This window comes from Numenius arquata, chromosome 5 (genome assembly GCF_964106895.1).
Source record: "Numenius arquata chromosome 5, bNumArq3.hap1.1, whole genome shotgun sequence".
Classification (NCBI taxonomy): Eukaryota; Metazoa; Chordata; class Aves; order Charadriiformes; family Scolopacidae; genus Numenius; species Numenius arquata.
The window spans coordinates 27,226,336-27,282,215 of NC_133580.1; the positions used below are offsets into that span (position 1 = coordinate 27,226,336).

Sequence of the window (55,880 nt, forward strand, 5' to 3'; positions counted from 1 at the left end):
TCACACAGAAAAACAAAACAAAACTTAAAATAATTGAAACAGGACACAGAATGAGCAAGTTTAAACTCCAGTCCTATGAAGCACAAGTATTCTAGCAGCCCTAGAAACAGAACAGCACCGTGATTTAAAAATAGGGTGTGATACCAGATAACAGCAGTGATTCACCTGGAAGACAAGGAGAGTACAAAAGCGATAGACAAGCCAAAACCTGCACTGTAATGACAACACACAGAGTCACCGCCTTAACAGCTCCTTTGGTGCTGGAATGAGAGGTTAAGAACAGGGCAACCTGGCTTTCATGGGAACAAATCATAGGAAAAACTATATCCATCACAGAAGCAAAAGCCAAGACAAATACAAATGGCTATTACCAGCTTCTCTACTGATAGTGATGCACACTGCAGCCATCTGCAATTAAATACAGTAAGCCACTTTTAAGTCAGCACAGCTTTTATGATTTGAACCAACACATACATTCACAACCAAGAGCCTAACCATAAAGACTGCAGATGCACAGAGGGAACAATATTGGGAGCAAAGGAATTTCCTGCCACAGTAGAACATGCATATATGTCTCAACTTGACCATTATCCACACGCTTATATGTGCAGAATGAGACAGTAACTCCTTATGCAATTGCTAAGGTCTATTTGCATACTGCCCCTTTTTTATTAATGACCTAACATTTGGTCCCATTATGCTGGGGTTCATATTTTTGGGGTCAAGAGATGGATACATACATAACCTTTACCCAAATACAGACATCACACAGACATGCTTGCTAAACAAACATTTCTACAATTATGAGATGGATTGAATTTTTTCTTAGCTGCTTCCTGCTCTTCAACTCCCCTCAGATATTGCTTCTAATAGTCTAAACCTCTGAGTAGTTGCTACTTTGAACCTGTTTAAAGAAATACCATTAATGCAGACAGTGTCCACCAAGAAACCCAAAAGGCTCTGAAATTTTAAAAACTTGAATGGAGGTGGGGGAAGTAGGGTAGGAAAAGAGGCTACTGCCCCTATTGAGAGAAAGGCATTTATTCTCACACCTTGTTAGACACCAGAAACTTCACTAAAGAAAGATGGGTAATTGGGTTTTACTTTGGTCAGTCTTCCTAAGGAACTACTTATTAACAGAAAACACCCTACAAACTCACCAAACACAAGCTTCCTTCTTTCTCTAAAGATGACTTCCCAGCAACATTATCACAGTGATTATATTCAGTCTTTAATCAAACCTCCAACCCTGAACAGCTCTCTGCAGCTAGAAACTAAGCAGGAGCCGTTCAGAACTGTCAGCATGCAGAAGGCCTCACTGTACTTGGCTCCAACTGTGAGAGCTGGAAAAGGTAACCTTTACAGCCTGGTACCTAAGTAGTACACGGTGCTCCTGCAATTCTTGTTTGAAAGTCTGCACTATCCGAAAGGAAAACCCTCTGCGTTTCTTCCTCAGACAGGACAGGGTGGAGGAAAAATATGCTGGCATGAGACAGTGAAACTTGACACGCGTTCTCTTCATTATGTTACTGAAAGCTATCTGTCCATCGCATACAGTTTTAAGCTATGCTGCTGCCAATGGGTGTGAACACTTACTGTGTGCAGAGCACTGGACACTATTTTTATGATGAAAAAATTCCTTGGTTCACATCAGGGTGCTATTCATCTATTTCAGGATAAGTTAAGGTAGGGCTACCCAGCTAATGATAGGGTCTATCACAGTACCATGTAGACACCTAGTCTTGTCAAGCCTGTTCTTTAAACCCCTGTCTAATTGGGCTAGACAGTTTGTACCACACAATAATTGTTCATACACTTCCAGTGAGATGACAACTGAGTGCTGTACTTTTCAGCAACTATAAATCACGGCAGACAGAAGGGAGTGAATAGAGAATACCAAATACATTCCTCACCTCTTCAGTGCAGCATTAGCACATAAGCTAAGCTCCTAGAATAGGGCTCAGTGGCAATAAAGAGCTAACTGTAACACAATTCAGCAAGGAGCATAAGGCCCCGCTTAAGTATCTGGTTAGGTACTCGTAGCTTCCATAAAGCTCAGGCATAAGCTCTCATAGCTCTGTAAATGCCTGGTTGAACTCAAGACAAGCAAACGCAAATGTCAAAAGCAGATCTGAGAAACACATCTCAGGGATGACATTAATTGTAAGCTTACACCCTCTCTTGTTTCCCAGGAAAACAGACACAGCACGAGGAACAAAAATTTACCACTTAAAATACCACCCAGAAAAAATCCTAACATCTTCAGACAGGGTCCAGCTAGGCCAAGCAGCATTTGCATGGCAGTGATCTAGAGCGGACCTTGTATTTCCTTTCCTCTAGCCATGACCACTTTCCTGCAGGAAAAAGAAAAAAAAAAAAAATTCACATTGGTCTGGGATCAACAAATGCACCAAACGCAAGATGCTGCCACCTCCTGATCCAGTAGGGGACTGACCACAGTCCACAGAGCTGTACTGAGTTGCAGCTGGTCTGAGTGCATCTAAACACTACTCAACTGCTGCCAAAAGGGGACAGTTGCCTTTTCTCTGTGTTCATCCTGCCTCTTGAAAAGCCATTTCACCTCACGTTCTGGAAAGTTATCCATGAAAGAAAAACGAAATTATTTTCTTTCAGATCAGCAACTTAAATCAGGTCAGCGACAGCTATAAGAATTGAGGACAGCACAACTGAAAGTAAGGGACAGGAGAGAGAGAACTGACAGTCACCATATTCTGCAGCAGAAATACACTGACAGCCTCACCTGTATCATTCAACCCTACTTTAGGTGACTTTAAAATGCAAGTTATGGAAAAATTGTCTACCCTTTAAAGTGGAAGCGTTCAAACAAGAGAAAATTGCAGCAATGACTATGAAATGCAGATTCTTCAGGTCTCTCCACAAAACCAGAATCAAAGGGATCACCCCACAAACTCAGGTTTGTCCTAACTTCCTTGTCACTGAAGCAACTAATCAACTCTCCAGGGTTAGTGTGTCTCACAACAAGCACTTCCAAAAGCATTTCGCAAGTTTTATTTATTCATTCAGAAAAATCTCACCTTCCTTGAAACCCAGTGCAAACAGATAGATATCACCCTTACCACCATCAGCATATGAGAATCACATTACCTAAGGAGAGAAGGGGGAGGAGAAAGAAGCCTGAGGGAAAGAAAACAGTCAAGGAACACAAATAGGAACAACAATGGGAAAAATGCAGCCCAAACCATATCTTTTGGGGGACAGGGGAAAAGCTTGTTGGCTTCCAAGAACTTAAGTTTCTTTTTTTTTTTTCTCCTCTCCTCCATCTTACTTACTAATTAAAAATATATTTTTGAGTAATAACTATAGGGAGTTTCCTGTTTACACAGCAGTAACTCTGTGAGCCAATAAACTCAGTGGCCTGAAGTACCTGGCCTTGACACACACTCCATCCAGAATACAATAATTACCTTGTAAACAGGAAGCACACTACTGCCAATGCACCAAGGCACAGCAACAAAAGCCACACAGAAGTTATACTTCTGCACTAGCACCTCCTGCAGCTTAGAGTGCAAATCAGAAATTAAATCAAATACAAATAATACTTCTTGGCTATCTATGCCAAGAAGTCTTTGCCAGCACTCTCTGCAGTTTCTTTTTAAAAAAAGAATCACAATTATTTTTTTTTTTAAATTATACACATCTTCCATGGGCTGAAAAAGTCAAAATAGTTTCAGGCATCACAGGGTAGCTTTAGAAAGGTTTCTAGGCATAAGCAGATTAGAGCAAGGTAGAGGAAATTTTTGTTATAACCAGCACCTTACTGTTGCAGGGTTGTAAGCAGACGACAGGGGTTAGTGTGCACACATTCCAAAGGTATCAGACTTTATGGGAATCATACACATGGTAACACCAGCAAAATGTATAGGTCTATCAGTAGAGACTTACACACCAGGATGCAGCGACATGAATGGCTCCCTGCTGACTTGCATTATAAAAGTCTGCCTTTTGACAAGAGCAGGAGCAGTCACAAGTCTTATCCTCTGATCTGGAAGACAAATTCGGAATCAGTGGATTTTGCATTTTAATCTAATTTACATAAGCTAACCTACTTTTCAAAAGTGATATCCCCACCTCGCCTTGGTTTTCCATAGTTCCAAGTTATACAGGCTGCAACAGTCCTACAAAGAAATAATTTTCAAAAATATACCTCTTGAGCAGTCAGCAGCCGTCCCTACTCACTTCCTTGATGGACAGCAGAAGGCCGGAACATAAAAGCAGGCCCAAATCTTGTCTCTAACATAGGACATGATTAATGTGTCACTCTAGTCATTCCTCAACAGTGGCCCATCTCTAACACGCAGTCTTCAGAGAATGTCCACCAGCGGTCACTTGCATAAAAACCATGGACAAATGGGCTAACACTAAGATGTTATAAAGCACATTTTAAAAGGAGAACTTCCACACAACTATTGTAACCCAGTTCTGAAAGGGATTCTGCAGACACCAAGGGAATTCGTCAATGTTTCTTTTGAAACAGGTTGGGCAAAGCAATTATCTGTCCCTTAAAATAAAAGTTTATCTACCAAATCTCTAGCACAGCAAGAACTAAAAGGAAGCCCACTACCAAGCCCATTTCCCCCTCCTTCTTTCCGTTGGGATTTGTTATATTGTAATCTATGTGGGAAAGCCACAGCTACTAGCTGCTTCGCTACACTAAGGAGTCTCTCTTAGCCTATGTAATTCTTGAACAAGAGCGCATCAGTAATAGAACAGAACAACAGTTAAGGTTGGAAGGGACGTCTGGAGATGGTTTAATCTAGAGCCACTACACCCTTGAGAAAAACATCAGCAGCTCTCTTCACTTGCAGACTTCCCAACCCCCCCTAAACATACTACAGTGAAGGTCCTAGACTTATGCTACTTTGAACAAAGTTTGACTCATGCTACATGAACTTTGTGCCACTTGAAAGGCATGAAACCCACCCCAAAGGGCCACACTTGTTTTTAAAGCACAACATTCTCTAAAGCTGCCTAGGTGCACCTGCAGATTCAAAGACAAATGTAGAAACTGAGATAAACTGCAGCTCCCATTTATTTTATTCCAGCCCTTCCATTTAACTCATGTTAACGACACCATCTAGTGGATCGCATGCAGATTTTTTTTTTTTTTGATTGGTAACAAACTGCCCAGTAAAGTAATATCACAGGGTAATTTCTAGTACAATTAGAGAATGCAGGTATTTCTTATAAATAATGCATGCTAAATAAACTTCTTGTGTGCATGCTCATTGCTGAAAGGTCATTCCACAAGCAGCTTACCCAGTTGATGTGATAGGAACAGAGACACACAAGAACTGCTTCAGTCTTTGACTACAGAATCGAGAGGTCACGTGCCAGTAAAACTATTAGTGTCAAGTCCTGCATATTTAAAAAAATAGAACTCCAGAGAATGGATAAAGACTCGTGGGATGAATCATTTGTAGCACTACAGCAATAATAATAACCTTTCATCAGATCAAGAAGCCAATACAAAGTTGAAGAATAAGTATCTTTATCTCTTTCTGTAAGCTTCACAATCACTTCTGTCATTTTCACCTCTTAACTTAACTCCAGCTTCTATCATCTCTCTGCAGATGTATTTAAGTTCTTCAGGGAATGCTTTTAGCCTCTTTTCAAGCTTTGCTTTCACAGTTTTGAAGCAAGATGGACAATACCAATGAGTGCTTTAGAGTGCCTTTTGCATTCCAGCCCTCATCACTGGAAAGGAAAGGTGCTTTCTCAAGCTAACCAACAGTTACTGTGCTGACCAGACACTTTTACTAACCTGTCCACTCTGCGACACATCCTGGAACTGCGTTGTTCTGGAGGGAAGAATTTGAGGCAGAGTTGACTGGGTTCATCCATGAGGCTACTCTAGCTAATATCTGCAACCTTAAAGCAAATATTATCATTTAGTCTACAGCTTTAATCACCTTGCTATGCATCTACTCCAGTTAAAAAACAAACAAAAAAACCCAGTAGGTAGAGCTTTTCTAACAGTAGCATGCCAGCTAATGGGATTTAAAACACCACAGTGGACAAAACAAGCTCTTATTCAATCATTGCAAGTTACAGCCCTAATAAACTACTGAAGGCCACTCAAGTGGCCAGGCCTTTTCACAAGCTGCCCAAAAGGGTAACTAAGACAAGGTGGTAAGTTTTCACCTAGGTTATGATAGGAAATAAGCATGCCCTAATCCCAAATTTCTTTTAAAACTAATTTGGATTGATAAAGCACACTTGTTTCACATTTGAATGGATACATTACAAAACAAGCTGAATCACAGAATTGTAGGGGTTGGAAGACACCTTCAGAGATCATCTAGTCCAAAGCCCCTGCCAAAGCAGAGTTACCCAGAGCAGGCTGGACAGGAATGCATCCAGGTGGGTTTTGAGTATTTCCAGAGAAGGAGACTCCACCACATCTCTGGGTAGCCTGTTCCAGAACTCTGTCACCTTCACAGGAAAGAAGTTTTTCCTCATGTTGAAATGGAATTTCCTGTGTTCTGGTTTGCGCCCATTGCCCCTTGTCCTGTTGCTGGGCACCAGAGTCTGGCCCCATTCTCGACACCCGCCCATCACATATTATCAGCATTGATGAGAGCAATTAATATAATCAAGAAAAAAAAATTTTTGCTTGAGAAGAAAATACTGTAACAGCCAAAGGAAAGCTGGGGAAGGCCATGGCTACTTTGCCCCACAGCAAGAGCCCCAACACCTCACAGAGCCATCACAACAGCACAGGGACACCAAGAGACACAGGGTCCCCTTCGGCCTCCCTCACTTTGAAGGAGCAGAAACCTCTTATCCTTCCCTACAGCTCTTCTCCTCCCAGCAGCGGCAACAGCAGCCCACGGCCGCGCTCGAAGACGGGTCCACCAGGGCGTAACACCGCCCTCAAACTACCCGCACCGCCAACGGACACAAATGGCGACGGCCTCCTCCTCAGCGCCCGGCACCACGAGCGCCCTCGCCTGGCCGGCCCCCCCCCCACCTTCAGCTCCGCCTGCCGCGCATGCGCCGCCCCTTCTCTCCCCGCCCCTCCGCCCACGGCGCCGGGTGACGCGCGGCGCGTAAACAAAGCGGTGCGTTCTGGGAAGAGGGAATCGTTACGTACAGGAAGAGGGAGCCTCCATCTTAGGCGCTCGACGCGTCGCCGCGGCGGCGGGATGGCGGCTGATAGCCGGGAGGAAAAAGGTACCCGGTGGTAGGGGTGGGGGCAATGGCTCAGCCTCCGGGAAGGGGGGTTGGCTCGGGCGGAGAGGGGAACCCCTCCCCAGCCATTCCCCGCCCCCGCCAAGACATCCCCCATACCCGAGGCCTAGCTTGATTGCTGGTGCTGGGCCTTCACTCTGGGAGGCGACTGTGAGGAGAGCAGAGGGGCCGAGAGGCCCTTTTGGAGGGTCTTTTGACGTGGCGTGTGGGGACAGCCTTCCTGTTGTGCACCGGGGTGCTCGGGTCGATGGGGCCCATCGTGCCGTAATGCGGTGCCCCGTTGGCAGTGGTCTCAGGGCAAGGTGACTTGAGTAGTGGGGACAGGAATAAGTTCGTGGGCCATAAGTTTAACGTTATTGGCAGCTAGATACTGCTGGTGAGCTTCTCGCAGAAAGTATCTGCTTTTCTTTATTTCTGCTTAGATCTGTAGCTGTATTTTTTTTGCAGGATTTTCTGCTGAGAGACACATTTACTTCAGCAAGTAGAAGCTGATGTTGGAATATTATTTTGGTGACTTTTGCTTAGCTTCTTTCTGTCAGTTATCCTTTCTGGGCACTGGGGGTAAATGAGTTTGAGTGAAAGGAATTTAATGTTTCCAGTGTAATGTATATTAACAGTTCATATAACTACCTGTCACTGTGCGTGGAAGCTGAAGGGATCCACATGTTGTCCATGAGGTTATATGAGTCAGTCCTCACAAAATCAAAAGAAGTAAAAGCAAAGTTTAGATGTAGAAGATCGCTGTTAGGTGGTTAGTGCAGATAATAGCAGCATTATAAAAAAGGTAAAGGATCACTGTGGTGTTGTGGTTTGTTATACATTGTTTTGGATTTTTATTGGATGCGTTTCATATAAAGGTTTTTGCAGGATAGATGTCCATAAAATGTCTTTTGTCAGAGTGGTGAAGGTTTTATGTCTCTAACATTTATTGTGAAATCAGATCACATGGAAAATTCCTGCTAGATTTTGTTAGAAGTGATGAGTAAAATTATTTCTGGTGCTTGATTCTTAACAGTATTATTGTAAGACCGGTGGGATAGGATATGATCAGGTGTTGAAACAGGTATGAGCTGCCACCATGGATGAGCAGTGAAATTTAAATGCATGCTGTTGTCATCTATAAGTTTCTACTCATATAATCATTTATCTAGATGAGCTTGATTTTTTTTATTCTTTGGGGGTTTTTTGGGCTTCTATTTATTACTGGTAGGGGTCAAGTTGTGAGTAGCAGACAAGAAATATTTTTTTTATGTTATGTATTTTAATTTGTTTTTATTTTCTGTTCTATGAAAGAGATGATTCTGACTGAATAGCAGGTGCTAATGCACACTTGTTTGTAACTGAACTTATTTCTACTGTAAATGTGACATTATTTTTACGGTCCTTTTGGAAGAAAAGTGCTGCTCCAATGCTTAAAAAAAAGGCGGGGGGGGGGAATATGTCTTGCATACCCTTTTAGCTGGAAATCACCTGGCCTTATCTCTTCTGTTTGCCAAATCATATTTTTGCTTGGACCCTTCCTTGAATAGATTTAATGCTCATGGCCAGCAGAGGAAAAATGGCCTCCTCAGGTTATTTTCCTGCTGTTTTAGGTGAGTTAAATTTGTTCATGGAAGGATCCAACACACCCCAGAGTCAACAAAAGATGAGTTGCAGGAGAACCCAGTTGGGAGTGCCTGTAATGAAAAGGACTCATTTGGACCTTTCCCCTTCAGCAGTGATGAACTGTAAGAAATCCGTCCTCTGCCGTTTTCCTGTTTCTTTTTTTTTGTTCTTTTCCTGATGCTTATCTTTATCTGTCTGATATAAATTTAGCTCATCAGGTTGAACACCAGCAGTGACAGTTCAATGAGTGGAGTCATCTTGTGGAAGTCAGTTGAGCAGTATACCCGATGCAAGTGAGAGACAGGAACTGTGTGTTCATGTTGCCCTTTTTGCATCACCAGACTGCTAAATAAATCTGGAAATTTATTTTTTTTTAAATAAATCTGATAGATGTATCTACAGAAGGAGGTGAGGGGGAGCTCGTCCTGCTCCTGTCTCTTGTATATTTGTTAAAGATTCAAAGCATAAGTCAAGCCCACATAACCTGGAAGGGAATTATCGTAGAGTATGTGTCAGACTTACTTATTCCATTAAATTTTCCTTGTCTTCTCATTTATTTCTGAACCAGCTGATACATCAGTCTGTAAGCACCTCTGAGTGCTACTGCAGTAGCTGCACTAAATGTAGTTTACTCAAGTATGCTGCTGCCTCACCAAAAGGGAAACAAAGCTCAGGTTCAGTATGTGTGATCTTAGATGGGTGATATGTTTAATATTCTAATCCTAGTGCACCTCTTTTTCCTTAGTCTCCAGGAAAAAAAAAAGACATCTTGTGCTCTGATCTTGCCTAGTCTTCTGTGGGGAAGCAGAATACAAGCCAGGAAACTGCAGCCCATGTTTAACAGTTGCACAGGCATGAATCTCACTCTCATATGTCTTCATCAGTAACAGGAAGAATATTTGCTGTAGAGGACTGCTCCCAAGAGAATTACGATGCAGCCTTACGTGGCGTTTAAATGCCCTCTAACCGTAAACTGCTAGGGAAAGGCTTGATCCACCTTTCTCTGCTCTGCTTCCTTTGCATCAGGTATAGCCATTGTGCAGTTTTTTCTGCAATTGGGCAGAATTTCTGCATTCCCCTACCACAGAAAACATGGAGAAATGCCAGCAGGAAAGCTAGCACACATGCTGACTTCAGATTCAGTAATATGTAGTAGAGATAAATTTATAATACTAACTTTTTTTTCTGGTGTGGATTGTGTCTTTTCTTAATATCAAGCTGTAAAACTTCTCTTGTGATGCAGCTCAAGATTTTGAGATGGACAAGTTGCCAAACTCTGAAGGACTTTGTTTGCTGCCTGATTTTGTCCAGTACAGCAATCCTTACCTGCTGCTTCATAACGTTGTACAATGTGTCTTCTACAGATACTGTCAGTTAGCTGAATCCTTGGAGCTTGTTCTGTTTTTCTTTTCCTCAACACAGAACATACCACTTTATTATACTATGATTGATGTTAAGAGCTAAGAATTTCAGAGTTTAGGAGAAGGAATATGAGATTCCAAAATTAATTCCTTTTCTATTATTTTTCTCTTTGCATGCTTAGGCTTATTTCACTCTTAGTTTTGAAGTGCTTGGAATATAGTTCCGCTGTCTTAAAGCTGGTGAATCCTTCTAGCAGAATCACCATGTGTTCCCTCTGGTTTCAGGCAAAGTGAAATAGCTGGAAACAGTGACAAATTTTAAAAGTTGTTTGACCAAGTGTGGTCATTTACTGCTTCTGGCATGAATTTTCTTGAACTTTTGTCCTTTAGATCAGGTGAATTAGTTGTAGCATTTTTTCTTTCAGTGCAGCTCAGAATTAATTACTCAGCAAATAAGTACTACTTTCGTCTTTTTCAGTGGCATGACCTAACTTACGTTCTTGTTGTTAACTTGACCGCTGTGTATTTTCTACCTGTAGGTGAACCACAAAATTCACCCTCCTAACACAGCAACTACAACAAAAATAGCGGGGCAAGAGGGGACATAACTTAAGATGCAAGTTCTTCAGGATTTTGGGGAGAGAGGTCTCTCCTCTTTGCTTATGGCACTCAGACTATCTCCCAGTCTCCTTTTACTCATATTTTTTACAGGCTTTTTTGTTAAGCTTTCATTTGTAGGTCAGCTTTCCTGCAAAGTTTGTGTGACACGAGGAGCCAACTTGGACCTTACTCAGAGACCTAAATGCATCCTGTGACATATTTTAATTCTTTTATTGGCTTTGTTTAATCCTTCCGACTGAAATAAATCAAAACGGTGTTAGTTTTTGCCTTGTGGTAGATCTGTAACCTTAAAGAAAATGTTCAGGTTTATAAATAATAGTTCTACTGTAGTTTACATAGCTGGACTTCTTATAATTGTTTTTAACTTTGTTTTCAGATGGTGAACTGAATGTTCTGGATGACATTTTGACTGACGCTCCTGACCAAGATGATGAGTTGTATAACCCCGACAGCGAGCAAGATAAAAGTGAGAAAAAGGGTAGGTGACTTTGGTAGTGGATGCCCTGCAGGAACATAAATGGTAAAAAAACATCTTTCTTATTAGGGTTAAAGTCTTTGAAGTAGCAGCTTCTATAACCTGATTCAAAGAGTGAAAGAGTTCCAAAAGTCTTTATTTCATGGACATCTGCTTTTTCACCTGACTTTCCAGGCAAACAGTTAACTAGGTTTCCTTTTGTCTCAAAAGCAGTTGCTGATTCCTAGCGTCTTGTGAATTCATTTGCAGTTAGAAAATTACTATCCTTTTTGGTTCGATAAAGTGAAATGGAGCAAGGGGGTCGCAAGGTCTGGTTCCAGCTCAGTTCTTGATTTGGCTTTAGGCCAATCCCATAAGCATTTAATGTAGCATTTCCATATACAAAATTTAGAAAACACCTACCAAAGCCTAAAGAATTGCTCTTTTAAAGTAAAATACATGTTTTTGAATACAAGCTCTTCCTAATAAGCAGGTTTGAGTATTGTTGCAAAGCCTACAACTGGGAGATGCTACCTACGACTGCAAGAGGGGAAGCACCCAAAGTAGAGAAAGTAGGTGCCTCTGCACAGGTTTTGGTTTGATATAAAAAAGTAACATTGAACTTGATATCTTTTTCTGTTTAAGGATCAAAAAGAAAAACTGACAGGATGGAAAACGCTGAAAGCAAGAGACAAAAACCTTCTGTGCATTCATCGAGGCAAATGATGCCAAAGCCTCCTAGTTCATCAGTTAGCAATAACAAGAGAATAGTGAGTACGAAAGGAAAACCAGTATCAGAATACAAGAATGAGGAGTATCAAAGGTCTGATAGAAACAAGCGCCCAGATGGTGATCGAAAGACACGCATGTCAAGCAGTTCCAGGGAACCGTATAAAGGACAACCAGAAAAAACTTGCATGAGGAAGAGGGATATTGACAGAAGGGCGAAGTCTTCTACGCCAGATGGTTCAGAGGTATTAAATATTCTTGCTGCCTTATAAATCAGTTACATGAGACCTTTATAAGGCACATTCTCTTAGGACTGTGTGCGCATCCTGACAATGTTATATGACTGCTGATTCACTTTTTCTTTAAACATCAGAGAATCAGGCATGAAGTGGATAGAAGACCGAGCAGATCCAGCCATTCTTCTAAAGAAGAGGTGAACTCTGAGGAATATTGTTCAGATCATGAGACTGGCAGTAGTGGTTCCTCTGAACAAGGCAATACAGAGAATGAAGAGGAAGGAATGGAAGAAGAGGAAGATGATGAAGGGGAGGAGGATGAAGAGGTGGAAGAAGATGGGGAGGAGGATGAAGAAGAGTATGAACAGGATGAGAGAGATCAGAAGGAAGGAAATGACTATGACACACGAAGTGAAGCCAGTGATTCTGATTCTGAATCGGCCTCTTTCACAGATGGGTCAGTCAGGTCTGGGACTGGTTCAGATGCATCAGGTAGGTAATATCTGGCATGCTAATCTGAAATACCTTGCCATTGAAAGTTTGACTGCTTTTAAAAATACCTATTTCCTGACTATGTCCAAAGGAAGCCCTAGTAGCACAAGTCAGTAAGATATTAATTATGAAATACCATAGGCAAGGAGAAAATATACTGGAAAGTGATATTTCTTTGCACGAAAACTTGTGGATATCAGGATTACCGTGCTGAGGATTCATAGTGTTCTTGATTGCTTTAGCCTTGCTGTTCAACGCTTTAAAACGTTAGGATTAGTATTTTCTTAGGTATCTCATGGTTTAGTTTACCATATGATTCGTTTTAAGTTGGTGTTGATTGTTCTGTATTGATCTAGATGAGTGACTTGGTAGACTGGTGTAGTAAAAGTATCGTCTCCCCAGGGAAGGATAGTTGAATCTTAAATAGTGGCTGCCTTTAGAATACGAAATCTAAACCTAAATTTAAATTATTAACTATTAGGGCAAACTTAGAAAGAGAGAAGTGTTTTAAGCAGAAAGTAGAAACAAATGCTTTGCAGTTGTCTGTTGTAACTGGTTCTAACTTACAGATGTGAAGTATTAATGGTGTAAATACTTTGGGGGTTGGGTGGTTGGGGTTTTTTTCTTGGTTTGGTCGTTGTTTTTTTTAAGAAAGCAGCATGCAGTCCTGTTAAAATTTCTCTTGTGTATCTTTCTTGTCTGAAGTCTCCATAGGTGGTCATCCTGCTTAATATAATGCTTTTTTTTGCGTAGCTCTGCTGTTTGGAATTAGAGAACAGAAAAGCGTAACCTAAAGACAAATGAAGGTGTAATAACTGTTCTAAAAATCTCCATAGTGTAACGTAACACTAACATGTTAGGTGACATTCCACTTAGAAGAGTGGAAATATTTGCCTATGTGCCACAGTGTTTTGTTTTCATACCTCCTACATTTTGTTGAGCTGTAAACCAATGGACCCATATTACTATCACAACACAGTTTGTACTCTGTATTGCAAATTTGGCTGCAGGCAGGAGAGAAGAGCTAAACCATCCTTACTAAAACATCTAGGAGATAAATTCTGTCTCTAAACTTTGCACGGAATTACTAATTTTGTGGCTTTTGTTTTCCTTTTGTGAATGAAAAGCTTGAGTAATTAGCATTTGCTTCCTTTGTGGGCAGCATAAAGCACTTAAGTTTCGGGGCAGCAATCACAATTTTCACGTGCAAGTCAAATGCTAACTTCACTGTTACAGATGTTACTTTACCGTCTCAATACTTTTTATCTCAATTTTACCTGCCACTTCACATTTAAAGTACTGCTTTTATTTGTTATGGTTTTCTTTAGATGAGAAAAAGAAGGAGAGGAAAAGAGCTAGAGGTATCTCTCCGATTGTTTTTGACAGAAGTGGAAGTTCTGCATCAGAATCATATGCAGGTATTCTTTGCTTTTATTGCTTGTCTTCCTGACTTGCATCAAATCTTAATGTGTAATCTAAAATAAATGTAACTGGCTGTAGAGGTTTATGGGGTATGTAGCTTTATATAATTTGTTATTGACTTCTGGCATGTTGTGTGTGGATACCTTTGGGGGGAAGTAGGCTTTCTTGTTAATTTAATGCTATTCTGTTGCTTAAGTGGAATTTTCACTTTTTTTTTTTAAACTTGGAAGATGATGATTCAGTGACTAGTTTTCTGAGTAGGAAATTGTTCGAATACTATTTTAAAAAACAAACCCAAACCAAACAACCCAAAAACAAAACAAAAACAAAAAAACCCAAAACAAAACACTCGTGCACATTGAATAGTATTTTTTGTGTGTGTGGGTGCGCGCCAGAAAGCGTAATTTGTCATGAATGAAAATTGTATGTGACAAGGCTGTAGAAATTGTATATTATCTCTATTAAGGCTCAATCTGAACAAATGTACTTTGGCTAAACACAGGTTCAGAAAAGAAGCATGAGAAATTATCATCTTCCGTTCGTGCTGTCCAAAAAGGTATCATTTAAATTTGAATTTTTAATGCATGCCCCATAGCAAGCCATTGTCTCTGTTCATTAAATTACCTGTAAGTAGTAATGTTCCGATATAAATCAGCTTGGGCGCATAATTGTTCTGAGCATAACAAGTGAATCTTGAGCTACTTATGCATGTGTTGAGAGCAATATGCAAAAAGTTCAGTCGCTTTGCTCCTTGCAGAGGCGGCTAAACAAAAATAAGTGCTTACATCTGAAAAGAGGAACATTTCAGCATTCTCTGTTGGATGACTTGTGCTGATACGAATGTTACCCAGTATTTATGCAAAAATTCTTTGGCAAGGAAGTAAGTCCTGTATATCGGAACATCACTGAATCATGCTGGTTTTATTTTATTTTTTCTTTACCTGAGTATCTAAGTTTTAGTTTTGATTTGGTTTCCCCTGGCATTTTGTGCTCTACAGCTTAGACTTCAAGTTGGGTGGTTGACTGTGGTAATCTGTAGGTAGGAACGGGGTGGGATACAGTGTATTTTGAAGGAAACAAACAATTGTGTACACTCAAAGCAACATTTTTGACAGCTGTAAATATTTACAGTTCAGCTTATTTGACACTTTGTTTTTTCAGACCAAACAAGTAAACTTAAATACATTCTCCAAGATGCAAGATTCTTTCTCATCAAGAGTAATAACCATGAAAACGTATCACTTGCTAAAGCAAAGGTATGTTGAATTTTCTTCAGACTGGTCACTTTGTCTTATTTTCAAACACACCCACCTTACTGTAGAAAAGCATATAGATAGATGCATTCTTTTCTCCATCACTCAGATCTTGGTAGAGGCAAGGATGAAAGCTATTGCTCTTTGATTCTTCAAGGGTATCTATTCTGCTTCTGCCGTAACACAGAAAATTTTCTAGACCATCAGTCATTTATCTTGATAAGAGTAGGGTTAAAAAGGTAGACTGAAAACTAGTTAAAAAAACATATAGTTCTCTGGTGAATACTGTTATAGTCAGGCAAGCACTAATCTTTCCACAGAGTAGAGTATAAGAACATACCTTCAATAAAAAAGGAAGTGGAGGAACATTTTCTTTGGTAGATCCTAGGTCACATCCTGAGGCTGAAGTTTGAATATATTAAACCAGTATAAGCTGCTCATCCGAGTTTGCCCAGAGAATGATTTTTGGGAACTGGTTTTGCTGAAATGTAATACAGCAAACTGGTATTCTATAGCTCAACTCAGTTGGTACCTTAAAACAGATTAAGTTTTATTGTGCATGGCTACACAATGGCTGGTGAAAAGGAAAAGGTAGGAATTAATAAGCAGGATATATACGCTGGTGGGTTTTCATAATTTGTTTCTATTATATAAACATGAACTCCCAAAGTCATGTAAAACATACATTAAAAATACTGAAGGCAAAGGTTTTCATATATCCATTGTTATAATTAAAAATGAAACCTTGTAGATGGTCTATATGCATCTGCAGTGTTCAAAAAAAGATTGAAAAGCCAATATTTTAAGAGTTTTATCATGGGGCAGACTAAAAATACCTTCCGAAGGAACTGAATTTAGTAATATCTTTCTCTTTCCTTTATCTTCTATCCGAGAACACTAGTTTGGTCTTGTTTTCCTCATCTGCATTATATAATTCTGTTAGCTAAGTCACTTGAGATGAACTCTTATATTTTGGTGGTGGGGTTGGGGTTGTTTTGTTTTAGGGAGTATGGTCGACGCTTCCAGTGAATGAAAAGAAGCTTAATGCTGCATTTAGATCAGCGAGGAGTGTTATTTTGATATTTTCTGTAAGAGAGAGTGGCAAATTCCAAGGTAAGGGAAAGTGAGCTATTATCAAGGTAAGTGAACATGAGTTGTATGTGCAATAGCTTTTCTGTTGTGTCTTTGTTACAATTCATGTGAAATCCTTTAGGATTTGCAAGACTGTCTTCAGAGTCCCATCATGGAGGATCACCTATACACTGGGTGCTGCCTGCAGGAATGAATGCAAAGATGTTGGGAGGTGTCTTTAAAATTGACTGGATTTGCAGGTAAATAATTGTTCATTTGTATTACTGTTGAGTAACAAGGCATTATAATGCCATTTCTGCTTATTACTCACTTGAGTGCTGACAGCATCCTTTTGGAAACTTGATTCAATGAGAGATCTGTCCTCCAATCTCCCCAAATCCATGCCTCCATATTACTGAGTTTTGGAGTCAAGTCTGTACCTGACATGCACTATAGAATTTTTAATTATTTTTTTTTTTAGACAATTAATCAATTTAGAGATTTTTAACATTTGATTGGGCTCCTTCACTGATCTCTTGCACTGAAGCCAGAAAACTGTATTCTAAAGTCTTTGAGTAAAAAATTATTCACAGCTGTCTATTCAAGTGAACAAAGGGAAAAAAAATCCTGCAAGGACAGATCTGTCTTAATCTGACTGAACAAAGAAAACGCTACTGCTGTAATATAACATATGAAATAGTAAAGACATTTTGCATAATGTATAAGCTATGAGCAGTATGTTCATTGATTTAACTGAGTATGTCTTACAGAAAAGATTTTAAACCGCTCTTTTAAGAGAAAGAGCGATATCAGTCCTGTGAGAGATACATTGCATAGCTGTACAAGCACTTTGGGCTGCCATAAAGACTAAATACAGGGAAAACGAGACTTCAGATTAGAGAAAAATCTAGGTTGGAAAGATCCTCTGGAAGTTACTGACTCCCACCTGCAGCTCAAAGTAGTTCTAGCTTCATAGTTAGGTCAGGTGGTCAGGAATATATTTCATTAAGAAATGGCCTCAAATTGCACCAGGGGAGGATTAGGTTGTATATTAGGAAAAATTCCTTCACAGAAAGGGTTAATCTGGAACAGGTTGCCCAGGGAATGCCATCGCTGGAGGTATTTAAAAGACCAGTACACAGGACATGATTTAGTGGTGTTCGAGGCTGTGTTAGGTTAATGGTTCGACTTGATGATCTTAAAGGTCCCTTCCAACCTAGGTGATTCTATGAGCTACCACCTTATGTAGAGACTGGTCAGTGTATTCAGGTGGTGAGATAATAAGCAAGCACAATCTTGATATCATACAAAGAAAAATCTCTTTAATAAGGTGGGCTGTTGTAATATGAACAATACTAGTTAATACTGGAATAAGTCAAAGTGAAACTTACAGTTACTAATACTTAATGTGTACTAATATGTTCATTCAGAGACCTGACAGTGCAAAGAGGAACAGGATTATTTTGTATGTAATGTCTTGCTGTGTGCGTTTTTAATAAAATTTCTTTTATGAAAAATGGAGACAAAACTGTAAATGATGCCACTTGCATATTTAGGCGTGAATTGCCGTTCACTAAGTCTGCTCACCTGACCAATCCTTGGAATGAACATAAGCCAGTGAAGATTGGACGTGATGGACAGGTTTGTTAATTTAATTATTTTTTTTCTATAACCCTCATCTTCTAGTGCTTACTTTCAGCTTTGTATGTACAGAAGATTTGTAATCTTTTTAGATCAGTTGTTACTTGCAGTAGAGTGCTATGACAAAGGCACTCGGCGTATAATGTTGTTGTGGAAGAAGGAAACGGAAAACAATACAGTGCCAATTCTGTTGTCATTTCTGTGATAAACAGTGTTTGATGCTTCAAAACGGTGGTATTTTGGACTTGAAATGTGATGTGCCTTGCACTGTATGGTGTGCAAACCTATAGAGCATCAGTTTTTAAGAACAAGTTATGGTGTTTCCAGCTGTGTTCTGCATTGCGTTTTTTTTTTTTATATACTGCATTGCTTAGGGCATAGACTCTACCATTATAAAGTATATGCGAAGTAAATATTAAGTGGGGTGGCTCTTTGTTAGCCGTACCAGAGTGCAGGTACATTGCATGCTGTCATGCTGCCTTGACGAAAATAATGGGTTCTGTTTTCTTAAGGCAAGATGGGAGTTGCGTAATCCCTATAGTGTATGGAAATTGTAGACACTGTGCATTATTTTGCCCATAGACACGCACTTTGTTGGGTAGCACAAGTAAAACTATTTTCAGTCTCCTTTTTGATGTAGTATGAATTTAACAACAACAAAAAAATCAGTTAACTTTGTTTCTGTTAAATGGTCAAGGAAATAAATTTTTTAAGGTGTTGTCTGCTTCACTATAGAATTGCAATCCAGATGTTGGGTTTATCTTTTTTCATAAAATTACTGTACTGTTAGGTACAGAGCAAGCATTGTCTGATGCTTGCTCTCCCTGCTTTTCAACTTGGATTATTTCCTGATGTGGTTGTTGTTTATCCATTTACATTTTGTGTAACCCTGAATGGATCTCTCCTCTGAGGACACGTACACTGAGCTTCTTGCATTTACGACATCCTTTGGGAAGGCATTCCACAGGCCTGCTAGTCACCAGGTTGAAGATGCACTTTTTTTTGATTGTTTTGCACCTGGCTCCTGCTGGCTTCATTTGATGTCCCTGAGTTCTTGTACTGGAAGAGGGAGTCAACAAGTTGATCTCTATCCCTCTCTCCTCCAAACAGGTCGTGGTGTTGGACGCTCCCGTTATATCCGTCTTGTCCCTCATACCCCATGTATTCCTCTTTTACTCTAGGCTAGAGAGACCCGACGTGCTCAGTCATTGCATGTAGGGATTGTTGCGCTCATTCAGTTATCCTTGGTGCCCTGCTTTGAAGCTTTTCCATTTCTACTATCCCCCTATTTTTTGAGATGATGGGGTCAGAACTGCACCCAGTATTTAAAGTGTGAGCGAAACATGGACTTTCAGTGTGGTACAATGACTCTCATTCTGTGTTCCTTTCCTAATAATCCTGAACACGCAATTTACTTGTTTTGACTGCTGTCGAGCTTTGAGCTGATATTTTCATGGACCTGTCTATCATACACTGAAGAACTCGCTTTTGAGTGGTAACGGTCAACTACATCAGGCCATGGCTTTATATGTGAAGCTGGGATGGATTTTTTTTTCTACGTGTGTCACTTTTCTCTCTGTAATAGGTGATCATTTTCTTTGTGATGAAAAACAGTCCTCTGATTTTGTAGCAAAACAGTGATGTGGCCTGTATGTCTCATGGGAAGATACGGTTGCCCCAAGTGTTGGACTATTTTATGAAAAGTCTTAAGTAATGCCTAGAGAGTGAAAGGTAATGTAAGTGAATTTTGCTCTGTCTAGTGATACTGAAATATCTTCAAAATGTCTTTGTTTTTTTTTTTTTTTTTTAAATGTATGTTGTCAGTGTATTTGGGGAGAGTTTCATTTCTTCAGTTTATAAACAACTACTGAACTTCTAACTAATTCTAGGAAATAGAGCCGGAATGCGGAACCCAACTTTGTCTTCTCTTCCCTCCTGATGAAAGTATTGACTTGTATCAAGTCATTCATAAAATGAGGCACAAGAGAAGAATGCACTCACAACCCCGATCAAGAGGACGCCCATCCCGTCGAGACCCCGTTCGGGACGTGGGAAGGTTAGAAACGTTCTTTGGACTGATAATAGGCACATGTATCAGAATAACGTGATGGAGGAATATGATTCGTCAAAGCTTTCCCTGCGATAAAGAAGAGAGAAAATCCTCAAATCAAGCTGCATGGACAAGTTTGTGGCTTCATTGAGGATTTCACATGGTTCCCCGGTCTGTCATTTTTCAAGAGGAAAATGGGGATCTTTGCTTTTGCAGAAAAAAAAGCTCTTAAAGTGCTGTCTAGTTTAGACTAGATCACTTATTGAGATAATGCAACGTGTAATGCTAGCTGTAGGTGAGCTTGGCTTGATTATGAGCAGGCTAGATGGAGAGAAGGAAATATTTATATGCCAAAAATGTGTTAATATCTTGTAAAAGCCTTTTCTTTCAGGTGTGTCTCTGGATAAGCCTTATCAAATATGGGACTTTTATAAGGATCACTTAGAATTTTTCAGAAGATGCCGCCTCATTTTGAGGATAAAATATTTTAAGTTATTTTGATATTCAAGAGGAGCATTATTGGGACTGTTTCAAATTGTGGCACCGTGATGTGTTAACCCCATTGCCAAATATTCTCTAACATGTAACCACTGAATTCACACATCTTGCTGAGCTTCTGAAAACAATAGGTTCTTTCCAAAAGGGATCAAGTGGCCCTTGGAGACCCGGCAACAAACCAAAAAGAATGGCTGTTGCTGTGTCTGTATATACAACCTTTCCAGATGCTGGCAGTACCTGTGGACTTAAAGTATTTTTAGAGGATCGACATGGTTATTGATCACTGCTATATGAACTTAACATCATTTTCCAGAAAAAAGGGGGTATAACTTGTTACAGAATTGGAGAAGTCTTTGCAAAGAACTGATCTTAGCCCTTCTGCCAAACACCTTTTCCCCGTGTAGCCACTTTGCATACAGACTGATGTATGGTTTGGGCTGAAACCTTTGGTTAAGTTTCCTCTTTGTGGAAACATCCTGTGGTAGGTACAGATACCCAACAAGAGTCCCCATTTCCTTGAGCTTAAAAAAAGGACACTGTAACGAGTAGGTAGGAGGAAACCTGGCAGCGCCCCCCTATTTTTGGCTTTAAAGGACTGAACACCAAGATGGCTTTTGAAGTTAAGCTAAGAGGTTTCCAGTGCAATAAAGTATATACAAGTGAAGGTTTTGCAATGGACTGCAAACTATACATATAACACCACCACACCTTCTCAAGCCTGCCAGGGCCTCCATTTATGTGTGTGGCTTACAGCTTAAAGTCAGTAGTTGGACTACTATATGAACTGTTTCTATCATATTTTATACCGGTCGTAAATGCACTCTCAAAACTACAAGAAAGCGGTATGTTTATTCTTTACACCAGCTTTTATTTTCCTTGATCTGATTTTGCTGTAGATGCAACTGCTTTGGTTTTTGGGCTTTTTGCTCATAGTAAAGAATCTGCTTTCACTTTAAAAAGCTTAGTAACTGGGTATGGTGGGCTTTAAAGATTGAAGTTGGGAAGGGGGAGGAGAAATGGCTATAAAACTAAAAGCTACATGAGCTTGTTACTCAGCAAGCAAGTTGCATAGTAATTAAATGATTTAAGAAAGTGTTAATTTCTTCAGAAATTATATTTCTGGGGGGAGGGGGGGGAAGGGAATGGATTTGTAGCTGCTTTCTGTTTAGAAACAATGTTATGTTAGCATTGGAGTGTCCCATTAATTAAGCAACTGGAGTGTAACTGTTATAATCGAACTTCCTCCCTGAGGGTGAAGCTCTTAAATAGACTATCTCTTTATATAAAAGAGCTGTTTGTATAGAAAGGAGACCCAATTATTTTAATTATTACAAAGCTTAAGAATTTTTAAACTTTCTGTAAAAGGTACCAATGCATTGCTGGTAAATTGCTTACAACAGAAATTGTTAGAAATAATGTAACTGGCCTACCCAGTTGGAAAAGCTACAGTGAAAGAAGCAATTTCACAAAGCATGCACAGTTTTATTTATAAATGTTATGGAAGTAGACCTTTTATAGACTTCTTTAGCCCATAGCTAGCAAATGCAGCTATGTCTGTGCCTTCTGACTGTAATGATATATTTTGCTATCTATTTTCACTGTATTTAGTTCTGTAAATTCTTTTGTTATCCAGTAGGTTGTTTCAAAATGTAATGTGGGAAGTGTAATGTTAAAACCCAAGTCTGAGTTTGTTCTAGACAAATTTGTACCCTTTGGTACGAACGTACAGTTGGGTAGAGTTCCTTCCTGAACTACCAAAGCCAGAAAGTAAGAGTGAAGGGTATTTAATAAGACTGTTGTTCCTGCTTATTTGAGTTCAGATTTAAAGCTGTAGAACGTTTTGAAGCAGATGGAGTAATTAAGCTGAGATCCTGGGCAGCTCAAGCTATTCCTGTGAGGTATTCTGCTGTGACGAATGCTCCAAGCAACCTTGTTTATTCTTTGATATCTAATTTATGTAGGCGTCGACCAGAAGATTATGATATTCATAACAGCAGAAAGAAACCAAGGATTGACTATCCCCCTGAGTTTCACCAAAGACCAGGTTAATATCTTACTATGAAGATTTGTGTGCACCGATTCAAAAGTGTTTTCTCTTTTAGTATATCCTCATTTAATTCAAAAGTAAGATATTGGTATGACTTGAGACTTAAAAACGGGACTTGTCCCAAGTGCTGCCTGCTGGTTTAACTCGCCTCTCGCAGAAGTCAGTGACGCTGTTTCGCTTGTTTGAGAGAGAACTGAGTTGATCCAGGCTGAGCACTTTAAGAGCCTCAAATTGTGTGTGTACATTGTTGTGAATGTTCCTTTCAAGCGCTTTGTTAATATGGGTGGTTGAATACCTGACGGGCACAAGAATTGGTTTGACCTACTTGTCAATGCACTAAATTAAAATGCTCATCTGAAATTTCCAGTGAGGAAAGTCAGTGGAGATTGCCTGACTAGCAGCCTGTGTTTAGAGATGGCAGTAGACTTTCAGTTATGTTTTCTGAAATAATTTTTTTACAAGCTTGACATGAGGAAGGGAGGGGGAAGTTTTGCTGCATTTTACAAGAGGTTCTAGTGATGAGTTTGAGACAGGAATTTTGTTGTTCTCCAGAAAGAAATGTTTGCAATGGTAATATTGCGTTAATTTTTTTTCTTCAGAAAGCAATTATTAAGAAATTGTCAATTTTAATCTACCGAGTCTTGCTTTGCTGCTGTTAGAAATACATATTCCATTATTTCGGTAGTAGATTTCTAAATCTTTCTTAAGAACCTGCCTTTATCTGTTCAGCTTGACTGAAAAGTCTGTGTTATTTGATGCAGAAAGAGTGTTGTTGCTGCTCCCTGGCTTTCCAAAGCTATTATTTAGAGAACAGAACGTTATTTTTTTTTTTTTTACAGTAATGAAGCTTGGAAGCATTATTTTATTAGTATAAGCATGCCTGGTGGTTTGTGCCATTTTACTGACCTCTTTAAAGTTTATTTTCTTGGATTTACTGAAGCTGCAACTATTCTTCAGCCCTGTGGGACTTTTCCAGATGTTTTTTAGGTTATTTTCCATTTTCTGTGTAGCATTGTATCCAAAACCTATTAGGAAATCTGTTCTTAAGAGTTGCCCAGATGAACACATTGTACTGAATACGTGGTTAATAAGTACTAACAGCCGTGTGCTGACTGCCAAGGGATAGTACCCTTCAAATTTGTAGGCATTCCCAGTTTGTTTGACTAAAATTCAAACCTTTATTTGCACAGATATTCCCTTGCGTATTTGTACTGTGTGCAAGTTCCTATGGGTGTATCTGTATCTTTTTTTTATTACTACATTGTACTATATTTCTGTACTGTCTACAAGAAGTAAGTTTTTGAGAGTTATTTTGAAAGCAAGGGTAATGGCAGGTAGACACAACTTCGTAGCTAGCACAAAATGGAACGACAGTTTCTAGTGAGTGTATTTTTTTAAGACTGTTACCATGCGATAGTAAATTGAATTAATACTGCTTGATGTTCGAACAGGGTATATAAAGGATCCCAGATATCCTGAAGTAGACAGGTAAGGTGTGTTCATGTTACTCGTTTTATGCCCTGGTAACTTGTCTGTATGGATAAATTGGATTTAGTTGTACAAATTTTTATTCCCAACAGACGATTTTCAGGAGTTCGACGAGATGTATTTTTAAATGGGGTAAGTTGGTGCATGCAGGCTTTTGGGCAACTTTTTATATTCAGCTTTCAGCACTTCCAAAGAACACTCATCACAAATGTTAATATTACTGTCTTTCATTTTAGTCCTACAATGATTACGTGAGAGAATTCCACAACATGGGACCACCACCACCGTGGCAAGGAATGGTTTGTGTCTTGTTGAATTCAACTTTTCTCTAGAACATGGCTTTTTTTTGTTACCCTCTAGAGGACCCTGGCGTATTCAATGTACACTCAGTTCTTCCCTTTTCCTAAAATGTGTCTTTGCTATAACTGTAAAATTTTTAGAGGAAAATTATTTATATCAAGTATCTTGTAATTTACTTATCTGTCAGCAATAGTCCAGCATTCTAGTAGGCAGTACGGCAGCAGGAATCTGGCTTGGTTTGAACCTACAAGAAACTGAAAGTTCTGAAGGAAATAGCAGGCCCTGCTTTAGCCTACACAAGAGGGTGTGATGAAATTTTGCATTCTGCTAAATATTCGTAGCAGTTGGCTAGCTGTCAAACAGCACATGCATTAAAGAGGTGGACTTGGTGCAGAGGCTCATGGAATGGGCTGGCATGCTCTGGTGTTGTGCATTGGCTTGCTTTTGGCTATGGCAGTGAAGCATGCAGGAAAACAGCAGAATGTACTTGATCACTGTAATCAAAATAAGTCTTGCTGTATTACAGCCTCCACTGAAATGCACTTTTTTCACAGTCAGATAAACGTGTACAAGCATCTACAGGTACATACATGGAAATTAATTGATAGTTCAATTGTATGGCTGTGGTTTTGCCCCCATGTCAGGAGGAATAGTCATTGTAACTAGTTGTTTTGGTTATGTTTAGTAATTCTCACCCTGAGGCTCCTGATTTTGGGTAACTGTAAAGAGTCTTGGCTCTCGTGTATACTGTGAATGAGCAAAAGGCAGTTCCAAATATAGAGATGCTACTATAGCCTCTAATTTTTCTCAGCTGAAACATAACTCTGGTTTATTGAACGTGAGAAGGTGAGCAAAGATGTCAGACTGAGGCCTTCAGAAACTCCCCTTTTTTTTTCTCCTCCTCTTTCCTATTCTGCATGCTGTCCCAAGCATTCATGCTAAAATTCAGCACTTCTGCCCACTTCCTTTATGACAATGCAAGCAAAAATGCTTTGGTAATATGGGAAAGAAAGGCCTTGCTGATTGAAGAAATGGAAGAGAACAGCCAAGAGATGTCTTGCTGCTGCGGGGGAAGAGGGGGGGAGGAGAGAAGAAAAAAAAAAAAAAAGAAAAAAGAAAAAATTACCTGCTAGCCCTTTGTCAAATAGTTTGTCTTGCAGAGTAAGTTCATTTAAAATACGAATATATCCATAAGGAATGGCACTAAAAAGACTTCTTTCTGTAAAAGTTCCCTGGTTTAGACAAAGTTCACATTCTGTATGCATAAATTAAAAAAACAAAACCAAACCCTTACATTTAAGTAGCAGAAATTTTATGTACAGTATCACTTTGAGGCAGGTATGGAAAGAAGGCATGTTTAGGGTGTTGGCCAAACTTCTGAAGAAACAATGGTAGAGAAGTGGTCAAGCATGCTGACGTAATGGAAAAATTAGTTTGCCTTTCAGTTAGGAGGCTGTGATTGGATATAGTTAGATGTCGTGTTTCCCATCTGAATGAAAGTAACCTCTGCTCTTAATTCCCAGCACTCAGCCTTGTGTGCGCATTCCTTTGTTTTGAAACACTCAACGCACTTACTGTAACTTTCTTGTAGCCACCGTATCCAGGTATGGAGCAGCCTCCACACCACCCTTACTATCAGCACCATGCACCTCCACCTCAAGCTCACCCTCCATACTCAGGACATCATCCTGTACCACATGAAGCAAGATACAGAGACAAACGAGTAGTAAGTGTCCACAGAGACAGAGGGGGACACAAGTCTGCAGGCCAGAGTAGGAACGGGAGGAATTTGGGGTACAGGTTTAGGCTAACCTGAGATCGATTGACTTCGATAAACTGCATTTTTAAGAGCTATATTAGTTTTCCTTGGAAAGATCAGTTACTTAGGTGGATGAGAGACTTCCAACGTCTTTGGAAAGCCTCTCTGAGGTGATGTAGAAGTGCAAAATTCTCACAACATACTCTTAAACTGAGATGTGTGCTTAAAATGGCTTCCAGTTGTCTAGCTCTGAACTTTCGCAGCTGAAGCCCAGTTTGAATAAGGACGTGCCTCTAACGTTGCTTGTGCTCGTGCACAGCAAATTACTTTATCAGCAGAAAGGTTTGTGGTTTATGACTTCTTACAGATGCATCAAAAAACAGGGCAAATTGTTAAATGATTTCTGGTAGCTGGCTTTGAAGGCTGCTTCAAGCTTTCAGGTCTCTTGCTGGTAGCTGGCATTTGAACCCCAGCTTCTGCAGAGTGGAAGCACAGACATGGTGCTGTCCTGAAGATGAAAGAGGAAGCTTGTGCTTATGGGTGCCGGACATAATGTCTTGGTTTTTTTGTTTTTGTTTTTTTAACACTGGGCTATTCCCAAGAGTTATGGCCAATCATATGGATAAGGGAAGGGAGGGGATTTTAATCTGGGAATGAAAATAAACAGAGCTCTCTTTTCATCACAGCACGACTATGACATGAGAGTAGACGACTTTCTTCGCCGCACACAAGCAGTTGTCAGCGGTCGGAGAAGCAGGCCTCGGGAGAGGGACCGAGAGCGGGAACGGGACCGTCCTAGAGATAACAGAAGAGACAGAGAACGTGACAGAGGCCGTGATCGGGAAAGGGAGAGAGAGAGGATTTGTGATCGGGACAGAGACAGAGGTGAAAGAGGTAGATACCGAAGATAATCTATCTGGAACCATTGCTCACTTGAAACAAAAAAGCTTGTATTTTTTTGTGTGTTTACAAGTAGTACATCTTATTTTCAGCTGTCTACTTAAAGTTCGTTGTGTAGAAAGATTTATAATGATCCTCTCTATTCCAAGCATGCAGTGAACTATGAACTGGAAAACCTCAAACCGGCCAAAAATAAAATACGCAAAGCTCACGCTCAACTTGGCGTTTCTATTGGAGCAGAATGGGAAACAGCTAAGAATGTAGATACTGATTCATTCTCAGTAAGTGTTCATCTACTTAGTGACTTCATTCTAGGTTTTTGAATACTGATGGGTAACTGCCCTTTTTTTTTTTTTTTTTTTTTTTTGCTTTGATGTTTTCTTCCTGTAGTTTCACACGGTTCAATGGGAGAATGCTGCTATCAAGTATGCAAATATTGAAGTATGATTTTTTTTTTTGACCGTATGGCAGTGTTGTAGCAGCCACTTTTTCTTTCCCTCCCCTTTCCTCCTCCCGTTTTTTAACCCTATCTGTAAAGTCAAGTGTTTTTTCAGTCTTCAGTAATGAAAGCAATATTAAGACGACACTATTGATATCTAATTTTTAACCTTTTTTAAAAAAAATCTTCCCGTGGTCAGTAACATTTTGGTCAATTCTCTTGTCTAGTCTCCTTCCAAAATGTACACATTGCTTGGAATGTTCACAACCTGCGTGTGTGGAACCAGAAAATATTGCTGTATTCTACATTGCTACCATTTTTTTTATAAAAATAAATTGGTAACTATTGAAATGATTAAAATGTCAGATGGGGTTTCTTGGTCTTCTGAGCTTGCCAGCTTCGATAGATTCTGGCAGTTCTAGGAAATTATTTGTGTTCAAAAATAGTTTAAAGGTTCTTGTGATAGGTGAAATTGATGCAAAACCTGAGTTTAGGAAAAGGGCAGCTAAAATAAAAGGTAATTGCTTTTCTCCTTCCACAGTGAAGTAGTCAACTTACAGCTCTAGGAGCTAATCAGAGTTTTTAAGGCCCTACGTGTTGAACTTAATCAAACGATCTTCAAGCTATTGATAGGCTGTCCTCAGCCATAATCATACCTGTCTCCCAGGAGTGTGTTGGTCCTGTAAAACCCAGACTCTCACTATGTTGTCTTTGTAGTGATTACTGCATCACTTGGTATTTCTCTTAAATAGGAAATACTTGAATCTAAATGCCAATGGTAAAACTGAAAAAAGAAAAGTAAAACTTGTAGTGGAAGTTTCTCCAGCAATTTCCTAGTTCTCAAAACTTGTATGAGTATCACTGCCTCGGTGGACTTCTTCATAACCGTTCTTCAGTGTCTTCTCGTGTAACAAAGCCCAATGGTAGCACGTGCTTTAAATGCCTCCAACTCCACAGTGCTGAGTGCTGTGGCTATTTTCATGAACTGCAGTATAGGATTGGCCACAGTGTGGCAGTTGTGGAAACGTGATTTTTAGATCGGACAATATGAGCTCTGTATATTTTAGTCTACATAGCTATAGTAAACATCTGCATATGCTAAGCCAAATATTTTATCTCCAATGTGCAAGTATGTTGGGATTTTTTTAAACACTACAAGATGTGGAACATACGGTTGGGTTCCTCAAAACAGTTTACCATGCACTGAGAAGTATGCCTGTTACAGTAGGATTAGATCAGCCTATCAAATTTGGTACACATACTGTATCCAGTTGGAAAAATGCATCATGGGCCACCTTCATTCCTCATTCAGTCATGTTTATCTTTCTCTGTTTTATATGTAGGTTCTAGAAAGAAAGGAGATTTTGGTTGGTTTTCTTTTTTTTCTTTTTAAATTCGGTAGTAGATAAGACAAATTTCTTTGAGTAAGTTACCGAAAAGAAACACCTTCTTAAAGTGACTGCAGAGCACTTTCTTTGTCCAGCTTTTCCCAGCTATCTTGTTTTCCTGTGCCCTTTGTTAGCCCTACCTGACCAGTGTCTATGCAGTATGCTACGAGGCTTACTGGCCTTCTGGCAACCAAACTGACATCTTGGCAAATCTTCTGCTTGCAGAAGCTGGATGATGGGGACTGCTAGTGATCAAGCTTGATGGAGCTGTGCCTGGGGACCCAGCTCTATGAACAGTTACTGCAAAAACTTCTAGATTTGGAGCCCGAATGTCATGATGTTCCGCTTTCTGTACACCATGCATATTTCAATATGCATATTCCTGCGTAGGATCCCATCATGACCATAGGAACGATGTACCAGAAATGACCGTGATAAGTCTTGTTCTAACCCTCTTTACTTTGGAAGCAACTTACTTGAGCTTTTATAAATGTTGTAGTGTGAAAAGATTTAAGCAGACATTAAAACTCTTGACAGTGGTAATAAGAAGGTTAATGTAGGATAGGGAATTTTATTATGTAAACAACTATAAGATATTTTCTCAGCCTGTTCTGTTTGAAAACAATTCTGCAGCATCCAGAATACAACAAGTATCAGTTAAAATTGTGGCAGGTTCTTCCTTGAGTAAGCTGGCACAGCAGTGAAATACTCTTACCTAGAGCAAGAGGTCTGAACTAGTGTTATTTTACTAGGCTTTCATCAGTAAATGCACTTTGAACAATTTCAGAGTTCAAACTGCATTTACTACCCTTCTTATCTGAGCCAAGAACACCATTAATTTCTCTCGAACTTTCCAGGCAAGACAAGTGACTATTGCACTGTTTCCACACGTAATATCTCTTCTTTGTAAGTTCTGTCTTTAGAGGTTTTCCTGCATTTGTCTGTTAGCATGGCTCGGAGACGTTTGGGGGTTAGGATGGGCAAGTTACTGACAAAGGGGGTTTTCACACCCCTCTAGTGTTGCAGCTAGAATGATGGCCTGTGCAGTAGACTCCTCTGATGAAAAAGAGTAGTAGTTCTCAAAAAAAGTAATTTCTGTGCTGGTATTAGGACTCTGATTTCCCCTCAGCCCTCAAGTAGTTAGTGCATTTGTAAAAATGTGATGATACAGGCTTCACCAGCTGCTTGCAGCTCGCAGTTTTTCATGATCTTGGCCATTCAGCTGGGCACTTTTTAGGAGCCCATAATCTTAGCTTCGCTTTCCAATCTGGAGAGAGCTATTCTGACAGGAGGAGCATTTTGGTTGTGAATCATCAAGCCTGGGTGACGTTGTAGGAGAGGACAGAGTTAAGGTAAGGAGACTAGTTTCAGATTGAGGGACCCACAGTACCACACGTGGGAAGGCTGAATTTATGAAATGCACAAAAATTAATTTGAAAAGTTAGAGCAGAAAATTACTATTCTATGGACCGTGTGTGATCAGCTGACAGGGTCCCAAGGGATAAAGCAGCTATAATTCAATCTTATTTAGGCCAGAAGGAATTTGCTGGCTAAGCAAGCAGTTCTGCCCCACAACAGCTTTTTAGCATGACGCAGTTCAGCAGGGTACTTCATGATATACCCAGCTTAAAGCATAACCTAATAGTTTTTATTCACCAAGGAATGTGCCTGAGTGCCTTGCTGAATCAGCCTAGGAGAAGAAAAAGTGCTGATGGGAACAGGATGTCTATTCTTTCTTCTTCTTTGCAATCCTGCCACATCTCCTACAGCAAAATAAGCAGCACTTGACAAGAATGAAGATAGCAATGGCTGCACAGGTGAACAAGAATGCCAGAACATCCAGGCAGTGGTACTGGTACCAGGTGAGATGGTGAGCAGCTGGTCTCAAGTGCTTTGCTCCTTTGTGACGCATGACAAATTCAATCCAGAAGACAGCTCTGTCCAGAGGCTTAACTGGCTGGTCGTGGTGTATCTTGGATAACCTTAGAGCATTTTCCTTATAGCTGGGGAAGAAAGAAGAAGAAGAAGAAACCAAGATTTGTCACTGATTCCTGAAACAACCTGTTCAGCACTCAGCAGTCCTCTTGAGGAAGTAGACAGCCCTGCTTTTACTTTCATCAGTGTTACTTAAATATATTTGCAACTGACCCAGTTGACCCCTATATGCATAAAATTGGCTTGTGAACAGTAATAGAGAAAGCCAATCTTTTGCAAAGAAAAGTTATTAAAAATTATTCCAGATATTACTTCTTTAAAAAAAGAACATGGAAACATTTTCAGCGTTTTCTGTTCCAATATAATATAGTGTGCTGATTTGGGCTGGGATAAAGTTAATTTTCTTCACAGTAGCTGGTGTGGGGCTGTTTTGGGTTTGTGCTGGAAACACTGTTGATAATACAGGGATGTTTTCCTCACTGCTGTGCAGTGCTTATTCAGTGTCAGGGCCTTTTTTGCTTCTTACACCGCCCTGCCAATGAGCAGGCTGGGGGTGCAGGAGAAGTTGGGAGGGGGCACAGCCGGGACAGCTGACCCCGAATAACCAAAGGAATATTCCATGCCATGTGACGTCATGCTCAGCAATAAACATAAGGAGGAGGTTGGCAGGGGGGGACCACGTGCATCAGATTTGATCCAGGTCTTTGTGTGCCTGGTCATCATTCAGGTTGTTATAGACCACCTCCACCATGGCTAATTTCCTCAGATACTGGATTACTTCCATCAGTTTGCTTCATTCATTTGCTTCGGGAATTTGCAAGTTCTTCGTTGAAGGGATACCTGCCTTTTTTCCAATCCCTTTGTCAATGACTTTATCCTTACCAAGGCATCTCAGCTTCCAGGCTTATTTACCTTCTGATTCCTGACTCAGAGGTACAGTAGCCTAAGGATATTGGTAACTATGGGTAGGAGAAAGAATTGTTGTGGCTACACACAGAGTAGACGCAATAAAATTATAGAAGTGTCACCCTGAGCCTCCAGAGGATTTATACTAGCAGAGAACAAGGGAGAGCGAGCGAGCAGAAAACTGTCTCAGGAGCTCCGCTCAGCTTTCCAAGAACTACTTTTCTCAAAGCGATAATAAAATGTAGTATAAGGCAAATCAAATTACTAGTCTCTCCTTTCTGAGAAATGCTGATTCTCAGAAATGAAAGGCAGTTTTCATCTGAAACCCAAACTCCAGCTACTCAGTATTTTTGGTTCCCAGAAGAGCCATCAGAATTTCTCACATCAGCAGACGGAGATTTTAATAACCTCATCCTACTGTAAGGCAAGAACAAAACTTACGTGGAATTGTTAATGACTGTATTCAGTGCATCAACTATGTCCTGCGTCTTCAGTGTGCTGAAATCCAGCCCAACTGCAGCTCCCTTTGCCCTCATATGAGCAATGTTGTCATACTGGTCGGCAAACAGGGGAATCCCAACCATCGGGATCCCATGGTAGATGGCCTCATAGATCCCATTGGTCCCACCATGAGTAATAAAGGCCTTCGTCAAGGGATGGCCTGGAACAGGGAAGGAGAGGCATGTATAACAGCAGCTGTGGCAGACTGCACTCATTGGGATGCGAGCACTGCAAACTACCTAGGCAAATGCACTGCTAGAGAAAAGAAGAGCCCTGACCTCTGCATCAGCAACAGAGCTTGCATGCTTAGTTTTCACATATTCATATTTATTTTAATGCAAGGTGTGAATTGGCATATTCCTCCAGACTACCTCAGAGTTACTTTAGCCCTTCTGCTGTTGCGCAGTTCTGGTTTTTACATGGTATTGGGTTCACAAGAGTCCCCTGCTGCAGCATTGCTTAGGTCAATCATTTTGAAGAACGAGCCCTGGATATTAACTGCAGAGGCCAAATCCAGCTCCAGAGTATGTCTGCTTTGATATTTACTCCTGCCTACAGGTCGTTCTTAGTCCTTCTGGACAATTGCCACCGAGCTTTGTAAATCAGAGGCATTGGCTTTAGAGATTAATCTTTATGGTTAAGCTCAAGTCGCTGCCTTTTGAGCTACTGCTCCCTACTGCCTTCAGAGACTGGCTGTATCTTTCATGGTTCTTCTGCAGCTACTCACCTTAAAGTCAAAACCAGGCTAGAAAATTAAGGCTCCAAGAGCAAATCTCTGCTGCTTAAACTGTGAAACTAATTGTAGCCACAAGTGTTATGCGGTTCTTTTGCCCAAATAAGCCATTATAGTGGAAAAACAAACAAGGAAACAGTTTTTTCCAGGGGCATAGTGCATCCCAGGTAGAGTCAGTCTCACCAAGCAGATCATTTTGGGGTATCCAGTCATAAATCCTGGTGTTGGAGCCCAGAGTTTCTGGTTTTTTCCCTTTGTACCGCCAGATGACCTTGAACAAAGGAAGAATAAGATAAACACAGTGCATATGATGTGCTCTTCTGTATTATTACATGTGATGTAGGGCTTTATCCCTACCAAAGGTATGGATATTACATACCGTTGGCCTCTTCTCCCAAGTGAATAATGACAGGACCAGAGGAAATGGTGTAAAGTTGCAGCAGGAGAGGTTTGGATTAGATATTAGGAAGAATTACTTTCCTGAGAGGGTGGTCAGGCACTGGAACAGCCTGCCCAGGGAGGTGGTGGAGTCGCCATCCCTGGAGGTATTTAAGAAACGTGTAGACATGGCACTTCAGGGCATGCTCTAGTGCCCAAGATTGTTGGGTTGTGTCTGTTTGTGGGTGGGTGTGGAGTGTGGTTGTGGATGTTTGTTTTGTGTGGTTTTAGTTTTTGTTTTGTTTTTGGTGTTTGGTTTGTTTGGGTGTGGTGTTTTTTTTGGTTGGTTTTTTTTTTTTTTTTGTGGTTGGACTCGATGATCTCAAAGGTCCCTTCCAACCAAGAAGATTCTGTGATTCTGTGATCATGCTCAGCAATAAAACTAAGGAGAAGGTTGGTGGGAGGGGAGGTCACGTGCACCCCTTTTTAAGAACACGTGCATACCTTTCCCCAGTAATTCAAATAGCTTTGGCTCCAGTTTAGCTCTTTGATTAGTTATTACGTGCTTATTATAAGAATCACCTTTTGAGTGATTTTGATATTTTGGCCTGTGAGGACACATCTGTGTCATTTGATTCAGAGAAGGGGAAGCGCCAGAACTCCCCCTGAGGTGACTCAGCAGTCTGCCTCTCTGCAGAGCCCAGCTTCCCGGCTGTGGCACATCCAGCAGAGATGCAGGTAAAAACCAGGCCAGTCCAAATGTAAAAGACTCGCTGGAGGTAACAGGAGTGACAGAAAACAAGGCAAGTTGTTTTAGATTCAAAAGGTAATTCACCTTTTGTGGAAGCTGGCTGAGGGCTCTGGCAATCATATTGCTTTTTTCATCAGTTAGGTTGTAGACCATCGACCCCAGAGAGAATACCACGATGCCGTGTTCCCCTGAGCTCTGAACAAATTCTTCCATTTCCTAGGGGAGACAGAAAACATACTAAGAGTAGTTATGCTCTGGAGATTACACAGAATAAACAGGAGGAGCTAGAGACATGCACATGCCTGCAGGGCTGTGATCTTCTTGGCATCACAGAGACATGGTGGGATGGATCGTTTGAGTGGAGTGTTGGAATGGAAGGATAAAGGATGTTTAGGAAGGACAGGCAGGGGAGTTGAGGAGGGAGTGTTGCCCTTTATGTCAGTGACCAGCTGCAGTGCATTGAGCTCCACCTGGGGATGGAAGAGGAGCCAACTGAGAGTTTATGCATCGGGAATAAAGAGAGGGCAGGGACAGGTGACATTACAGTGGGGGTCTTCTACAGAGCAGATTAGGCCCTCTGTAGACAGATAGGAGCAGCCTCATGTTTGCAAGTCTTAGTCCTCATGGAGGACTTCACCCCAATGTTTGTTGGAGGGACAACATAGCAGGGCATAAGAAATCCAGGAGATTCCTGGAATGTGTTGATGATAACTTCTTTCTCCAAGTGATAGAGGAGCCTATGAGGAGAGGTGCTATGCTGAACCTTGTTCTCACCAGCAAGGAGATGCTGGTGGGGAATGGGAAGCTCGAGGGCAGCCTTGGTTGCAGTGACTGTGAAATGGTAGAGTTCATGTTCCTTAGGGCGGCCAGGAGGGCACACAGTAAGCTCACTACCCTGGACTTCAAGAGAGCAGACTTTGGCCTCTTCAGAGATCTGCTTGGTAGAGTACTGTGAGATAAAGCCCTGGAGGAAAGAGGGGCCCAAGAAAGCTGGTTAATATTCAAGGATCACCTCCTCAAAGCTCGGGAGCAATGCATCCCAACAAAGAGGAAATTGGGAAAAAATGACAAGAGACTGCATGGATGAACAACTCAAACAGAAAAAGGAAGCCTACAGAGGGTGGAAGCAAGGACAGGTAGCGTGGGAGGAATACAGAGAAATTATTCAATCAACCAGGGATCAGGTTAAGAAAGCTAAAGCCCTGATGGAGTTAAATCTGGCAAGGGACGTCAAGAGCAACAAGAAAAGCTTCTATAGGTATGTCAGTGACAAAAGGAAGACTAGGGAAAATGTGGAGCCTCTCCAGACCTTGTAACCTGGGATACGGACAGGGATAAGGTACTCAATGGCTTTTTTGCCTCGGTCTTCACTGGCGAGTGCTCTACCCGTACCACCCAAGTTGCAGAAGGCAAAGGCAGGGACTGGGAGAATGAAAATCTGCCCATTGCAGGAGAAGATCAGGTTCAAACACATCTAAGACACTTGAAGGTGAATAAGTCCATGGGACCTGATTAGGTTCATCCATGGGTCCTGAAGGAACTGATGGATGAAGTTGTCAAGCCACTATCCATCATTGAGAAGTCATGGCAGTCCGGTGAAGCTCCCACTGGGTGGAAATGGGGAAACATAACCCTGATTTTCAAAAGGGGAAAAAAGGAAGACCAGAGGAACTACTGGTCGGTCAGTCTCACCTCTGTCCCCATCAAGATCATGGAGCACATCCTCCTGGAATTTGCTAAGGCACGTGGAAAATAAGGAGGTGATTGGTGGCAGCCAACATGGCTTCACCAAGGGCAAGTCGTGCCTGACAAATTTGTTGGCCTTCTGGGATGATGTTACAGTGTTGGTAGATAAGGGAAGAGCACCTGACATCATCTAACTGAACTCGTGCAAAGCATTTGATACTGTCCCGCACAAAATCCTTGTCTCTAAATTGGAGAAACATGGATTTGATGGATGGACCACTCAGTGGATAAGGAACTGGCTAGGTGGCCGCACTCAGAGTTGCGATCAACAGCTTGGCTCTTTATCAGGAAGTGGAGTGATAGGATGCAGTGTGATGGTTTTAAACTGAAAGGGGGTAGACTGAGATCAGGTATTAGGAAGAAATTCTTTCCTGTGAGGGTAGTGAGACACTGGAACAGGTTCCCCAGAGAAGCTGTGGATGCCCCATCCCTGGAGGTGTTCAAGGCCAGGCTGGATGGGGCTTTGAGCAACCTGCTCTAGTGGAGGTGTCCCTGCCCATGGCAGGGGGGTTGCAACTTGATGATCTTTAAGGTCCCTTCCAACTCTAACCATTCTGTGATTCTGTGATTTCTGTGAACAGAGAGCACAACCTTTTTAGCTTATCAAGGAGATGATCATGGTGTATGAGCACCTCCGCTGACAGAAGGACATTACAAAGATAGACCTGGTCCTGTGCAAAACAGACCGTTTCTCCCCAAGAAGGAGCAGAACAAGTTGAGACAGGTGACGGAAGCTTTGTCTTTTTGAAAGCAACTCAAGCATTTTGAGGACACATTTCTTTCAGAGCACAAGCAGCAGGAATGGAACCTGGCACTGGCATGCGAGGGCCATACCTTGTGACACCCTCCCTAGCACAGTCAGTCAAGGTTCTGGATTTTCATGGAGCAAGTGTGTTGAATTCTATAGCTCCTGCAGGAAGTGAGAGTGGTGAACACTGATAGGGTTTTTCAGCATCCTGATCAGAGATTCATCAAGTGGCTGCTGTCACTTCAGTCAGCTAGTTCTCTATTTCTTGCAATAACAGCACGTGTTGCTAAACAGATTTTCTACAAATCAGACCAATAGGTCTTCCTGTTCCTTTTTTTTTTTTAGTTAGTGTCATGTGGAATGGAGCAATAGCATCCAAAAGAGAATGCTTATCCATTTGCCCTAACTCAACCCCACCTACAGGGGAGTGGGAAGGGTTAGAAGGTTTCTTGTAGTGTACAACTTGCACTGAAAATACCCCGCCTCCTTTAAGGCCCCTACAGGACTGATAATCTAGACCCGAGCTTGTTGTGCTGCCATTACCAGTATCTGGGAGCTTCAGACTCCACCTGAACATTGCCAGTCACAGCAGAGCTCAGGCTGGAGATGCTGAGTATTTTACTCCCTTTAAGATGTCTTAAACTGGGCAACAATAGAAAAAGTGTTTATCACTCGTCTCTTTCTGCAAATCTTGACTCCATTTTGTCTAAAGAATTTGTCCTGTCGCAGTGCCTTTTTGCATCGGGTATTTCAATGGTATAATGGGCAGCAAGTCTGTATCTTAGAATTAAATCTTCCAGTTAAGTGCTCTGAGGTAGCACCTATTTTTCCTAAAACAAGCCCTGTATTCCCTCCTGCTGAACTCTGCTATCCTCTTTTAAGACAGCAGGCTCTAAACCCAGACCTCAGTTTGCACGATACCGGCAGATTGCTAAATAGCTCTGTGCTCCCCACCGGCGGGAGAGCATCTTCTTTAAGAGTGATGGTTTGCATGGTTGATCAGGGTTGAATCAGGGAGAGAAGCAGTTTTTGTTCTGCTGGGCAGTCCAACCGATGGCAGAACAAAGTCGGGATACCTTTGGTAACGGCTTTGCAGGCTGGCAGTGAAGTCCTCCAACAAACTCAAAGTTGGGCAGGAAAGGGCGTGGAAATTCAAAGTCCCAGTATGTTCTGATTAACCATATCTCCGCTTTCCCCATCGTCTCACACAGGGTTGTGGGCCTTCCTATGGACAAGGTACAAGGAGTTTACAACACACACAGGAGCGGCTTGCTTTGCTCTAGATTGCAAAATAGGAGCCTTACCTTTGTCTTTTGGCACTACCAGTCAGTGCAGTCTATCAAATCATGAATGAAATGAAAACATGGACAAATTCAGACCTATTCCTTGCCCGGTCTTGGCAAGGTCTTCCTTGTTTGGCCTTGGCAGGTTGCCACGAACAAGGTAATACGATGTTTAAAAAGATTTTGAACCTTTGGGATGAATTTAGAGCAGTACAGGAGTTAAGTGCAAAGCATTTAGTTTCTGTGATACAGAAGCGCAATTCTTGTACCCCCGAAAGACTTCATTACCTGTGCTTGTAATAAAAACACACTTTGGGGAAGAGAACAATCACAGAAAATTTCGTTCTAAATAAAAAATAAAGGAATCACAAAGTGAGGAAAGGTTTTAAACAAAATTCTGTGGTATTTTTCAAACGGTGACTCAGTCAGAGGCTGCTCAGACTACAGTAACAGACAGGTACAGCCATCCCTAGTTCTTCTGGGGACTGGGTCAGCCCCTTCTGACACATACTGGGAAAATGTGGCCAAATCCATAGATACTCTGATTGTCATTTTATGGAAAATCAAATGTCTCTAAAAATCCAGCTATAGAAAAAAATCCAGTGGGTAAAACTGTGTTAGAGCTTCCCGTTTGGAAAAATATATATTCTCAGGTACACGTTGCAAATTGTCTTTGCAGTATTTTCCCCACAAAGTGGAACTGGGGAGTAAAAAGGTTAGAAGTGTTGGTAAATGATTGTCCAAAGCCAGCCAATACAAGCAGGAAGCAAGCAAAATAAGCAGCAACATAAAAATTATCTGTAGGGCATCTTCTTATACTGCTTCATCAGCATTACAATTTGCACCAGTGGCTTTTACTTAATAAGTAAGAAATACCCTTTACTAAATAAAAACTTTACTAAATTATAACTAAATAATAATACTCTTTACTAAAATAAGTAAAGTTAGTTACAAAGTTACTAGAGTGAAAATTAAGCCTGTGTTACCAGTAGAGGGATATAAAGGTGTAATTAAGTCTTACGTGGTATTAAAAAAAAATAAAATCGAGGGAAAAGGGACTAGTTTGCAGAGCACAGAGGTGTTCTTGGGAAATGCAGGAAGAGATTGGAGGACAGCAGAGTAGATGTCCTTGTGCTTGCTGTTCACTCGTTATCTGCTTAAGCATAGTTATTCTGTATAAAATTCAAAGTCCATTGAACTAAAAGGTCTCTCTAATAGACTGATTCAAGCCTGAGTTGTACTAGGTTGGAACGGAAATTTCAGGCGTGTATGCATTTGAAGGAGACTATTTCAAACTCTGAATGGTGGATGAAAGGGAAAGGCGAGAGTTCTTAGCATTTATTATCGGAGAATATGAACTCAGGCTTAGCATCCTTTACTACACAGCGTTGCAAGATGATACCTCTAGACGATGCACGCAATGTGAATGAGGGGTGCTTTTTTCCTCTGCAGCTGTCCAGAGACAGCCAGTGTTTCTAGTTACAACAGGTTTAACTCCATCCCTGTGTTGTCAATGAACCTGTTTCCTGTGCCTTACATGTAATTAAGGAATGATTTTGCCCTCCAGCCTTTATCTGCTACCATCCTAATTGTAGAAGGGCCTGTCATCAAGATGAAGAGGCAACAACTGTCCTCTGAAAGCACTAAAATGGGCATACAGCTCACTGCAAGTGCTCGCCAGCAGGTATCATCATTAACAAAAATTAGAAGTGTGTGCTGTAAAGGTCCTCAAGAGGAACTAGAGCAAAACTGCACTAGTGTCTGTTAGACGAGACCAAACCCAAAAGGGAAAGCACAGCCTCCATGTGACCAAAACAGGATTACCATCTCTGCTGGCCATTGAGAAAGAGTATTTTGAGGCAACAGCATTGAGCTCCCAAAACATTCAAAAGGTACAACCTATGCAAGAGGAGAAACCACTCAACAGCTGCCTTACCTAGAACATTACTGTAGTACCCATCCAATTCATCTTGCCAAAACTTCAAGAAAAATAAATCCATGTAAAAGTAAAAGAGGAAGTTCTGTAGTCTTTCCCCAAAGGACATACGGTCTGTCAGCTCCACTGTGCTAGCAGGCACGTAAGAAGGTGGGGATGGGAGCCCACCACACAGCCGCTCTGCCACATTCGCAGCAGAGAAGCGGAAGCTGTAGACAAAGGGGATTGCAAGGATTTCTGCTACAAGCTCCCCACCTATAGCGAGGGGGTCAGCGATCAGAACATCAAACTTGGCCTGCTGCAGCTTTGCTATCAGCTGAGGATTCATCACCAAGGTGTCACAGGTCTGCTTTGACATATTGGTAAAGACGTCCAGGTCCTTTTTCATCCTCCACATGATCTCCCAGGGGAAGAGATTAGAGATCTCATTCATCCAGAAATTGAGGAAGTCTTCCATGATGCTATCCAGGGTCTTCTGGGTAAAGGGGACTTGCAAGACCTCAAAGGTGAAGGGGGAGGAGGGGTCTTGGTAGTTGATGAGCAGATTGCTTGAGGGCACCAGCACAGTCACTTCATGACCCCGGAGAACAAGTTCTTCCAGCAGCACTTTCACATTGATCCAGTGACTTGCATCGGTGGGCCAGACCACCACCTTCCCACAAAAGCCAGCACTCCAGCAGCATGCATAGGCCCAGAGCAGCCAGAGGAACCTTGACCCCATCATCTCAGCAGTCCAGGTACAGCTCCGGTCTGACCAAGCTGGAAGCAGTTTACTGCTCCAGTGTGCAAACACTTCAGAGCCAGCCAATAAAAGTGAGATCCACTTGGTGCCACGGTTGGCAAGAGGGCACGTCAGAACACAAAACACCACTCATGGGAGGACTGGGCAAGCAGCAAATCCCGTCCTGGAGCCTCCTGCAGAGCCACGGCTGATCTTGAAGTGATGGCAACTCCTGTTTCTGCTCACCACAAAGTGCATTTTGCAGCATGCAAGGATCAGAAGCCCTTTCCCTGTGTTGTGGTTTAATCTCGATGGGCAGCTAAGCACCACAGAGCCTCTTGCTCCCCCACGGTAGGAGGGGAAAAGAATCAGAAGGGCGCAAGTTAGAGTACTCACAGGCTGAGATAGAGACAGCTTAGTGAGTAAAAAACAAAAATAAAACCAAGCGGCGCAAAAAGGAAATTGCTCAACACCAGACAGTCCCTGAGCAACAGCGGCCCTGGCAAACTTCCTCCCCAACCCCCCCGCAGCTTTTTTTGCTGAGCACATCACGTGCTATGGGATATGGCTTTGGTCAGCTGGGATCAGCTGTCCCAACCGTGTCCCCTCCCAACTTGTGCACCCCCAGCCTGCTCACTGGGAAGAGCAGTGCGAGAAGCAGAAAAAGCCTTGATGCTGTGTAAAACCTGCTCGGTAATGACTAAAGCATCCCTGTGTTACCAACACTGCTTTAGGCACAAATCCAAAATATAGCCCCCTGCAAGCTACTATGAAGAAAATAAATTCTATTCCAGCCAAAATCAGTATAGCCTCATACCAGATCTTCAAGGTGAAGATACACATTCCTGTACCAAGCAGGAGCTCAGCCAAGGGAAAGCATATGAGCAGCCCATGGGACGTTTTGGACTACTACAAGGTGAACTCCATCTGTCACTTGTCTACAGCCTAGATTTGTATCTTTGCCCTACCTGTAAAGCTGGTTACAATTTTTATCTCCTTCTTTACTAGGTGCAAAATGTCCTGCAGTCATTCACAACTAGCCCACAGGATGCTCTAGTTCTGTCCTGTCTATAACCAGATGCTGTGGACACACAGCACTGCCACTGGAAGGACACAGTCCTGGTAGAGATGAGTCCGGCGTCAGGCCACCCCAGGAGAGAAACAGGAGGAGGTGAGGAGCGTAGGTTTTGCTCACCTTGCTGCTTTTGTGCCTTCTCTTGGGAAGATGCTGCAGACTGACATCTGTGTATCCGTATCATGTAGTCCAGGACAGATAATGCCAAGACAAGAGACCTGACTTCTCTTGACTGTATCCTGCAGATGTAGTGAAGGTGCTTGGTGATGCTGATGTGTTGAGGGAAAAGAACAGGCAGCTTCTCTCTCCTGAGCAGAGGGTGAATGAGGCTGAGACTGAGTCTAAAGAGGGCCTGAACACTCCTCCGGGAGCTCAGCCACCACCACGTGAGCTCCCCTCACTAGGCCGACAGGGGAGCAAGCAGTCTTTCATCACGCTTCAACCTCATCACTTGAAAAAGCCTTTAGGTAGCTCTAGGAAAGCAGCTAGATTAATAAGAACCCTGAAGATTTTCCAAGGAGAAAGAGAGGGTGCATGCATACACTGCAGGAGCTGGGACATTGCCCCATCTCCGTGAGATGCTTGCACCTTCCTTTCACACCTCCTTCAGGGCTGATACGCTCCAGACCAAAGCATATCAGAGGCAGGGCAGAGAACAGCTAAGCTAACAGAGCTAACGGAACAGGTATTGCACACGGAGCCTTAAATGTTAAACCCCGCATTTAACAATAAAAAAGACAACGCAGGATCCAAGCGATTCTGCGGCTTACACAACAGGAGGTCAGCAAACCATGCTTCTGCCAGCACAAGATTTTTTAGTCTCTGTCAAACCTGATAAGCAACACCAATAAACGCACAGCTGGGTATTCTAATAGTGGGATACCTTAACAACTTAGCTCTCTTCGCAGAATTACACCCTACTAGTGAAATAAAAACACTTAGAGTCTCATATTGAAATAGTATCCATGTTATCTGCCCACCAACAATACAGGCGTTTGCCCTGTTTCCTTTTAATTGTTATAATAATCACTTAGAGCAAAAATGTGAAAATAGTTATGCAACTATTGTTTAGAAAAGAAAAAAACTTATAACTAAGTGCAACTATCTTCTGATATTTCTTTTAGATGCTTTCAGAAAAGCAAAGAACCTCTGCTGAGGGCCTTTTATCACTGCAAATTGGGGCTCAGCTGCTCTCCCAAGCCTTTAAAAGACCAGAGGAGGCCATTAATTCTCGTTTTGAGATGAGCTGGCGAGCAAGAAGGGTGCTAGGGGAAACAGAGGTAGTATTGTTGTATAGCTTTCCAAACCATTTTTTAACTTATACTTCAAAATATAGTGTTTGTAGTTGTAGTTAGTTTGTAGTTGTTTGTAGTGTTGTAGTTAGCAGTAGTAGTGTTTGGTGGGTTTGTAGTACTGTTTTGCTGTTCTTAGTGTTTGTCATGATTCATCTATGGATATGACTGATGAGCTCTGTTCCAAGCGGCTTTAGCACTGTTTTACCTATCCTAGAAGTACCTGTAGCTGTACTGGTGTAGCAGGTCAGGATTAAGAGGTAACCTTTGTACTTGCCTGGATTGTTTGACTTGACACAGGAATTTTGGAGGAAGGAGGGTGAGTTCAGGGCTGTCTTGCTCCTGATTTCTGCCTGAACCTCTAAGCTCTGGGTATTGTGTGTACAGCAGATGTAATTTCTGGAAGAGGAGCCTTACCTAAAACATCACTGTAGTATCGATCCCAGCTTCCCCAGAAAAGGTAATGGTATACGATATCCAGCACAGTGTAGGTAAAGATGTTTTTTAGCCTTTCCAGGAAGGACATCCGATCTGTTAGGCAGCTTACAGTGGCTGGTACGTAGGAAGGAGGTGCTGGGAGAGTCCCACAGAGCCGCTCAATCGTATTCCCTATGGAGAACCGGATGGTGTACACGAAGGGGATACCCAGCTTCTCAGCAAACAGCTCCCCGCTGGGTGCCAGTGGGTCTGCCAAGAGGACATCGAAGGTAGATGCCCTCAGTCTCTCCATCAGCGCCTCATTCTTCAAGACTTCATCAGAAATTATTCTGGTTACATTCTCCAGCTTGTTCATGACTTGAGCTGTCTTGTGAAGACTTTCCCAGACAGGTATCACTCTCTCCTCGTAAAGCCAAAAATAGAAAGCTTCTTCCAGTAAGGTAGCCATCTCTGTTTTTGTGATCGGCACCTCGACCACCTCGAACTGGAAGGGTGAGGGCTGTGTGGGGTTGAGGATGAGGAGGCATGAAGGCAGCAGCACGGTCACCTCGTGGCCCCGGACCACAAGCTCCTGGAGTATGTACTTCATGTTCAGCCAGTGGCTGTTGTCAGCCGGCCAGACCAACACCTTCCCCCCGGACCCCCAGCCCAACACAGCCAGCAGCCACAGCACTGCCACCTCCTTCCCAGCCATAGCCTGCCCTGCGTGGCAATGTCCCCCTCGCCTTCCTTCCCCGGCGGCAGCAGCACTCCCAAGCTGGGCTGGGCATGCCTGATTTGCTCCGGAGGGCAGGGAGCCAAGGTAGCTGGTGTGAAATCCTGTCCTGGATAACGGCATGTTTTCCTGGGGAAGAAGGTGACTGGGACCAGCTGGCACCATCTGGTGGTAAATAGCTTGCTGAAGCTGGAAGATGTACTTCTTCTGGAGCAGCGGGGAGAGCTGTCAGTCCTGGGGGGTTCAGTCCAGCGAGGATTGTGTCCTGTCGGGCATCCTGGCCCTCCTGACTGTCTAACTACAGTCTCTACGTTTTTTGGTAGAAGAAGGGACTTTTTCATTCGTCTGCCTCTTTGAAGAACAGCTGGGTATGGAGTGAAGCTGTTCACCCACTGTGTGGTCACCCTTTTGCTTTATAAAACCACCGAGCATCTGTTTACAGTGCACTTAAGGTGGTGATCCAGGGCTGCAGCTAAAAACTTGTGTCTTAAAGTGGATGTAACTACGCAGCAAATGATTCCAGTATCAGAGTAAGGCTGTCCTCATGTGAACTTGCCTCTTCCAGAGCATGCATCGTGGGAGGCCAGAGCTGGTAGGTGATGGGGTGGGCTGTCCTGCCTGCCACTAGGTGCCAATTATGCACTGTAAGTTGAACCAGAAAGTCTGTTAAACAGTTTTATTTATGGTCACCCTTCTGTTGTGCAATTATGAAATCTTCACTGTGCTAAAAATCATTACTGGGCTCCTGCCCAGCTCTGTTATGCAATGTTTTCCTAATGTTGTTGTGCAAGACTTTTGCTACGGCTTCCACGCTGCCTAGAACATCCTTTCGGGGATGAAGATGAGGGTGAGGGAAGCACTTGGGTTGTGAATAGCCAAGCTGAGATACCTCATCTGCTGTGTATATGACAACAGTTTGGTGTACTTGTGGAGTCCTGCAGCATGCAGATATTCGCAGGCAATTGAACCCTGAGAGATTTGCAGGTGCTCTTTTTCATGAGTTCAACGTGAGGTTAGTAAAAATAGCACGTTGATAATGTATGATTAATACTTAAATAAACATATTTTTCTACAGATTCACTCAAAGTAGTCCAGAAGAAAAGCCTGCAGAGAAAGACTTAATTGCTTTCGCTGTTTGCTTGTTGAGGGGAGGGTATGTTTTAAATAAAATTGGTTTTGTGCGGAAAGGGTTGGTGTTACACGACCAGTGACTTAAGTGAACTGTCTGTTACAAAGCCTCAGTGCATTTCAGTATTGCTGCGGGGGGTGGCAGGATTGGCTCGTAATTCACCAGCTCCCCCCTCCTTGTTGTGATACTCTGGAGTAGGAAAACAGCTCTGTTCCTGGCTGCTTTCTGGGGGAAATGTGTAAGCTGAGCTCCCTTGCTGAGGGCCCTATATGGTGTGGAAATTGTTTCAACCTCCACATTAAAAATAATGATGGCAAAAGTGAAACCCACCAGTCGGGATGACCACAGAGCCCCATCTCAATGCAATGGCGTAGCAGCACAGCAGCCTGACAGGGGAGTGGGTGCAACTGATGGACCCTGGTGGCTCATTCCCTTTTCCACATAGGGACATAATGACAAACTTCTTGCTGACCTCTCTCAGACCTTGGCTTTGCCTCCCTGCCAAGTTCCTAGCTCTGCCGGTCATACGGCAGGAGGCTGCGTAATGAGAAGTGAAGCAGTAGAAGGCTTACCTAAGACTTTGCTATAGTAGATGTCCCATTTTCCCCAGTAGCTCTGGAAAACATAGTCTTGCAGGTGGTAAGACACGACGTTTTTTATTCTCTCGCTGAAGGACATGCAGTCAGTGAGCTCAGACAGGGCTGCGGGCGTGTAGGATGGTGGGGCTGGGATCTTGCCACAGTGCCTCTCCACGGTGAAGGCTGGGGAGAAGCGCAGTGAGTAGATGAAGGGGATGGCCAACTTGAGAGCCAGGAGGTCCCCGCAGAAGGTCACCGGGTCTGACAGCAGCAGGTCATAGCTAGACCCCTGCAAGCGGGCCATCAGCTCTCGGTTGGTGAACACTGCGTTGCACATTATCCTGTTCATCTGGTGCCAGTTTTCGGACAGTTTTCCCAGCTCCTTGTAAAACTGCCAGAAGGTCAAGGTTGTTGGCCTGTTATTCAGCCACAGTGCCACTACATCCGTGATCATGTTCTCAACCGTATCTTTCTTGAAGGGCACATTATAGACCTCAAACTTCTCTGGGGCCTCAGCCCTGGGTTTAATGAAGAGGGAAGCGTTGGATACCAGGACAGTAACGCTGTGCCCACGGTGGATGAGCTCCTGTATAACTATCTTCATGTTCAGCCAGTGGCTGCCTTCCGCTGGCCAGACCAACACGTTCCCGCAGAAGACAGGCCCTAGAAGAGTGACCTTAAAAAGGAGCAGCTGGAGGTATTTCTTAGAGCCAGAGGCTTTTGTGGCCATGGCAGGGTTAAGGGCTAGATAGCCTGGGAGTTTTCCCTTCCAGTTGGGAGTGCTGCACCTCTGTGTTGTGTTTGATGCCTCTTCACTAGCACTCTTAGCAAAAGCAAGAATTTGCTGTTGCACAGGTGAGGCCTTTAAAACCCACGTTTTGTTTCAGGTCTGAAAAGACAGAAAAGGATGTTTGGTGATCCGCTTTTCCCTTTCTGCCTTCTACCCTGTTATATTCCCCATGAGGGAGCTCCTTTCCCTCCTTAGCAGGGTGGCATCAATCCCTGCTGCTGCCAAAGGTCTGCCTTCAAGCTATTCCTTTTGCACCTGACGAATTTCATCCTTTATTTTTTTATGCCTTGTGTAGTTTTTCTGTGGAATCCTTAAAATGAAATAAAAGCAAATAACAGAGGGGCTCTTCTAGCTGTGTAACAACTGTATCAGTAAATGCTGGCAGATTTACTGTAAGTATTAGCAGATAAGTGGCACTGCTGCCAACACTGGAGAAATGCTGAGATTTGCTGGAGAATGGATGACCACATCTGATTTTAAAATGCCTGGTTTCAGTTGCAACAGCTGTGGTATTTGTATACTGTCGTGTTTCTATTACTTATGGCAGCAAACCTACCTGTACTCGAAGATACATTTCTCTTACTATGAGAGTTTCCCAGCTTTCTCCATCTTTCTTTCCAGAAGCGACACAGGGGCTTTCTCAGCCAACAGGCAGCTACAGGGAGTGCTTGGCTGAAGATACTGCCAGGCTTGGGGCGAGAGCACAAGGGCAGCACAAGGCGGGGGGACACATATAGAATCATAGAATCGTCCAGGTTGGAAGAGACCCTTGGGATCATCGAGTCCAACCATCTACCCTACTCTACAAAGTTCTCCCCTACACCATATCCCCCAACACCGCATCTAAACGGCTCTTCAACACATCCAGGGATGGTGACTCAACCACCTCCCTGGGCAGCCTGTTCCAATGCCCGATCACTCTTTCTGTGAAAAATTCTTTCCTAATGTCCAGTCTAAACCTACCCTGTTGGAGCTTGAAGCCATTCCCTCTCATTCTGTCATTAATTACCTGTACCAACCTCTCTACAGTGTCCTTTCAAGTAGTTGTAGAGAGTGATGAGGTCTCCCCTCAGCCTCCTCTTCCTCAAACTAAACAGTCCCAGCTCCTTCAACCGCTCTTCATATGATTTGTTTTCCAAATATGATGGGACTTGCAGTGGCAAACTATACCGGAGGCATCCTTAAACCTCCTCAACCCATCTACAGCCATGTCCCTGCTGGTAAATAATATGAATTACTGGTAGTCGTGCCCCAGCCCCTGCAGAGAGCTGCTGCCTCTCCAGGCTTCACCATTAATTCCGGTTGGTGCATCTTTACAGAGGAAGAAACTGGAAGTGAACCAGCCCCCTGGGTGCCGGCTTTGGTACTCAAACAAATCACTTGTGTCGCTCCCAGGAACTAGCGATGCCAGAGGCAGGCCAAGGAAGGAGAGGCCACGGGATACACTTAAGTGGCTGACTTGGAAGCGGCATCCTTTTTCGGGCTAAGATGTTAGAGGTGCCGATGCTTCCCATGCTGTGAGAAGGCAGCAAAGCCTTCATTTGGGTGGTGATAATGCCAATAATAACATATAGTTTGCTCTGATACGTGACAGGTGGTTTCTGACCGCTCCCACACAATTCTTAACACAGGGAACTCATTGCTACTGCCTGGGGCGCATCACCACCAACCTGGTCATGTTGTGGGCTCAGTTCAAGTGTCTAAACATGGGTCTTGGGGCCCTCCTGGCCCCTAAAGGTGCTTCTCAGAGCAAAACCCACATCTTCTGGGGTGGCTCTCGCTTGGAAAGTCAGCGCTTGAATGTAAGGCGCTATGTCCTGGGAGGAGGAGCTCTTAAGCATCAGGAGCTGATATGACAACTAAAACCCATGCAGATATTGATACACTTGATCCAAGGCAATTTTGGGAACAAATGCCATGCAGCAAAAGACTCTTACCTAGCGGAGTCTTCAAGGGTGCGTGAGCATCGTGCTCTGAGTTGCGAGGTGCAATTTGCTACACCGTTCTGCTTGTGTTTCTTGCTGCTCACCTCCTCTGTGCCTGGGCGGCTCTGGCGAGGTTGGGTGTCAGAAAGTACCTTAAATAAGTTACCCTCTGAACTGGGGTTTTCAAAAGGAGGAAGTAATACTATACGGGATGATCGCAAAGTATCAAAGTACCAAAGGCATGTGTTCTGGGATTATTCATTGCTTTGTTGTGCTCCAATAATTTAACAGTTGAGGTGGCCTTCCCCACGCTAGGATATTACAGAGCCGGATTCTCAGAAGGACTTCGCATCCTCTAGCTCAGAAATAAAGTGTCTGACTGCCAAAAAAAGTTTTCGCTCCCTTTAGGGTCCCAGCTGGCAAGACAAAATTGTTTGTTAAGTAATAGACTTGTTTATAGACTGTCTGCAGGAACATAGAGAAAATCTTGTGGTTTCTTTGCGGAGTTTTTCAGAAGTTGGTATGTCACCTGTGCTGGGTGTGTGGCCCTTGATTCTGGAGATCTAGGCAAGTTTTTAATGACTTGAAGATATAGGAATCTAAAGATGCACCTCCTTGGTTTTTAAATATTGTCCATAATATTCAAGCTGGCTTTTTCTAAACCCTCAGAATTCAGGGAGAGTTATGCCAGCATGTTTCAACAGTAATTTGGCCTTACAGCCAGGAGTTTCACTACGATCACTCCGTATACCTTTGTATTCAGATAGTATCTTTTCTCAGGCTACTTTAGCTTATTTGGGAAAGTTCTATAAGAAACTTAAAGCTTTTCCAGCAATTATTGAAAGGCCGTGTTCACGTGGGCTAGGGCAGATGGGAACCTGGGTTTCATTTCTAACCCCTCAGTAACGAATTCCTCCATAGCAAATGAGAGCTATTACTAGGGGAACGAGAGGGTTAAATTTATCTTGTTTCCATGGCCAGGTTTTAAAGAGGATACTCAGATTACTCTTAGTGCAGAGAAGGTATGTATTTTGAGAGGATTAAAGGGCAAAATCCAGCGAATGAGAGATAAGTGGGGCTGGGGAAAGTAAATGGTGTTAAGTGTCTGTTTTTCACGCGTCTGGCATTACTGAATAGAAGCCCTGCAGACGCTGATGCAACCTCCAGCCTCGTTAAATAACCATGGGCTTTTCCAGGCAAAGGCGAGTTACGCAAAAGTTGGGCGAAGCGAACCGGTGTGTTCCACATACGGGTCTTCTTCACCATTGCGCTGAAGGGGGGTTACAGTGTACAGTCCCCTTTATTTCTAGAAAACCTTGATGCTAGCCAGCAACTCAAAAATTCAGTGCCAGGGTAGAAAAGGGAAGGTTTTGCCCTGAGAAGCACCCAACGACCCTGTGGTTTTCCTTTTACTTATTGCAAAAAAAAGCAGCTTCTGGACTGAAAACAGATTTCGAAGTCTTGACTATCTTTCTTTATTTCTTTCTTTCCTTTTTTTTTTTTTTTTTTTTTTTTTTTTGGAGGGGGTGGCAGGGGGGAAAGCTGGCTGGAGAAAACGTCAAGGTTGGCTCAATGCCTGAGGACAGACTGAATTGAGAAATTTTGCAGAGGAAAATGTGCAAACGTTCGGGCAAAACGCCTACTCCCCTGTAATCCCCAGAGGTAATAGGGAAACTCCAGCAAAAGTTAATGAGCTGAAATAACCGTACCATAACCACCTTTTTCAGCTAAATTGTATTATTATACCTCTACCCTGCAGCTGTGGGACAAAAATGGGCTGCATAGGGAAGAGTGTGGCTAGTAGGTCGAGGGAAGTCATTCTCCCCCCTACTCTGCACTGGTGAGGCCACAACTGGAATACTGCATCCAGTTCTGGGCTCCCCAGTTCAAGAGGGATAGGGAACTACTGGAAAGAGTCCAGCGAAGGGCAACGAGGATGATTCAAGGATTGGAGCATCTCCCTTATGAAGAAAGGCTGAGAGAGCTGGGACTCTTTAGCCTGGAGAAGAGAAGGCTGAGGGGACATCTTATTAATGCCTATAAGTATCTGAAGGGTGGGTTGAAGGAGGAAGGAGCCAGACTCTTTTCAGTGGTTGCCAGTGAGAGGACGAGGGGCAACGGGCACAAGTTGGAACATAGGAGGTTCCACTTGAATATGAGGAAGAATTTCTTCACGGTGAGGGTGCCAGAGCCCTGGAACAGGCTGCCCAGGGAGGGTGTGGAGTCCCCTTCTCTGGAGATTTTCAAGACCCGCCTGGATGCAGCCCTGAGTAGCATTCTCTAAGCAATCCTGCTTCAGCAGGGGAGTTGGACTAGATGATCTATACGGTCCCTTCCAACTCTAAAAAAAAATTCAGTGAAATTCAGTGAAAAATACCACGGCCTAGGTTTAGAGCATTTTGCTTGTTTTTATTGATTCAGTTGAAGATTTTAAGAACTCTCTTCACCGCTGTCGCAACGCCACAGGGGCACCTTGGCACGTAAACTTACAGATGCTGGGGTGGCTTGCGCTGGAGCCACTTCCACTCTGCAAAGCCAAAAAACAAAGAAAAAGAAATGAGAGAAAGTCCAGGCCTCTCCTGGAACCGTGCGTTTTTGGTGGAGAAGAGATGCTGCACCCTGTCCTTGTCAGCTCTACAGTGAGGTGCAGCGGCAGAGACCTGACGAAGCTGCCTGCAGGTACGGCACACCCCTGTCTTGCAGCATCCATCCAACCCCCAGGGGAAAACTGAGCGCTTTAGAGATGGGCAAATCTGCAAATATTTGAGGGTATAGACGTTGATGGGACTCATCTAACGGCTCCCAGCCCGGAAAGGGGCAGTTGCTCTTTCATTTGCATGTTCTCATGCATGTTTGCCGCTCCTGCTCCCATGCCAAGCCTTTTCCTGTGCCAGGTCAGCTTGCCAAGGGTTTATTTTAATGGAGGAGTGGATTATTTTGCTGCTGGGCCAGGGAAGAGTGGGGCAAAGACCAGGCTATCACAGAGCAGGGGTCCCCCCCCGAGTGGTTGGCCGGCAGCCGTTGCGCTGAGCCACTTAGTGATGTATTCCCATGAGGTAACGCATTTGTGTGTCCGTAGCTCTGCAGGGGACAGAAAACTAAATTGAAATTCCTGCCAAAATTGTGACTGAATCCACCAGTTGTGCATTACTCTGCTGCTGTACTGCTTCTAGCTTCTTGCTGGCTTTCTGGTCTAAAAAAGAAACGTGGAAGCAGAGCAAACAAAGCTCACCTCTGGCCGGGGGATGTTTATCAGAAATAACTTTTTCTTACTTGGATGCAGCCTGCTGGAGGTCCTAAGCCACATCTGTGTCTTGCAGGAGTGAAGCTTTAGCTGCTTGACACTGGAAGCTGCTGGCACCAGGTTTGTACCGGGGCCTCGGTACGCAGGTGGTACCTCTGCCGCTTACTCCCCAGAGGTATATCCATGTGGGAATTCTGCACCTCGGCCTCGGCACATGTCCTCGGAGACAGCCTCCTTGCCAGCACTGCCTGTGACCACAGCTCCTCTTGTGTTTCAGCGTGCAGGGAAGGCAGAGACTGCTTTTCCTCTGATAACTGCCGGTTTGGAGCTGATCCGTTGTGACACAGTCCAGGATGTAGAGGGGAGCACCTCGTCTTCTGCTAATTGGAGTGTGGAGGAGTGTTTCTGCACGGCTAACTGAGACAAAAATAGAGGCAACCCCTCTGCTCCCAGGAAATCGGGCCTGGAAGTTTGAACTTGGGCTTCACCCTGTAATTGTGAGGGATGCCATTTCATCCCTGGGAGAGGGAGAGGTTTCACCAGGAGAGGTTTGTGTTTCCCTCTCTGTTTGCCCTGAAGGCATGGATGGGATTTCAGCTGGGGCTTTCGAGGCTGGAGGAGTGAGAGGGAGGAACATTCTCTGCTTTGGGTGTCATCAGCTTGGATGTCTGGACCTCTGCACGCGCTGTGGGAGCACCCTTGGCCGCTCTTACTGTGTGCATTAAGGACTTCCCCTGAGCTCCTGCCTCGAAGCCGGCAGGAAACCCCTTCTGTGGTCCATGGCTCCACTCCCAGGCATCTGCTCACGGCTGTGAGGAGGAAGGCTCCTTTGTCCCTTCTGGGACTTTGTACACCTCGGGATTGACAAGCAGTGGAAAGGGAGGCACTGGGTTCCTATCAAGGGGTTCAAAGTCCTGGTTTTACAACGGTGTTTACGAGGGAGCTGCACTCATCCTGCCCTGATTTTCTAGATGGTGCTTTTCAGGGCAAAGTTACATCTGCGATCCCTCCTCTGGCCTCATAATCAAACACTTGTCTCTTTCCTGGGGTCTTAGAAGATTGAGTCTACACACAACTTCTGGGGCACAGCCTTTTAACCTCTCCTGGCTGGTTACATGGCATCGCTTTGGCTGCTAACAAGCACCATATCTACAGCAGCGAGGACAGGTGCTGTTAGGTTTGCACTTTGAGTCCAGGGACAAAAGATAAATACAAAAAAAAATAAAAATAAAAAAAATGCTTCTCATTGAGAGCAGTGAACAAAAGCACTTCCTGAGGCATGTATGATGCCCCTATACCCTTCACGGGAGCTGCCATCAGAATTATGAAGAGGTGTCTTTAGAGTGTCATCTCACAGGTCAGAGATGCTATAAGGAAACAAACCAAAACAAAAACAAAATAAATCTGTGTGCTTCTACACAAATGGAAACACCTAAGGAGCAAAGCAGGGGCGATTGGAAGGTCTGGCTTTATATCCAAGCAGCAACAGGTTTGCAAGAGATTTACGGAGGGAAGGAAACGCCTGGAACGAGTTGTCGCCATTAGCGGAAGAGCAGCCTTTGGCAAGAGCAGCGGGGCCAAAACACGTGTTGGTGGTGCTGAGTTGCAACAGCAGGAGTAAGAATGAAAGGAAATTCCTGTAGCAAGACGTCATAATGTCAAGGGGCTGCGAGAGAAATCAGCAGAGGAAATCCAGCACCTGAGCAGCCACAGGTGCCTTCAGCCTAAAAATACACAGCTGGGGGAGACTGAGTTATGAGGAAAGCCTGCAGAGCCCTGAAGGATGGCAAAGATGCTGTGGATGAATTGGTGGTAGTGTCTCAGTGCATGAAGCAAGAGACCTCAAAAAAAAAACCAAACCCAAATCAAATAAGCAAGTTGTGGGGGAAAAGCAAATCCCCAGGGAGGGGTGGGGGGCACGATGTGCTATGGGATGTGGTGAATGTCACAAGAGTCGGGGTTTCAAAGGCAGATTTGCAGAAGACAAAAACTACAGTGACCTGACTTGGGGAACCACACCTGGCCCAGGACTTGCTTTCCTACATGGCATCTCTCCTGTATGACAGAAGTGGCTGAAGCCACCACTCACCAGTTCAGGTATCTCTGCCTCCGCCTGTATTATTTTTTTTATCATTACCTGGATTATTTTTATAATTTATAATTACCTGGATTATTTTTACCGTCTTCTCTTCTGGCACCTCTGGCTCAGCTTTGTTTGTACTGAGACTGCAAGGTAAGAGGGGAGAGCGAGGTTCAGAGCCTGCTGTGTCGTTCCGTAACAAATCACTGCAACCAAGCGACACACAAACTGCATCGTACAACACAGAGAAGCTCCCAGCATCTGAGGGAGAACCAGAAACCATTTTATTATGACTTAAAACAACATTTCTTCCAAGGAGGGATCACAGTTCTGTATCTTCTTGTTTTCTCCTTATTTTCTTCCCACACGTGCTGTAGGTAAGACCTGTCACTGCTGCAGCACCCACCAACCCTGGCTTTTGTTAGGTTTGTGGTACTTAATGGCCAAACTCCAAGGATTCTGCTGAACGATGGTTGTGTCACGTCCCATAGCCCCTGTTTCAGCGCTGGGTTGTGCCTGGGTGCATCCCTGTCCCTGGTCTTTTTTTTTTTTTTTTTTAACCTCATGGCCTATTTCATCTCCACTCCTGAGAAAGAAATTGCCTTTTCAGAGACGCTCGGTGCCTACCAGCAATTAGTATTTCCTCCAGGTTGCGGGCAAGTTTGTCTTGCACACGTGCCAAACAGAAGAGAGGATGATGAACATGGGCAGGAGGGGACAGCATCTGAGGAACTGGGACCCGACAACCATCCAACTCACAGTTTCCTTTTCTTAAATGACTGCAACATAAAAAACAGCTATTTCAAAAACACCAGCTTTTAGCAATGCTGTTCTAACCCCCTAGAGGCCCCACCTCGAGTGCTGTGTCCAGTTTTGGGCCCCTCACTACAAGAAAGACATTGAGGGGCTGGAGCGTGTCCAGAGAAGGGCAACGGAGCTGGTGAGGGGTCTGGAGCACAAGTCTTGTGAGGAGAGGCTGAGGGAGCTGGAGTTGTTCAGCCTGGAGAAAAGGGGGCTGAGGGGAGACCTTCTCGCTCTCTACAACTGCCTGAGAGGAGGTTGGAGCGAGGTGGAGGTCAGGCTCTTCTCCCAAATAACAAGCAATAGAACAAGAGGTAAATGGCCTCAAGTTGTGTCGAGGGAGGTTTAGGATGGATATTAGGAAAAATTTCTTCATGGAAAGGGTTATCTAACATTGCAACAGGCTGCCCAGGGAAGTGGTGGAATCACCATCCCTGGAGGTATTTAAAAGATGGGTAGACGTGGCGCTGAGGGACATGGCTTAGTGGTGGTTTTGGCCGTGTTAGGTTGATGGTTGGACTCAATGATCTTAAAGATCCCTTCCAACCTAGATGAGTCTGTGATTCTATGTGTCACGGTGCTGCAGTGTGCCCTTTAGCTCTGGTTTTTCTGGCCACAGCAAGAGGGGAGGAGCCGAGGAGACCCTTTCCTCTGACCCACCTGGGGCCATCCCTGATGGGAGATGTGGTTGTTAGGAGACTGGGACAGCATAACAGCTTCCAGGTTCCTGGGAGAAGAACAGCACAAAAGTGACCAGGAAAATCCCCCTTTTGCTTCCAGCTTCACTGCTCCTGGGTGGAAGGGTTGTTCCCAAGATCCCCAGGCTGCGTCCATCTCCCAGCCACCCTGGGGCTAGTTCTGTCCCCATCCTGCTCACCTCATCTCTCCCACATGGCCCCAGCGGTGAGAAAGAAGGATGGCATGATCACTGTGCCCTGTCTTGTCACCACCAAAGTGTGACATCAGCAGGGTGGTTTCTGAGGTAGGAGGTGGTGGGTACAGACCCGATGTGAGCCCTGGCCACAGTAGAGATGCACATGCAGAAGCTGCTAGCAACTTTTATTCATCACGTGCTGGAAACGCCTTTGTACCGTGTCCTGGCTTTTTTGTTCCTCAAAAAAAAAGCCACACGGGTGTATCCTACACATGTCCTGGGTGGGCAATGTGGGGCTGGGGTGATGCGAGGTG

The 55,880-nt window shown here is 43.1% G+C and overlaps 2 protein-coding genes across 6 annotated transcripts; one reads left to right on the forward strand and one right to left on the reverse strand.

Annotated features, from left to right (window-relative positions):
• Positions 1-7,081: 7,081 nt before the first annotated feature.
• YTHDC1 (YTH N6-methyladenosine RNA binding protein C1) lies at positions 7,082-27,377 on the forward strand. 4 transcript variants are annotated; one of them, XM_074148059.1, is made up of 18 exons: positions 7,109-7,215; positions 8,826-8,960; positions 11,197-11,298; positions 11,920-12,248; positions 12,377-12,731; positions 14,060-14,149; positions 14,656-14,709; positions 15,315-15,409; positions 16,411-16,519; positions 16,620-16,737; positions 18,034-18,118; positions 20,008-20,174; positions 22,628-22,710; positions 24,165-24,201; positions 24,294-24,333; positions 24,438-24,500; positions 26,093-26,227; positions 26,947-27,377. In XM_074148059.1, exons 1-18 carry the CDS (start codon positions 7,188-7,190, stop codon positions 27,169-27,171), a joined length of 2,250 nt encoding a protein of 749 aa, XP_074004160.1. In that variant the 5' UTR covers positions 7,109-7,187; the 3' UTR covers positions 27,172-27,377. The 4 variants fall into 4 exon arrangements, with proteins under 4 accessions (XP_074004162.1, XP_074004163.1, XP_074004160.1 ...); XM_074148061.1 differs by lacking the exon at positions 8,826-8,960 and having other exon boundaries at positions 7,082-7,215; XM_074148060.1 differs by lacking the exon at positions 14,656-14,709.
• A 2,056-nt stretch (positions 27,378-29,433) lies between these two features.
• On the reverse strand, positions 29,434-46,582 carry LOC141464319 (UDP-glucuronosyltransferase 2A2-like). 2 transcript variants are annotated; one of them, XM_074147144.1, is made up of 6 exons: positions 39,905-40,730; positions 37,762-37,910; positions 34,276-34,407; positions 33,246-33,333; positions 32,270-32,489; positions 29,434-30,990 (listed from the first exon to the last, which is right to left on the reverse strand). In XM_074147144.1, the coding sequence occupies exons 1-6, from the start codon at positions 40,626-40,628 to the stop codon at positions 30,714-30,716; spliced, it is 1,590 nt and encodes a 529-aa protein (XP_074003245.1). In that variant the 5' UTR covers positions 40,629-40,730; the 3' UTR covers positions 29,434-30,713. The 2 variants fall into 2 exon arrangements, with proteins under 2 accessions (XP_074003245.1, XP_074003244.1); XM_074147143.1 differs by lacking the exon at positions 39,905-40,730 and adding an exon at positions 45,847-46,582 and having other exon boundaries at positions 30,714-30,990.
• Positions 46,583-55,880: the final 9,298 nt, after the last annotated feature.

Coding starts and splice junctions, on each gene's coding strand:
- LOC141464319 (XM_074147143.1), bottom strand. CDS start 46,582: ATGGCCACAAAAGCCTCTGGCTCTAAGAAATACCTCCAGCTGCTCCTT. Junction 34,408..37,761: donor CTGCAAAGCCGTTACCAAAG/GTATCCCGACTT, acceptor TGTCTCCCCTAG/GAAATGGAAGAATTTGTTCA. Junction 32,490..33,245: donor ACCCCAAAATGATCTGCTTG/GTGAGACTGACT, acceptor TCCCTGTTCCAG/GCCATCCCTTGACGAAGGCC.
- YTHDC1 (XM_074148059.1), top strand. CDS start 7,188: ATGGCGGCTGATAGCCGGGAGGAAAAAG. Junction 20,175..22,627: donor CCCGTTCGGGACGTGGGAAG/GTTAGAAACGTT, acceptor TAATTTATGTAG/GCGTCGACCAGAAGATTATG. Junction 22,711..24,164: donor TGAGTTTCACCAAAGACCAG/GTTAATATCTTA, acceptor ATGTTCGAACAG/GGTATATAAAGGATCCCAGA.